The sequence below is a fragment of the Oncorhynchus tshawytscha genome, linkage group LG11, assembly GCF_018296145.1.
Source record: "Oncorhynchus tshawytscha isolate Ot180627B linkage group LG11, Otsh_v2.0, whole genome shotgun sequence".
Classification (NCBI taxonomy): Eukaryota; Metazoa; Chordata; class Actinopteri; order Salmoniformes; family Salmonidae; genus Oncorhynchus; species Oncorhynchus tshawytscha.
The window spans coordinates 33,094,771-33,154,064 of NC_056439.1; the positions used below are offsets into that span (position 1 = coordinate 33,094,771).

Genomic DNA, 59,294 nt, shown 5'->3' on the forward strand with positions numbered 1-59,294 from the left:
AGATCTAATTAAATGGAATAATCTTCCCATAAATCTTACAGATGGAATAAACCTCTTTAGAATGTTGTATTTATTTCAGTAAATGCATTTACCCCACCGAAGACATTCTTTAAAAAAGTATAATAGGTGATAACAGACTTTATATGGGCAAATAAAATTCATAGAATAAAAAATAAAGTTATACATCTTCCCAAGTCTGGGGGTGGTTTTAACTTTCCAGGCTTGGAATTGTATCAACTCCCTACCCAAGGCTTTTACTTGAACATATAGTTAAAGATGTCCTATGCAGAAATTGCTCCGCCATTTCCTGGTTGCTAAAATTCTAATAGTTTGCCTAATATCACTTTTTGTGTCAAAACAAGCAAGTATAGTGTAGAGAATTATTGTACCATCTAAACCCCTGTGAAATATATTTTCCACAACCAAATATATTGTATTTTCAGCTGTCTGAAGCTAGTGTAACTTACAGTGCCTTGCGAAAGTATTCGGCCCCCTTGAACTTTGCGACCTTTTGCCACATTTCAGGCTTCAAACAAAGATATAAAACTGTATTTTTTTGTGAAGAATCAACAACAAGTGGGACACAATCATGAAGTGGAACGACATTTATTGGATATTTCAAACTTTTTGAACAAATCAAAAACTGAAAAATTGGGCATGCAAAATTATTCAGCCCCTTTACTTTCAGTGCAGCAAACTCTCTCCAGAAGTTCAGTGAGGATCTCTGAATGATCCAATGTTGACCTAAATGACTAATGATGATAAATACAATCCACCTGTGTGTAATCAAGTCTCCGTATAAATGCACCTGCACTGTGATAGTCTCAGAGGACCGTTAAAAGCGCAGAGAGCATCATGAAGAACAAGGAACACACCAGGCAGGTCCGAGATACTGTTGTGAAGAAGTTTAATGCCGTATTTGGATACAAAAAGATTTCCCAAGCTTTAAACATCCCAAGGAGCACTGTGCAAGCGATAATATTGAAATGGAAGGAGTATCAGACCACTGCAAATCTACCAAGACCTGGCCGTCCCTCTAAACCTTCAGCTCATACAAGGAGAAGACTGATCAGAGATGCAGCCAAGAGGCCCATGATCACTCTGGATGAACTGCAGAGATCTACAGCTGAGGTGGGAGACTCTGTCCATAGGACAACAATCAGTCGTATATTGCACAAATCTGGCCTTTATGGAAGAGTGGCAAGAAGAAAGCCATTTCTTAAAGATATCCATAAAAAGTGCTGTTTAAAGTTTGCCACAAGCCACCTGGGAGACACACCAAACATGTGGAAGAAGGTGCTCTGGTCAGATGAAACCAAAATTGAACTTTTTGGCAACAATGCAAAACGTTATGTTTGGCGTAAAAGCAACACAGCTCATCACCCTGAACACACCATCCCCACTGTCAAACATGGTGGTGGCAGCATCATGGTTTGGGCCTGCTTTTCTTCAGCAGGGACAGGGAAGATGGTTAAATTCGATGGGAAGATGGATGGAGCCAAATACAGGACCATTCTGGAAGAAAACCTGATGGAGTCTGCAAAAGACCTGAGACTGGGACGGAGATTTGTCTTCCAACAAGACAATGATCCAAAACATAAAGCAAAATCTACAATGGAATGGTTCAAAAATAAACATATCCAGGTGTTAGAATGGCCAAGTCAAAGTCCAGACCTGAATCCAATCGAGAATCTGTGGAAAGAACTGAAAACTGCTGTTCACAAATGCTCTCCATCCAACCTCACTGAGCTCGAGCTGTTTTGCAAGGAGGAATGGGAAAAAATGTCAGTCTCTCGATGTGCAAAACTGATAGAGACATACCCCAAGCGACTTACAGCTGTAATCGCAGCAAAAGGTGGCGCTACAAAGTATTAACTTAAGGGGGCTGAATAATTTTGCACGCCCAATTTTTCAGTTTTTGATTTGTTAAAAAAGTTTGAAATATCCAATAAATGTCGTTCCACTTCATGATTGTGTCCCACTTGTTGTTGATTCTTCACAAAAAAAATACAGTTTTATATCTTTATGTTTGAAGCCTGAAATGTGGCAAAAGGTTGCAAAGTTCAAGGGGGCCTGAATACTTTCGCAAGGCACTGTAACACTGGAAAAAAACACACAAAAAATTGGAAGTCGATCAATCCGCCATCATTGACACAATGGAAAAATCAAATGATTTAATATTGAAATGGCATGGGTGACCAAGAAAAAGCAAATGGAATAAATCATTAGTGTCACGACTTCCGCCGAAGTCGGTCCTTCTCCTTGTTTGGGCGGCATTCGGCGGTTCACGTCACTGGCTTTCTAGCTACTGCCGATCCACTTTTCATTTTCCATTTGTTTTGTCTTTGTTTCACACACCTATTTTCAATTCCACAATCACTTGTTCATTATTTAACCCTTGGTTCCCCCATGGTTTTTGTGAGTGATTGTTTATTTTGTATTTTCGGTCTGTCATGGTGTACGTGTATTTGTTACCTTGTATATTTTACATTTTTGAGTAAAGTTTGAGTAAAGTACGATTGATTACTCATATCTGCTGTCCTATGCCTGACTCTCTACACCAGCTACACCTAGGACCCATTACAATTAGATTTTTCCATTGTGTTAATGAGGGTGGATTGATTGATTTCCAAGTTTTTAGTATGTGTTTTTTCAAGATTAGTGATGAGAAGAGAAACACCCAGCCCATTGTGTATCCTACTACACCCCATATGTCATGTCTTAGTAGTTATTGTTGTTCTGGGGCTGTATCGCTTTGCTGTATTTGAACACCTTTTATTTATTAGGTTCAAAGGAAAGTAATATTGAATTGCGTGTAGGCATTCCTTGTCAAGTTACTACAGTAGTCAACGTCGTTTTTTAACAGTAATACAGTTGATTGGTGATGATGACATGAACATGTGTTGGGGTTGACATCCAACAAGCATTATACTCTGATTTTTATCTGAACATAGTGTGAAATGCACATATAAAAAACAGCCTAAATGTACAGTGCCTTGCAAAAGTATCCAATCCAGTTGGCATTTTTCCCATAATTAATAACCTGTCATTTAAATTGATTTCATGTAACGGACATACACAAAATAGTCCAAATTGGTGAAATGAAATGCAAAAAATTACTTGTTTCGAAAAATTCAAAAAAAGTAAAAACAGAAAAGTGGTGCGTGCATATGTATTCATGTCACGACTTCTGCCCGAAGTCGAAGCCTCTCCTTGTTCGGGCGATGCTCGGCAGTCGACGTCACCGGTCTTCTAGCCATCATTGATCCATTTTTCATTTTCCATTGTTTTTTTTGTCTTGTCTTCCTACACACCTGGTTTCAATCCCATTCATTAACTGTTGTGTATTTAACCCTCTGTTTCCCCTCATGTCTTTGTTTGTTAATCAGTGTTGTTGTTTTTGCAGTCAAAATCACAATAGAAAAATCGATGAACAGTGTGTGTAAATGTAGAAGAGGAGGGAGGTAAGGCAATAAATAGGTCATATAGGCAAAATAATTTAAATTTAGGATTAACACTGCATTTAGGATTAACACTGATAGACGTGCAGGTAGAGATACTGGAGTGCAAAAGAACGAGGATAAATAACAATATAAGGATGAGGTAGTTGGGTGTGCTATTTACAGATTGGCTGTGTGGAGATACAGTGATCGGTAAGCTGCTCTGACAGCTGATGCTTAAAGTTAGAAAGGAAGATATAAGACTCCAGCTTCAGTGATTTTTGCAATTCATTCCAGTCATTGGCAGCAGAGAACTGGAAGGAAAAGTGGCCAAAGGAAGTATTGGATTTGGGGAAGACCAGTGAAATATACCTGCTGGAGCGCGTGCTACGGGTGGGTGTTGCTATGGGGACCAGTGAGCTGAGATAAGGCGGGGCTTTACCTAGCAAAGACTTATAGATGACCTGGAGCCAGTGGGTCTGGCGACGAATATGTAGTGAGGGCCAGCGAACGAGATCATACAGGTCGCAGTGGTAGGTAGTATATGGGGCATTGGTGACAAAACGGATGGCACTGTGATATACTACATCCAGTCTGTGGAGTAGAGTGTTGGAGGCTATTTTGTAAATGACATCGCCGAAGTCAAGGATCGGTAGGATAGTCAGTTTTACGAGGGTATGTTTGGCAGCATGAGTGAAGGAGGCTTTGTTGCGAAATAGCAAGCCGATTCTAGATTTAATGTTGGATTGGAGATGCTTAATGTGAGTCTGGAAGGAGAGTTTACAGTCTAACCAGACACCTAGGTGTTTTCAGTTGTACACATATTCTAAGTCCATCCAGAGTAGTGATGCTAGTCGGACGGGAGCGGGCAGCAATCGGTTGAAGAGCATGCAATTAGTTTTATTAGCATTTAAAAGCAGTTGGATGCCACGGAAGAAGTGTTGTATGGTATTGAAGATTATTTGGAGGTTTATCAGCACAGTGGCCAAAGAAGGGTGGATCAGAGAATCACCAGCAGCAAGATCAACCTCATTGATATATACAGAGAAAAGAGTCAACCCGAGAATTGAACCCTGTGGCACCCCCATAGAGACTGCCAGAGGTCCAGACAACAGGCCCTCCGATTTGACACACTGAACTCTATCTGAGAAGTAGTTGGTGTACCAGGCGAGGCAGTCATTTGAGAAGCCAAGGATGTTGAGTCTGCCGATAAGATTGTGATGATTGAGTCGAAAGCCTTGGCCAGGTCAATGAAGACGGCTGTACAAGTACCGTCTTTTATTAATAGCAGTTATGATACCGTTTAGGACCTTGAACGTTGCTGAGGTGCACCCATGACCAGCTCGGAAACCAGATTGCATAGTGGCGAAGGTACGGTGGGATTCGAAATGGTCGGTGATCTGTTTTGTTAACTTGGCTTTCGAAGGGCTGGATGGATATAGGTCTGTAACAGTTTGGGTCTAGAGTGTCTCCCCCTTTGAAGAGGGGGATGACCGCGGCAGCTTTCCAATCTTTGGGGATCTCAGACGATACGAGAGAGAAGTTGAACAGGCTAGTAATAGGGGTTGCAACAATTTCGGCAGATCATTTTAGAGAGGGTCCAGATTGTCTAACCCAGCCGATTTGTAGGGATCCAGTTTTTGCAGCTCTTTCAAAACATCAGCTGTCTGGATTTGGGTTAAGGAGAAGCAGGGGGTGTTGGGCAAGTTGCTGCAGGGGGTGCTGAGCTGTTGGCCGGGGTAGAGGTAGCCAGGTGGAAAGCATGGCTTGCCGTAGAAAAATGTTTATTGAAATTATCGATTATAGTAGATTTATCAGTGGTGACAGGGTTTCCTAGCCTCAGTTTAGTGGGCAGTTGGGAGGAGGAGCTGTTATTCTCCATGGACAGTGTCCCAAAACGTTTTGGAATTAGTGCTACAGGATGCAAATTTCTGTTTGAAAAAGCTAGCCTTAGCTTTCCTAACTGACTGAGTATATTGGTTCCTGACTTCCTTGAAAAGTTGCATATCATGGGGGCTATTCGATGCTAATGCGGAACGCCACAGGATGTTTTTGTGCTGGTCAAGGGCAGTCAAGTCTGGGGTGAACCAAGGGCTATATCTGTTCTTAGTTCTAAATTTTTTTGAATGGGGCATGCTTATTTAAAATGGTGAGGAAAACACTTTTAAAGAATAACCAGGCATCCTCTACTGATGGAATGAGGTCAATATCCTTCCAGGATACCCGGGCCAGGTTGATTAAAAAGGCCTGCTCGCTGAAGTGTTTTAGGGAGCGTTTGACAGTGAGGGTGATCGTTTGACCGCGGACCCATTACGCACGCAAGCAATGAGGCAGTGATCGCTGAGATCCTGGTTGAAGACAGCAGAGTTGTATTTAGAGGGCAAGTTGGTCAGGATGATATCTAAGAGGGTGCCCATGGTTACGGATTTGGGGTTGCACCTTGTAGGTTCCTTGATAACTTGTGTGAGATTGAGGGCAGTCTAGTTTAGATTATAGGATGGCCAGGGTGTTAAGCATGTCCTAGTTTAGGTCACCTAACAGTTTGAACTCTGAAGATTCACATATGATGTCCAAGGCACAGCTAGGGGCTGAAGGGGGTCTATAACAAGCGGCAACAGTGAGATACTTGTTTTTGGAAAGGTGGATTTTTAAAAGTAGAAGCACAAATTGTTTGGACACAGACCTGGACACTACGACAAAACTCTGCAGGCTATCTCTGCAGTAGATTGCGACCCCCCCCCCCTTGGCAGTTCTATTTTATCGGAAAATGTTATAGTTAGGGATGGACATTTCAGGATTTTTGGTGGCCTTCCTAAGCCAGGATTCAGACACAGCTAGGATATCCAGGTTGGCAGAGTGGGCTAAAGCAGTGAATAAATCAAACTTAGAGAGGAGACTTCAAATGTTAACATGCATAACCAATGCTTTTACGGTTACAGAAATCAACAAATGAGAGCGCCTGGGGAATGGGAGTGGTGCAGGGGGCTGCAGAGCCTGGGTTAACCTCTACATCACCAGAGGAACAGAGGAGGAGTAGGATAAGGGTAAGGCTAAAGGCTATAAGAACTGGTCGTCTAGTGCGTTCGGAACAGAGAGTAAAAGGAACAGATTTCTGGGCGCGGAAGAATAGATTCAAGGCATAATGTACAGATGTATGGTAGGATGTACAGTGGAGATAAAACCTAGGCATTGAGTGACGATGAGAGAGGTTTTGTCTCTAGAGGCACCAGTTAGGCCAGGTGAGGTCACCGCATGTGTGGGGGGTGGAACAGAAGAGCTAGTTAAGGCATATTGGGCAGGGCTGGAGGCTCCACAGTGAAATAAGACAATAATCACTAACCAAAACAGCAATAGACAAGGCATATTGACATTAGGGGCATGTGTAGCTGAGTGATCATAGGGTCCAGTGAGTAGCAATATATGAGTCAGGGAGCTAATTCAGTAGTGCTAATACGCTAGGTGAGCTGGAGACAGGTCGATTCAGACAGCTAGCGGGCCGGGGCTAGCAGATGGGCATCCGGGGACGTCGCAACGGAAGAGCCTGTTGAAACCATCTTGGACGGTTACATCGGCAGACCAGTCGTGATGGATCGGAGGTGTGCCGTGTCGACAGAAAATGGTCCAGGCCAATTGGCAAACGTGGTATTGTAGCCCAAGAATTGGCTGATGGACCTCTTCGGCTAGCTGGGAGATGGGCCTAGCTCGAGGCTAGCTCCAGGCTATCTGGTGCTTGCTTCAGGACAGAGACATTAGCCAGGAGTAGCCACTCGGATAGCAGCTAGCTAGCTGTGATGATCTGGTGTAAAGGTTCAGAGCTTCCAGTAGGAATCCGTAGATGTGGTAGAGAAAAAGCAGTACGATATGCTCTGGGTTGATATCAAGCTGTGCAGACTGGCAGGAATTGACCGGGCTGAGGCTGGCTGATGTCCGAATTAACGGTGATGACCGCTAGCAGTGGCTAACTGACTACTAGCTAGTAGCTAGTTAGCTGGCTAGCTTCTGGTGGGGGTTCCAATTCTAATGTATAAAAATATCAGATGCGTACCACATTGGGTGAGGTGGGTTGCAGGAGAGTATGTTCAGTCCGTAGATGGAAATTGAGATTGAAAATATATGTGAAATATATACAAATAAAACTATGTATACACGGGACAGGAAGGGACAAGACAAAAACAGACGTCTGACTGCTATACCATCTTGGATTCTGGTGCAACCAATTACTTTCAGAAGTCACATAATTAGTTAAATAAAGTCTACCTGTGTGCAATCTAAGTGTCACATGATCTGTCACATGATCTCAGTATATACACACCTGTTCCGAAAGGCCCCAGAGTCTGCAACACCACTCAGCAAGGGGCACCACCAAGCAAGTGGCACCATGAAGACCAAGGAGCTCTCCAAACATGTCAGGGACAAAGTTGTGGAGAAGTACAGATCAGGGTTGGGTTATAAAAAATATACGAAACTTCGAACATCTAACGGAGCACCATTAAATCCATGATTTCAAAAATGGAAAGAACATGTCACCACAACAAACCTGCCAAGAGAGGGCCACCCACCAAAACTTATGGACCAGGCAAGGAGGGCATTAATCAGAGAGGCAACAAAGAGACCAAAGATAACCCTGAAGGAGCAGCAAAGCTCCACAGCAGAGATTGGAGTATCTGTCCATAGGACCACTTTAACCCGTACACTCCACAGAGCTGGGCTTTATGGAAGAGTGGCCAGAAAAAGCCATTGCTTAATGAAAAAAATAAGCAAGCACGTTTGGTGTTAGCCAAAATGCATGTGGGAGACTCCCCAAACATATGGAGAAGTGTAGTGGGGTGCGTAATTGGCAGCAGAGAAGTCTGGCGCAGGAGAGCAGAACTGGATAATAACCAGATATTTATTAAGCAAAACCAGCGGCATCCAGAACAACAAGATAAATGGGCACAAAAATAACCCATTGTGCGCTCACGGGGAATGTGCACAAGCACTACAATAAACAATCCCACACAAAGACATGGGGGAACAGAGGGTTAAATACACAACAAGCAAATGAGGGAATTGAAACCAGGTGTGTGGAAAAACAAGACAAAACAAATGGAAAATGAAAAGTGGATTGGCGATGGCTAGAAGACCGGTGACGCTGAGCGCCGAGCGCAGCCCGAACAAGGAGAGGACCCGACTTCGGCGGAAGTCGTGACAAGAAGTTACTCTAGATAGATAAGACTAAAATTGAGCTTTTTGGCCATCAAGGAGAAACGCTATGTCTGGCGCAAGCCCAACACTTCTCATCACCCCAAGAACAACATCCCCACATTGAAGCATGGAGGTGGCAGCATCATGCTGTGGGTGTGTTTTTCATCGGCAGGGTACTGGGAAACTGGTCAGAATTGAAGGAATGATGGATGTCGCTAAATACAGGGAAATTCTTGAGGGAAACCTGCTTCAGTCTTCAAGAGATTTCAGACTGGGACGGAGGTTCACCTTCCAGCAGGACAATGACCCGAAGCACATTGCTAAAGCAACACTTGAGTGGTTTAAGGGGAAACATTTAAATGTATTGGAATGGCCTAGTCAAAGCCCAGACCTCAATCCAATTGAGAATCTGTGGTATGACTTAAAGATTGCTGTACCCATACAATTTGAAGGATCTGGAGAAGTTTTGCCTTGAACAATGAGCAAAAATCCCAGTGGCTAGATGTGCCAAGCTTATAGAGACACCCCAAGAGACTTGCAGCTGTAATTGCTGCAAAAGGTGCGTCTACAAAGTATTGACTTTGGGGGGGGGGGAATAGCTATGCACACAAGTTTTTGTTTTTTTGTTTCTTTATTGTTTCACAATAATATTTAGCATCTTTAAAGTGGTAAGCATGTTGTGTAAATCAAATTATACAAATCCCCCAAAAATCTATTTTAATTCCAGGTTGTAAGTCAACAAAATAGGAAAAATGCAACGGGGGTGAATACTTTCACAAGCCACTGTAGTCTAATTTTGCTGGGGGGCAATGAGATGATTCAGGATCTTTTCCCCACAGCCCCCACACGTTTCCATGGCAATTCCATTGTTTTGGTCAAGTTCGATTGACCTATTTACCTTCCTATTTCTATGTTGTCACAATGGGAGCTTTAGCATTGTAAACCCTGGGGGCAGTTGGACATTTGAGACAATTCTCTTTGTTTTATTTGATCATATCAGACATTACCAAGTCTTGTACTTAAAATTTGAAAACAAATTGACTTGAACAAAGCACTTTGGTTCAACCGGTGGCTTTTTAATTTAGTTGACATTTTAAGTAAATTCATGGAGGAAGATGATCTATTAAATGATTACCTCCGTTTGTATTCCCCAATCCTCCTTATGAACCTAAAAAAACAAATGTTTTAATTTCTTTAATGTTGTCATTTCAGATGCAATTGGTGCTTGGGTGTCTAGCAGGTTATTCAATTAAATGTTTGTTTTGTGAATTGTCACATTAACATTAACATGAAACAGTTGACTTTAATAAAAAGCTTCAATTCTCAATCTATGCGAACTCCTTTTGGATTTTTAAAATTCCTATTAATTTATGTTTATAAGAAGTCAAAGCTGTAGCTACAGCATGTTTATTCGTACATTTAAGGGTATTGTAATGATAGTCTTTTGATAGATTTATAATCAATCATCATGGCTGAATGTCATGGCAGGTTTGAAGTTGAAAGGCTTGGATTGAGCTAACAGCAGGCGGCTCTCTATCAGATAACAGGGAGAGGAACCACACCATTCATAGTTGTGGTGTCACGGTGTGTGTGAGCGTGTGTGTTTGTAAAGTGACTAACACGCTTTGAGCGGGCCGGTGCCTGGAAGAAAAAGTCAACGGGTTTGTGGAATTTTGCATTGGTGGCACAACTCTGATATGAGGTCACATTGGGCATTACTCATTAGGAGGGAATGCATTGTGTCTGTTTTTAAGACAAGGCAGTTGTTCGCATCCGCGCTGCCCGCAGAATGAATGCAGGCCTTAGAAAGTTGACTTGTATTGGCTTCAGTGAACAATGTGAGCAACAGTTTGTAGGACTTCAAACAGCTGTCTTTAATGACATGGATTAGAGGTACCTTAGTGGCTCAGAATTGAGGCAGAATACTTTATATGGGTTGTTACAAACATTAGTACTTCAAGTGTCAATTATATTTACTAAATGTTTGGTAATGCCTGAAACTAATTGTGAAATAATTCAATAAAATAAAATTGTGCTTGTTTACATTTAAGTAATTTAGTAGACACTCTCACCCAGAGCAACTTACAATCAGTTATAACGAAACAAGACGTCACAAGATGAAGTTAAGTGCAGCTTTAATCTATCAACTGGACTATCAAATAACCACTCAAAATATGGTGTCTATGGAAGTAAGATGACAGTAGGCCATAGACTATAGCAATAGGCACACAAACATCTAAACAGCTTTTTTTGTAAGTTTCTGGTCATTTGCAATATTTACATGTTATTAGGTTATTTATTTGGTCTTAAACACTTTAGGGTATCCAAATGTAATTGTAGCGTATTTACATTTACATAAGACACTTGATACGAATGAATCTTTCTCTCACCTATAGAGACGATTAAATCCCATGTCCATTGTGGAAACATAAGTCAAATATGTATAAAAAGTACAAATTTCTTAACACTTGTAAGTCTACAGACCTAGCAAGTACACTATAGTACTGAAACACTGCCTTTAAATATCAGTAAATCTACAAACATGCAACTACATATTGTATTAATTGAATCCACATGGAAACACAATGACACAGTAATAATATATGCACTCAGCTAAGTCTTTAAAAAAACTCAGTAACACTTTACTTGACACCCACGGTCATAACCATGTCATAATATGTCATAACAGCTGACATAACTTGTCATAACCTGTTATAACATGGTCATAACACTGTCATGACACATATATTTCAACCTGTTGTGACACATATTGAGTTATTTTATGGCTGGTTATGACACCTACATAAGTGTCAAAACCCACAAAACCTACCACACAAGGCAAAAACCTACCACACAAGGCAGAAACCAACCACACAAGGCAAAACATTCCATAACACCATAGCCTACGTGTCAACAGTATGTTTATGTTATATATATATTTTTAAATTGAACATATTGAATTATCATTGTAATTGTGCAAACATTGATGTCAGACATGTACCTACCCCAATGCTCTGTTGATGATGACTGGGATGAATGCAGGAGCAGATTTCAGGGGCAAATGACTGATGACCGATATAAGGGCATGTACGTGATAGGCCTTTTTGGCTTATATGATTACGATGGTCATAATGCTTCATGACAGTGTCATAAAGTGTATTTTCTACAAGTTATTTAAAATGTGATGAGAAAACAAAACATGACTAAAGAATTCATAACAACAACAGAATATTGAAGAAACAAACTTTCAAATGAAAGGAAACTTCTTGGCAGGGAAAAAAAAGATTTTGAATACATGTGGGTTGTGACCCTCTTATGTAGGTGTCATAATCAGCTGTTGTGAGATATTATGACATGGTTATGACCTTGGTGCCAAGTATGTGTTACCAAAAACTCATAGGAGAGAGCTGAAGCAGTGTTATAATGTGTTTACTGAGACGGTAAAAAGTGTGTGCCATAAGTAGGTTCCTGCAGTGTATAATATGCCATTTACAACATCCTGTTTTGTCCAGAATTTCCTCACTAAAATCCAATTCATTGGCAACGGGTTAAAATCAGAAATTATTGTCATTGCATGACTTCAAAATGTCCTTCCTTCCTTGAGCATGGCTTTTGCTTGCTTTGTCTATAGGCAGGTGGATGATTTGAACTCATCTGGGACATCACTGTCCAGCTTACAGATGACCTTGTAGATTGCCTTCTTCCAAGAGGGGTCAGAATCTTTAGCAGTTGAAATGGCGTTGAAAAACTCCTGAAGAGTAATTTCAGAAACCTCAAGGAATCTCTCAGGAACCTGTTGGTAGAGGGATCAAACACAATGTTGTGCTTAAAGTCAAGTATCATCATAATCACCTGCACTGGTAGCAACAAAAATCTAAGCCAACAGCTTAGATGTTGTGAGTGGCAAACCACTAAGTGTGTTGTCTCATTGATTTACATTACTGGTGCTCTGTGTAACGTCTGCTTCCAACTCACACTCTCAAACAAGTAGATCCCCTGAACGCAGCTCACTCTCCTGATCCCAATCACCTGAATTCTGATCACCTGTTCACACACCTGTATGTCATTTACACACACTATTTAGTTCAGTTCTTTGCACCCCATCATTGTGAGGTATTGTTTGTTTTGATACACATTCTATTCGGGGCTCTGTTTATTTCCGTATTAGTCCTCCTGTGTATCGTAGTTTTGGCCATCCTCACTAACGACGCCCTTTTGCCTATTCCCTGCCTGTACTTTTGCCTATCAGATTTCCTGTCGTCAACCTCTTGCCTGATCTCCCTGACTATGTTATTAGCCTTTCCCTGCCTGTACTGTTACTGTTTTGGCGTCCCTGTGTGTGACCTTCTGCCTGTCCCTGGACACAGCTACCTGCCTCTTCCTGTGGTCCTTTGCTAATAAACACCTGCTGCGCCCTGCGCTTAAAACCAGCACTCTGTCTCCCATCGTCTTTCATTACACTCTGAACCAACACTGTGGAACCCAGACCTACGAGCATGTTTTTCAAAAACGGACAGCTCCTTGTTCTTTGTCCTCTCTGTCCGTTCCGAATCATTAGTCGTCTGTGGTGGGATTCTGCTTTGACTTTGTAGCCTTAAACTTAACTGTTCGGAAAGAGAGAAAGCGCCAAGCCTTCCCAGGAATTTTACTCTGCTCTCAACAAAGATCATCAGATCGAGGCTTGGATGTTGGGACAAGGATCTATCCGGTGCAATTATTTCCCATAGACCAGCTAACAGTCAAGTTCTCGGCATAACTTATTTTTCTTTGCCCTCATCTCCCAACACAAAGCATCCCTGGGAAAGGAATGTCTTGGTCCCAAGGTAAAGAAAATGGTCTCTGCTCTTTCCCACCAAACAGCTTTCTCCCTCTGAATTTACAGCGTCTTTCTCAGCATTCCGCGTCAGTATCAATCTGAGCCTCGCTCAGGCGTACTGGTCCTCTAATCCCGGGTTGTTTTAGTGGGATTCATGCGGCTTCCTCTTCCCACAGTTTGATAACGCATCGCTCTAGAGTCTAGATAATGGCTGTGAAGCCACAGGTGCAGAGTGACACATGGGTCAGGGCAAGGACACGGTCATACGTGGCCGCAACCACAGAGGTAGGAGTTAGCTGAACAGACCAGAATCACAGAGGTAGGAGATAGCTGACCAGACAAGAACCACAGAAGTAAGAGATAGCTGACCAGACAAGAACCACAGAAGTAAGAGATAGCTGACCAGACCAGAACCACAGAGGTACTGTAGGAGATAGCTGACCAGACCAGAACCACAGAGGTACTGTAGGAGATAGCTGACCAGACCAGAACCACAGAGGTACTGTAGGAGATAGCTGACCAGACCAGAACCACAGAGGTACTGTAGGAGATAGCTGACCAGACCAGAACCACAGAGGTAGGAGATAGCTGACCAGACCAGAATCACAGAGGTAGGAGATAGCTGATCAGAATCACAGAGGTACTGTAGGAGATAGCTGACCAGACCAGAATCACAGAGGTAGGAGGTAGCTGTCCAGAACCACAGAGGTAGGAGATTGCTGACCAGAATCACAGAGGTAGGAGATTGCTGACCAGACCAGAATCACAGAGGAACTGTAGGAGATAGCTGACCAGACCAGAATCACAGAGGTACTGTAGGAGATAGATGACCAGTCCAGAACCACAGAGGTAGGAGATTGCTGACCAGATCAGAATCACAGAGGTAGAAGGTAGCTGACAAGACCAGAATCACAGAGGTAGGAGGTAGCTGACCAGAACCACAGAGGTAGGAGATTGCTGACCAGACCAGAATCACAGAGGTACTGTATGAGATTGCTGACCAGACCAGAATCACAGAGGTACTGTAGGAGTTAGCTGACCAGACCAGAATCACAGAGGTCGGAGGTAGCTGACCAGAACCACAGAGGTAGGAGATTGCTGACCAGACCAGAATCACAGAGGTACTGTAGGAGATAGCTGACCAGACCAGAATCACAGAGGTACTGTAGGAGATAGCTGACCAGACCAGAATCACAAAGGTACTGTAGGAGATAGCTGACCAGACCAGAATCACAGAGGTAGGAGATAGCTGACCAGACCAGAACCACAGAGGTACTGTAGGAGATAGCTGACCAGACCAGAACCACAGAGGTACTGTAGGAGATAGCTGACCAGACCAGAACCACAGAGGTAGGAGATAGCTGACCAGACAAGAACCACAGAGGTAGGAGATAGCTGACCAGACCAGAACCACAGAGGTAGGAGATAGCTGACCAGACCAGAATCACAGGAGGTAGGAGATAGCTGATCAGAATCACAGAGGTACTGTAGGAGATAGCTGACCAGACCAGAATCACAGAGGTAGAAGGTAGCTGACCAGACCAGAATCACAGAGGTAGGAGGTAGCTGACCAGACCAGAATCACAGAGGTAGGAGATAGCTGACTAGACCAGAATCACAGAGGTACGGTAGGAGATAGCTGACCAGACCAGAATCACAGAGGTACGGTAGGAGATAGCTGACCAGACCAGAATCACAGAGGTACGGTAGGAGATAGCTGACCAGACCAGAATCACAGAGGTACGGTAGGAGATAGCTGACCAGACCAGAATCACAGAGGTACGGTAGGAGATTGCTGACCAGACCAGAATCACAGAGGTACTGTAGGAGATTGCTGACCAGACCAGAATCACAGAGGTACTGTAGGAGATAGCTGACCAGACCAGAATCACAGAGGTAGGAGGTAGCTGACCAGAACCACAGAGGTAGGAGATTGCTGACCAGACCAGAATCACAGAGGTACTGTAGGAGATTGCTGACCAGACCAGAATCACAGAGGTACTGTAGGAGATAGCTGACCAGACCAGAATCACAGAGGTACTGTAGGAGATAGCTGACCAGACCAGAATCACAGAGGTACTGTAGGAGATAGCTGACAAGACCAGAACCACAGAGGTACTGTAGGAGATAGCTGACAAGACCAGAATCACAGAGGTAGGAGATAGCTGACCAGACAAGAACCACAGAAGTAAGAGATAGCTGACCAGACCAGAACCACAGAGGTAGGAGATAGCTGATCAGAATCACAGAGGTACTGTAGGAGATAGCTGACCAGACCAGAATCACAGAGGTAGGAGATTGCTGACCAGACCAGAATCACAGAGGTAGGAGATTGCTGACCAGATCAGAATCACAGAGGTAGAAGGTAGCTGACCAGACCAGAATCACAGAGGTAGGAGGTAGCTGACCAGAACCACAGAGGTAGGAGATTGCTGACCAGAATCACAGAGGTAGGAGATTGCTGACCAAACCAGAATCACAGAGGTACTGTAGGAGATAGCTGACCAGACCAGAATCACAGAGGTACTGTAGGAGATAGCTGACCAGACCAGAATCACAGAGGTACTGTAGGAGATAGCTGACCAGACCAGAATCACAGAGGTACTGTAGGAGATAGCTGACCAGACCAGAATCACAGAGGTACTGTAGGAGATAGCTGACCAGACCAGAATCACAGAGGTACTGTAGGAGATAGCTGACCAGACCAGAATCACAGAGGTACTGTAGGAGATAGCTGACCAGACCAGAATCACAGAGGTACTGTAGGAGATAGCTGACCAGACCAGAACCACAGAGGTACTGTAGGAGATAGCTGACAAGACCAGAATCACAGAGGTAGGAGATAGCTGACCAGACAAGAACCACAGAAGTAAGAGATAGCTGACCAGACAAGAACCACAGAAGTAAGAGATAGCTGACCAGACCAGAACCACAGAGGTAGGAGATAGCTGATCAGAATCACAGAGGTACTGTAGGAGATAGCTGACCAGACCAGAATCACAGAGGTAGGAGATTGCTGACCAGACCAGAATCACAGAGGTAGGAGATAGCTGACAAGACCAGAACCACAGAGGTACTGTAGGAGATAGCTGACAAGACCAGAATCACAGAGGTAGGAGATAGCTGACCAGACAAGAACCACAGAAGTAAGAGATAGCTGACCAGACCAGAACCACAGAGGTAGGAGATAGCTGAGAATCACAGAGGTACTGTAGGAGATAGCTGACCAGACCAGAATCACAGAGGTAGGAGATTGCTGACCAGACCAGAATCACAGAGGTAGGAGATTGCTGACCAGATCAGAATCACAGAGGTAGAAGGTAGCTGACCAGACCAGAATCACAGAGGTAGGAGGTAGCTGACCAGAACCACAGAGGTAGGAGATTGCTGACCAGAATCACAGAGGTAGGAGATTGCTGACCAAACCAGAATCACAGAGGTACTGTAGGAGATAGCTGACCAGACCAGAATCACAGAGGTACTGTAGGAGATAGATGACCAGACCAGAACCACAGAGGTACTGTAGGAGATAGATGACCAGACCAGAACCACAGAGGTACTGTAGGAGATAGCTGACCAGACCAGAACCACAGAGGTACTGTAGGAGATAGCTGACCAGACCAGAACCACAGAGGTACTGTAGGAGATAGCTGACCAGACCAGAACCACAGAGGTACTGTAGGAGATAGCTGACCAGACCAGAACCACAGAGGTACTGTAGGAGATAGCTGACAAGACCAGAATCACAGAGGTAGGAGATAGCTGACCAGACAAGAACCACAGAAGTAAGAGATAGCTGACCAGACAAGAACCACAGAAGTAAGAGATAGCTGACCAGACCAGAACCACAGAGGTAGGAGATAGCTGATCAGAATCACAGAGGTACTGTAGGAGATAGCTGACCAGACCAGAATCACAGAGGTAGGAGATTGCTGACCAGACCAGAATCACAGAGGTAGGAGATTGCTGACCAGATCAGAATCACAGAGGTACTGTAGGAGGTAGCTGACCAGACCAGAATCACAGAGGTACTGTAGGAGATAGCTGACCAGACCAGAATCACAGAGGTACTGTAGGAGATAGCTGACCAGACCAGAATCACAGAGGTACTGTAGGAGATAGCTGACCAGACCAGAATCACAGAGGTACTGTAGGAGATAGCTGACCAGACCAGAATCACAGAGGTACTGTAGGAGATAGCTGACCAGACCAGAATCACAGAGGTACTGTAGGAGATAGCTGACCAGACCAGAATCAGAGGTACTGTAGGAGATAGCTGACCAGACCAGAATCACAGAGGTACTGTAGGAGATAGCTGACCAGACCAGAACCACAGAGGTACTGTAGGAGATAGCTGACCAGACCAGAACCACAGAGGTTGTAGGAGATAGCTGACCAGACCAGAATCACAGAGGTAGGAGATAGCTGACCAGACCAGAATCACAGAGGTAGGAGATAGCTGACCAGACCAGAACCACAGAGGTAGGAGATAGCTGACCAGACCAGAACCACAGAGGTAGGAGATAGCTGACCAGACCAGAACCACAGAGGTAGGAGATAGCTGACCAGACCAGAACCACAGAGGTACTGTAGGAGATAGCTGACCAGACCAGAATCACAGAGGTACTGTAGGAGATAGCTGACCAGACCAGAACCACAGAGGTAGGAGATAGCTGACTAGACCAGAATCACAGAAGTACGGTAGGAGATAGCTTACCAGACCAGAATCACAGAGGTACGGTAGGAGATAGCTGACCAGACCAGAATCACAGAGGTACGGTAGGAGATAGCTGACCAGACCAGAATCACAGAGGTACGGTAGGAGATAGCTGACCAGACCAGAATCACAGAGGTACGGTAGGAGATAGCTGACCAGACCAGAATCACAGAGGTACGGTAGGAGATGGCTGACCAGACCAGAATCACAGAGGTACGGTAGGAGATGGCTGACCAGACCAGAATCACAGAGGTACGGTAGGAGATAGCTGACCAGACCAGAATCAGAGGTACGGTAGGAGATAGCTGACCAGACCAGAATCACAGAGGTACTGTCGGAGATAGCTGACCAGACCAGAACCACAGAGGTAGGAGATAGCTGACTAGACCAGAATCACAGAGGTACGGTAGGAGATAGCTGACTAGACCAGAATCACAGAGGTACGGTAGGAGATAGCTGACCAGACCAGAATCACAGAGGTACGGTAGGAGATAGCTGACCAGACCAGAATCACAGAGGTAGGAGGTAGCTGACCAGAACCACAGAGGTAGGAGATTGCTGACAGACCAGAATCACAGAGGTAGGAGATAGCTGATCAGAATCACAGAGGTACTGTAGGAGATAGCTGACCAGACCAGAATCACAGAGGTAGGAGGTAGCTGTCCAGAACCACAGAGGTAGGAGATTGCTGACCAGAATCACAGAGGTAGGAGATTGCTGACCAGACCAGAATCACAGAGGAACTGTAGGAGATAGCTGACCAGACCAGAACCACAGAGGTACTGTAGGAGATAGCTGACCAGACCAGAACCACAGAGGTACTGTAGGAGATAGCTGACCAGACCAGAACCACAGAGGTACTGTAGGAGATAGCTGACAAGACCAGAATCACAGAGGTAGGAGATAGCTGACCAGACAAGAACCACAGAAGTAAGAGATAGCTGACCAGACCAGAACCACAGAGGTAGGAGATAGCTGATCAGAATCACAGAGGTACTGTAGGAGATAGCTGACCAGACCAGAATCACAGAGGTAGGAGATTGCTGACCAGACCAGAATCACAGAGGTAGGAGATTGCTGACCAGATCAGAATCACAGAGGTAGAAGGTAGCTGACCAGACCAGAATCACAGAGGTAGGAGGTAGCTGACCAGAACCACAGAGGTAGGAGATTGCTGACCAGAATCACAGAGGTAGGAGATTGCTGACCAAACCAGAATCACAGAGGTACTGTAGGAGATAGCTGACCAGACCAGAATCACAGAGGTACTGTAGGAGATAGCTGACCAGACCAGAATCACAGAGGTACTGTAGGAGATAGCTGACCAGACCAGAATCACAGAGGTACTGTAGGAGATAGCTGACCAGACCAGAATCACAGAGGTACTGTAGGAGATAGCTGACCAGACCAGAATCACAGAGGTACTGTAGGAGATAGCTGACCAGACCAGAATCACAGAGGTACTGTAGGAGATAGCTGACCAGACCAGAATCACAGAGGTACTGTAGGAGATAGCTGACCAGACCAGAACCACAGAGGTACTGTAGGAGATAGCTGACAAGACCAGAATCACAGAGGTAGGAGATAGCTGACCAGACAAGAACCACAGAAGTAAGAGATAGCTGACCAGACAAGAACCACAGAAGTAAGAGATAGCTGACCAGACCAGAACCACAGAGGTAGGAGATAGCTGATCAGAATCACAGAGGTACTGTAGGAGATAGCTGACCAGACCAGAATCACAGAGGTAGGAGATTGCTGACCAGACCAGAATCACAGAGGTAGGAGATTGCTGACCAGATCAGAATCACAGAGGTACTGTAGGAGGTAGCTGACCAGACCAGAATCACAGAGGTACTGTAGGAGATAGCTGACCAGACCAGAATCACAGAGGTACTGTAGGAGATAGCTGACCAGACCAGAATCACAGAGGTACTGTAGGAGATAGCTGACCAGACCAGAATCACAGAGGTACTGTAGGAGATAGCTGACCAGACCAGAATCACAGAGGTACTGTAGGAGATAGCTGACCAGACCAGAATCACAGAGGTACTGTAGGAGATAGCTGACCAGACCAGAATCAGAGGTACTGTAGGAGATAGCTGACCAGACCAGAATCACAGAGGTACTGTAGGAGATAGCTGACCAGACCAGAACCACAGAGGTACTGTAGGAGATAGCTGACCAGACCAGAACCACAGAGGTACTGTAGGAGATAGCTGACCAGACCAGAATCACAGAGGTAGGAGATAGCTGACCAGACCAGAATCACAGAGGTAGGAGATAGCTGACCAGACCAGAACCACAGAGGTAGGAGATAGCTGACCAGACCAGAACCACAGAGGTAGGAGATAGCTGACCAGACCAGAACCACAGAGGTAGGAGATAGCTGACCAGACCAGAACCACAGAGGTACTGTAGGAGATAGCTGACCAGACCAGAATCACAGAGGTACTGTAGGAGATAGCTGACCAGACCAGAACCACAGAGGTAGGAGATAGCTGACTAGACCAGAATCACAGAAGTACGGTAGGAGATAGCTTACCAGACCAGAATCACAGAGGTACGGTAGGAGATAGCTGACCAGACCAGAATCACAGAGGTACGGTAGGAGATAGCTGACCAGACCAGAATCACAGAGGTACGGTAGGAGATAGCTGACCAGACCAGAATCACAGAGGTACGGTAGGAGATAGCTGACCAGACCAGAACCACAGAGGTACTGTAGGAGATGGCTGACCAGACCAGAATCACAGAGGTACGGTAGGAGATAGCTGACCAGACCAGAATCACAGAGGTACGGTAGGAGATAGCTGACCAGACCAGAATCAGAGGTACGGTAGAGATAGCTGACCAGACCAGAATCACAGAGGTACTGTCGGAGATAGCTGACCAGACCAGAACCACAGAGGTAGGAGATAGCTGACTAGACCAGAATCACAGAGGTACGGTCGGAGATAGCTGACCAGACCAGAACCACAGAGGTAGGAGATAGCTGACTAGACCAGAATCACAGAGGTACGGTAGGAGATAGCTGACCAGACCAGAATCACAGAGGTAGGAGATAGCTGACCAGACCAGGAACATGTAACACCCATGTTTCTGTGAGGAGTTCTCTGATATGCTAATGAAGGTGTATTACATTTATATTACATCACACACACAATATATCACATTCATGCCAAAACAACTGTATTTTTTAGCTCACTTTAATACAAATTGTAGTTTCCAATTGTTTCTCTCAGGACAAAAAAACACAGAATTGGCTGTATAATCTGAGGAGTGTTGATGAAAGCAGAATGAACACAGTGTTCCCATACATAAACATAATTCACTCAATTTACTTTGGAAAGGGAGGGTGTTAATGTAATATCTAATGATTTAAAGGTCATGGAAAAACATTGACGAGCTTATATACAGTATATAGTTACATTGGATACCAGGGGAGGAGCTGACCATATGGTAAGATACAAATATTTTGACTTACCTGGAAGTCATTGGCTTTGTTGTAGTGCATGTTGAGGGCTCTGAACATCTCAGAGTCTCTGCTGATGGACATGTCTTTCACATCCCTGACCCCGTCCACTATGGCCTGGCGGGCAAACTTCTCCATCTGGATGTAGTAAAACTCCCGGAAGTTACTGAACCACTTGATGAGCTGAGAGGTGATGCAGCGATTGAACTGGGGACACAAGGTCAACAACAAGTTTGAGAAGATGGCCTGATTTTGTCATTATCAACCAAGTCACGATCAACTTGATATCAAGATGTTTGGGGGGGAAAACGGTCATATTTCTTTTTCATTATTGACTTGTAAAACCTTCCACAAGACAATAGATGTATGTATGGATTGTATGTTTAGCCTTGGTCTGTCATTTAATTCAATGTTAATTACTCTGATCTTTTCCCACCAACTTACTGAATGAAAAAAACATCTGTCAAAGCCATGTATTTCCAATCTCAGTCTTGACATTAGCCTTCTTATTCTATCTCTTCATCCAGAGAAAAAGAAAGAAGAACACCCAAGGGCTGGGCAGGCATGAAAGACCTTTCTTTTCTCTGGTGTTTTCGGACGGTGAGAAAGCCGCAGAGCAGCGTAAGGACAGAAGGAAGCTTCCCTCTCAGTGACTCTGCCTGATAGGATTGATACAGACACCAGGATTAGAACTGTCTTTTGTTCAGTGCCACTTCCCACCACAGGGTCGTGGGCAAGGAGGAGACGCAGTGGGCTGCTGGCTGCAGGACTCCCCCATGACCTTAGGGTTCAGACAGAGTAGTGAGGAGGCCTGGGCCAGACACGGACAGGCTCCAGTAGGACATGTCCCGGCCATGGTGGAAGGAGAGGAAACATGAGAGGAGACACACAGGGCACACAGACATACGGAATACCGTGGTTAGGCCCAGAGCTCGCCTCACAGTCCGCCTGCCTGCCTGCATTTTAAAAACCTGCCCTGTGTTGACGCCAAATGACAGTGGCTTTATTACAGAGGCTTTTGTCACTCCATTTGCTGACTGGAGTGGCTTTTAAAATAAATAATGCCTCTCTATCTCCCTGGCCTATGCCCCAGGACATGCTACTGGCTTAACAGCTTTGTTGTTCTAAGCCATGTGTTCTTTTGTTTCCTTCCTCCAACCCACTTCTCATTCTGCCCCAAAAATACACCCACAAGTATTCCATAGGCAAATATGGTGAACGTAGAACAAACTATTAATCCTAGCAGGAAATACTATCATGTTAAATGATAATGTGATTGCTTACCTTGACATCTGGAAAGAAGGTTTTCAGCACATTGGAGCTGGGGTAACGGGTGTAGAAGAACATCAGCTTAGCTTTCTTCAGATGGTTGGGGGTTAGGCCTTGCTGGATGTGTCAATGTGTTAAGTACTTTCAGTCAATCACAATACAGTTCAAATACAATGTTCAAAGTGTTAATGGACTAGAATACTAGGTTGCTTCTGTCTCCAGTTAAAATGGATGACACTAAATAACAGCTCTGCGGTAACCAGGAAGTCAACAATGACCCTACAACAATATTCATTAGATTAGGGATTTTAATTAGTGACTGGGGCTCTGTTGCAGCTATTTCATTGTATTAAACTAATCAAATGTTTAACATTTAAAAATACATTTTTGTCACTGCATTGGTATTTTCATAAATTATATTTTATATCATCCCTCTGAACATTAAAAGATGAGTAGTTTGGGAGGAACAACTTAGTCTTATTGAATGAAATACATCATGTAACAAATAAAATATCTCATATTTCAACGTAGTTTTTCTATGCATCTAGATCTTTGGAGGTCTTTCTCTCTGTAGCCCACAGCCACGCTGTAGGTTATACTTTTCAGCAGGTCACAGCACACCATACATTTATTAGGGAATCCTACCTTGAAATAAGGAAGTTGGAATGAAAGATTGATGAGAAATTGTTCAAAGAGAACCATAGCTCTTTACACAGTAAATATAAAACATATCCTGAGAGAGAGCTGATAATATTCTTCTCCAGATACTTACAACCAAGGACAATGACCACTTCGGAGCATGTTAAGGATCTTCACATAACTTTGAGTTGTTCAGTAGCTTAAATACATATCACACAGGAGCTGCCTTACAACAGTTTACCTGTGATGTCTCTATAACATATTTGATTTTTGAAAAATTATCCCCCAAAAATTGAAAAATTATCCAAATTTGTTTTATGTAATAGTGATTATGGACATAATTATTATTACACTGCTTATGATAATGCTATTATATTAATAATTATCATTATAGTTATCATAATCATTCATTGAAATAAAATGCAGAGTGGTGTGGTTGAAAATATTCTCACTGGATTATATTTCTTGGATTGCTTGTCTCTTATTTTGCAAAAACATTATTTATAAAATGTACTCATTCATGTACTTTATAAATCTATATATTTGTTTAATGGCTGTGTATGTATGCTCAAGAAGACAAGTGTTCTGCTAGGGAGGCACTTCTGCTTTCCACAGGCACTCAGCTCTGACCTTTCAGATACACCCCTATCACACTGATGATAGAGAAATATATTCTGTACCTTTTAAAGTCTGAAAAAACACTGTTTCCTGGACAGAAACTGATGCTTTCTCTGCCTTTGAAAATTGGCTTTTGTTCCTGACAATTCTTATCAAAGCCTTGTATTCCTTTTTATTTGTCTTTTTCTAGACTTAAAGTCATTACTCTGCTCAGATTAAAGAAGATGCTATAATTTTCTGTGTGGTTAGCGAGATCAAAGAAAAGAAACATTTCCTTGAAGTCTGTTTTACTGGAATTGCTCGTGCTGCAATGAACCTCCACAAGTCTTTGTTCAACTGGGAAGGCAAAACACAGGGAGTTTGAATACTGAGGTACTGGATACTAAGGTATATATCAGATAACAAAAATATTACTAAACATTTAGGTTTCAGTGTGTATGTAATCCTCTATAGGTTATCTTAGTGGGGAAAAATATAATACCATTTTATTCATACAGCCATTAAATATATCAAATCCTACGCAATTATAGACGTTAACTGGGACAGAGATTTTTCAGGACAGTAAAAGGATATATTGAGAGACATGTAGGAGTTTCTCTCTGCTATGCTCTGCAGGTCCCCACACTCCATCTTGACATGAGGGAGACACAGACTGTCCACGGTCACTGGACCCAGGCCTGATGGGTGATGGTGGTGGGCCAGGTGGCTGGATGTCACTTTGGACCTCATGGACCAGGGTAGGCCCACCGAGTTTGGTGAGGTTCTGTCCATGGATGGGGGCATGCATGGGAGACCTCCAAAGTTAGTGTGGGGCCCGTATTTGAGGAGGTGTTCCAGCATTTGACTGTCATGGAGAGGTGTGCTGTAGTTGAACTGGAATGGAGACTGGTGTAAGGGATAGGGCCTCTTCACCGTCGGGGTAACTGAGCTAAGCTGGCTCAGGGGCGGCTTACGGACCACTAGAGACAGAGCTTCGGTCTGATCCTTAGGACTGCAAGCCTCACTTCTCTCATAGTGCTCTAGAGCCTGGGGTTTGACTGGCTCCTCAGTGTGTGATTGCTCCTGGTTACAGGGTACCTGGCTCTTCCTCTCAGCTCCCATAATGACGTGCTCTGGGGTGTGACACACGTGCTGATGAGATGACTGGTTGAGCCCCGTGGAGGAGAGTTTCTTGAACACCCTATCTACACTCTCACTCATCGCTTTGGAGAGCTCATGCTTCAGAGTCTCCTGTAGGTTCTTGCCTCCCCTTTGATGTGTCAGATAACTTCTGTCTGTCTTCACTCTGTCCTTACAGCCCCCTTTACCACTGTCATGCTTCCTCTCTAACTCCTCATCCATGTTTATACGGAACATGAACCCAGACTCTTTGCTTGGTGTGGTGTCATCATTTTCAGGAGGGCTGGCTGTGCCTGTGTCATCTCTGTCTTCGTGCACAGCGTCGTCCTGGTTATAAACCTGTAAGAACTTATCCTGGAGCTGTCTCAGGATTCTCTGCATGCTCTGGAGCTGCACCTTCAGTTTGTGGCACTCTTCATCCTTACTGCTGCTGCTGCTACTGCTGCCTCTGTTAGCTGGAGCTGCCGCATTGAGACTGTGCTCCTGATGCTGGGGGAGCATCTGTTTACGTTTGTTCTCCCTGTAGGCCTCTCTAGCCTCCCTGGTGTCTGACTCAGCCCTTTCACTGTCCCCATGGAGCCTGCTGTTGGGAGACCCCGCCATGCTGCGGATGATGTTCTCCACACGGGCACGCTTGGCCTGGAGGTGATCACTCAGGGGCCTGTCCTCCTCAGGGCTGACCCTGGTTGAGAGGTGCCTGCCTGGGGATGCAGACTCTGCCACGCTGTCCTTGGATGAGACACTGCTCTGGTCCTCCTGACTGGAGTCAGCCATTGTGGAGCTGGACACAGTCGATGTGGGTAGGTAGAAATGGCTTTCATCCAGAGCCTTCTTGTTGTGTATGGTTTTGCGCAGGAGGTGAGAGATGATGGATCTGTTGGAGTATGAAATTAGAGGCTCATCGTACATGTTTCTACGGAAGCAGGGGATCATGAGCCCAGCCTTGTTATCCTCCAGACCACCGTCACTGGGGTTGTGCATGTTCTGGTCAGGGAGGCTCAGGTTCATGCTCACTGTGCAACCTTTTTACTAGCTGTGTCAGGACACCTTGGAGTGAGTCAGTATGAGATGACTGGACCTCAGAAAAAGTCAGGGGAAAAAAGGAACATACTGTAAATCTCTCATTCTGTACACTATCTATAGTACAGTATATATGTGAACAGTATAGCACACTTAACAATATTTTTGATTCATATGGTTGTGTTTTGGGGAAAGTAGAAAGTTAAACATACAAAACATAGAGCAGAGGACTTGCACCAGAACACTTCGGCTACTAAATGTTAGTAGACAGCTCTCCCTCATTTCTCTACTACATACCACTTAGATTCAATCAACTCTGTTGAATATAATTTATGTAATCATGGTGGGAAACAATAATCTCCTCCCACCATTATGCTTATGACACCTGAGTTAGGAGCTTAAAGTAGTGATGTCCACCACCACACATTTTTATTTATTTAAGTAATATAAAATATAATGCAATAGCCTCACATTTTTAGAACATGACATTTAATCTGGGATCTTATAATGACTACCTCAGCTAACAAAGTTGTTATTACATATTTATAGCATGGAATATCAAACGACCCGTCGCTCATTATATGAAGACCCTCAGATTTATAAGTGAAATCTCTAAGATCTCAAGGCACAGGGGAGTGCACACTAGTGTCTCCCTTTCATCTTGGGTTGGAGATAGTCAATATGAATGATAAAAAGAATAGCAGTTTTATACTCATGAAAGGTATTCTTTAATCAGTATATGAAAGGCAAGAAAAGATTCCGAAAAACCACACAAAGGTTCAATGTACAGGTAACTGCCAAAATAATGGAAACACTTGAGTAAATGAGGGATACAAAGTACATTAAAAGCAGGTTCTTCCACACAGGTGTGGTTCCTGAGTTAATTAAGAAATTAATATCCCTTATGTTTATGTATAAAAATACTGGTCAGGCCCTTGTTTTGGCTTCCATGGCTATGCCCCCATATGATGACAATGTTTCCATCCACAGGGCATGAGTGGTCACTGAAAGGTTTAATGAGCATGAAGATGATGTAAACCATATGCTATGGCCTTGTCAGTCATCAGATCTCAACCCAATTGGACACTTATGGGAGATTCTGGAATGGCGCCTGAGACAGCGTTTTCCACCACCATCAACAAAACACCAAATGATGGAATTTCTCATGGAAGAATGGTGTTGCATCCCTCCAATATAGTTCCAGACACTTGTAGAATCTATGCCAAGGTGCATTGAAGCTGTTCTGGCTCATGGTGTCCCAACACCCTATTAAGTCACTTTATGTTGGTGTTTCCTTTATTTTGGCAGTTATCTGTATATTATTAAGAGAAAAATAAAGGGATTCATATTTCAGTTGCGTTAAATTGTAGTTTCTTAGTAAGTGGATTTTATTCCGATGTGTGGACCATGTATGCACTGTTTTAAAATCTCTGTAAAAACGATAGGTTAAGTTGGCTCGTAAAAAATGTATCCTGGTGAAAACATGCATGGATCGAATACACCTTTAACTACAAATGACAAATGACAGAATTTCAGTCTATAAAAACAAAACAACTAATTTGTGAGAGATCCACATTTTATATATTTCTATTTCACCTATTCCTCACACCATAAACCTCTACTTTTATATATGTCCAAAATAACCATAAGCCTCGAGCCAATAACATGAACCATTTTTTACAATAACAATTTATGAGAGGACAAAACAACTAAAAAAGTTGTAAAAAGAGGCATCCTCAATAAATACAGTGAAGTCATTCATATTCCACATACAGCACCTATCCCAGGTGTCATAATTTACAGCACCTATCCCAGGTGTCATAATTTACAGCACCTATCCCAGGTGTCATAATTTACAGCACATTCCATATTGTATACCTGGTATATGACTGAAGAGCAGATAGTCTCTACACTTGATGTACAGTTTAAATAAGGATTATTTCATCATTATTTCATCTAATTTATTTGATGTAAACCCTCCTTGCAACTTTTAGTAAGGCTGGCCTAATTAATATATAGTAAGGTAACGCTATCTAATATATCGTATTCTTTAGGCAACTCATGATGAAAGGTACATTATGAAGTACTTTTCTTTTGATCAATCCTTAATGAGGCAAGATATTCTACCATAATACCAAACAACCTATACATCAATCTGCATAGAAATTACAAAACAATCCAAAAAACTGTAATCAATATAATCAATATGAATATATGTTCACAAGACAAGCATTACAAAATGTTACAGTGCAGCTTGTATCTGTCATGAAAAGTATATGTGCTTATTGATGATGAGATAAATTGAGAGTTCTTGTCCATCAAATGTTTGATAAGTTAGTCTAACATCACCTTAAAATACCAAATAACAATAGTGGACAATGCTGTCCATTATTGACATCAACTAAGGTCAACCAACAATCAATCATAGCCATTAGTTTTGAAAATGCGGATGCATCTGAGTTATTTAGACTTGGTTGTCATCATGAGCATGTGCCAAAGTAAAATAACACAGAGCATGTGAACCTTACCTGTTACGTTGAGTAGAGTCGGGTCGGGTTATACGCCGAGTGAAGAGATGAGATGAGTGCGGGAGCGACTGTCATTGTATCAAACAGAAACAGAGGCGTGGCCTCGGAGTTGACTCAAACAACTGGGAAAGTGAAGAGACAAACATATAAAGGATTGTCATTCAAAAGAACTCCTCAATACAAATGAGTTGAGCTCATATTAGTTGCTTTTAGATTTAAAAAATGAAATTAAAAAAATAAATTGCAACAAATCTATGGATTGGCATAATAGGCCAATATTTCAGAGCGGTGAGTTAGTACAATTAGCAAGCAAACTGATTATGGAATTTGAAAACAATATAGGCTACAATTTGTGGTGAACTCATCGTTTGTTTTAGGCACTAACTTTATTGAGTGTAGACTAGAATAAATCACATTGTCAACGATTCGATTGGCCTACCATACGTAAAATGTATATACGCATTACTGTAAATCGCTTTGGATAAAAGCGTCTGCTAAATGGCATATGTCATGTTACCATTTAAAAAAAAGTTATATTACACATTAATAAACTGTCATAAAAATACGCATGTATAATAATAGTATTATGCAATTATATTTAGCCAATCCTAGATGAGTAAATATAAAACATACATTAAGCTATTTTATTGTAGCTCATTCATTCCCACTCATGCCACTAGCTTTTCCACAGTGAATCCTCTTTGGGATAGCCTTTGATCACTCCCCACTTTAGCTGGTTCCTCCCAGTCCCACACTGTTTCCGCTGGATCTAGCAATTTTGGGTTTCCATTAGTTACCACAGCCGCAGAAAAATATTAGCGGTCTGGTTAAGGTTAGCGTCAGGTTTAATAAAATCATAAGATAATTACCCTGCGAAACATTACCTAAAGAAACTCAAAAAACACATGCACATTAACTGTGTTTTTTTGTGTTGAGCATCCAGAAACAGTTTGCATTTATTTTGGCATTGTCTACATCTAAAGAAATTATGGCAAGATATTTATAGTTTTATAAATTCACAAATAAAAAAATAATTTTCCATGTTTTCTATAAGGAATTCGAACAGTACTTTAAGACCATTATATATTATTTCAATAAGAAAGCTGATAAAACAATCAGTACGTGCGTATCTTTTACGGTATTTGTATAACCTGTAATGTGTTGTATGTTATCATTGTCTGTTTGTAAGCTTATTGTATGTATCCTGGTGTTTCTGAAGAAATCACAAGAAACATTTTTAAAATAGGCGGGTTCAGGACTTTGTGACTGTGGTAACTAGTGACGACCCAATTTGGCCTGCTGAAGGAGATTCCCTTCCGCGGACAGGTTTCTGTCACTTTAGCCGCCATGTTATCCCACTCCCGGTGTGTCACCCGGAATGTTAGCCGTTTTATCGCTGTCATTAGTCAGGTAAGTATTACACCATTGGCAAGCTTGAGTGTTTTCTGTGATCGCATGCGTAGATTCATCCATGCTGCCTGTCAATGCTAACGTTAGCTCGCTAGCTAGAGAGTGGCGCCGCCGGTGCGATCAGTAGGCCGTGGTAGGCCTTCTTCGCATTGTCAAACCAAGGACAGCCTGACACCCTGTTTGGTTCAAACCTATTTTGAATTCTAAAGTAGTCTCCCCCATGTAGCTAACGTTAATCTGATTTGTTAGCGCGTAAAACCAAAATGTCAGCTAACTTGTTCGTTAGTCAACCAGTGGTTTATTTAGCTAGCTTGTGTCTTGGAAACAATCTGAGGTCATTTGAGAGTTTTGGCTAGCACACATACCTGTAACTATTTGTGTAACGTTAATGATAAAGACTATTGTACGTGGCCTAGCAAGTTAGTTATATATATCTTGAACTATTGTCATCTTTTATTGAGATTAACGTTACATTGCACATGATGTTCGAATTCCCTCTTCAAAGTTCCATCACCCCTCAATTGACTGTCCAATCTTAGTATAAGGTAAACAGACCGGTTTGAAGTTGAACTTTCACACACAGATAGCCCTCAATTCAGTCTATTTTCACTTGGTCATATATTAAATTATAGTAGTATGATAATGTAGTTGACCCTATGTCTACATTGTTTCCAAGTGTTGAATTCACTGATTGGTCCAACACACATGTTGACCTCCCCCTACCACGACTAAACTGACCTTTGACTTAGGAGATACAGAACAGTATGTACCAGTTTGACTGTCAGACTATTCATGTGAACAGGGGTGCAAACTTTAACGTTAGAAATTGGGGAGAGACATAAATTATATATTTTTTATCCAGTCGGATTTACACTCCGAACAGCCTACCCGTCTGCTTGGAGGCGTCCGCATGGTCCTAAAGCAAACTGTTGACTTGTTTTGTGTCACAGTCCAATGATAAAACTGGGGGGGCGGCATGTCCCCAATGAAAGTTGCAACTCTGCATGTGGACGTTGTAAAAACATAGTCCTTGGTAACAAATACCTGTTGATTTTATGCATATTCAGTCCCTTGTTTTGGAAGAGGGGAATACAGTAAGTGGCATATGATATGAGCAATCTGAGTATTTCCAACTTTTTAAAACTGTGAATTGTACTGTAAACCACCTGAACAACATCACATCAGGATATTATTTAGAATTGTTTAATAAACACTTTATATTGATAGCTAACAGGTTGCTGTTTTCTATGACAGGGAAACAATGTATTGGCACGGCAGGCTGTGTCAGGTGAGTGTGTTTTGAAACCGCATGTACAGTGCATTTAGAAGTTTTCAGACCCCTTGACTTTTTCCAAATTTTGTTACATTACAGCCTTATTAAAAAATGTATGAAATTGTTTTCCTCTCTCAATCTACCCACAATAACCCATAATGACAAAGTAAAAACTGATTTTTTTAAAAATGTTTGCAAAGTTAAATAAATTAAAAAGCTGAAATGACATTTACATAACTATTCAGACCCTTTACTCAGTACTTTGTTGAAACACCTTTGGCAGCGATTACAGCCTCAAGTCTTCTTGGGTATGATGTTACAAGCTTGGCAGACCTGTATTTGGGGAGTTTCTCCCAATCTTCTCTGCAGATCCTCTCAAGCTGTCAGGTTGGATGGGGAGCATTGTTGCACAGCTATTTTCAGGTCTCTCCAGAGATGTTCGATCGGGTTCAAGTCCTGGCTCTGGCTAGGCCACTCAAGGACATTGAGACTTGTCCCGAAGCCACTCCTGCGTTGTCTTGGCTGTGTGTTTAGGGTCGTTGTCCTGTTGGAAGGTGAACCTTCGCCCCAATCTGAGGTCCTGAGCGCTCTGGAGCAGGTTTTCATCAAGGATCTCGCTGTACTTTGCTCTGTTCATCTTTCCCTCGATCCTGACTAGTCTCCCAGTCCTTGCCGCTGAAAAACATCCCCACAGCATGATGCTGCCGCCACCTGCTTCCCCGTAGGGATGGTACCAGGTTTCCTCCAGACGTGATGCTTGGCATTCAGGCCAAAGGGTTCAATCTTGGTTTCATCAGACAAGAGAATCTTGTTTCTCATAGTCTGAGAGTCCTTGGTCTGGGTGCCTTTTGGCAAACTCCAAGCGGGCTGTCATGTGCTCTTTACTGAGGAGTGGCTTCTGTCTGACCACTCTACAATAAAGGCCTGATTGGTGGAGTGCTGTAGAGATGGTTGTCCTTCTAGAGCTCTGTCAGAGTGACCATCAGGTTCTTGGTCACCTCCCTGACCGAGGCCTTTCTCCCCCGATTGCTTAGTTTGGCTGGGCAGCCAGCTCTAGGAAGAGTCTTGGTGGTTCCAAACTTCTTCCATTTTAAGAATGATGAAGGCCACTGTGTTCTTGGGGACCTTCAATGCTCTAGACATTTTTGGTAGCCTTCCCCAGATCTCTGCCTCGACACAATCCTGTCTACTGACAATTCCTTCGAGCTCATGGCTTGATTTTTGCTCTGGCATGCACTGTCAACTGTGGGACCTTTTTATATAGTCAGGTGTGTGCCTTTCCAAATCATGTCCAATCAATTTAATTTACCCCACCTGGACTCCAATCAAGTTGTAGAAACATCAAGGATGATCAATGGAAACAGGATGCACCTGAGCTCAATTTCGAGTCTCATAGCAAAGGGTCTGAATACTTATGTAAATAAGGTATATGTTTTTTATTTTTAATACGTTTGCAAAATAATCTACAAACCTTTTCGTGTTGTCATTATGGGGTAGATTGCATAAGAAAAAAAATATTTAACCAATTTTAGAACAAGGCTGTAACATAACAAAATGAGGAAAAAGTCAAGGGGTCTAAATGCATTCCGAAGGCACTGTAAATCACAGTAGTTAAACCCAGCTCTTGCCTGTATGAAGTCGTTTTAGATTCTGCACGAGAAGGGAGTGATTTACTGTTGTCATCTGCTCCAGGACTGTCCGCTAGCCGTAGTGTCACAGTCAACAACCCAGCGTAAGTATTATCAATGCACCATTGACCTCCGTCTTCTCATTAGAGCATGGCTTCACCTGTGTTTTAGCCTCGTTATGTGCAGTTGCACTTTCTATATTGACACTTTTTTTTATCTGTAGGAAATGCGGAGCCAGGTCCAGCGTCTTCCAAATCAGATACTTCAGGACGTCTTCAGCTTGCAGTGTGTATCGGCTTCGACTCTTCTCCCTTTTTTTTTGACCCTTGTGATCTAAGCAGTAATGTGTATAATACTACAGGAGTTGTATGGAGTCAACATTGTGTGGTCTTCTAGGGAATGAAGTTATCACAGTGAAGACACCTGCGTTTGCGGAGTCAGTCACAGAGGGGGATGTGAGGTGGGAGAAAGGTAAAGTAATTTAGGCTTATTTGTGTCTGTTCTTTGTGCTCATTTAGATGTCGGTTGCAGCCGGGTAGATATTTCTCTGTTAGCCACGCTAAATGTAACCTTCTCCTTGCAGCGGTTGGTGACTCTGTCAAAGAGGATGAGGTGGTTTGTGAGATTGAGACGGACAAGGTACCACTCTGGGAGTCTATTGTTCTTTTGAAATGCCATTTTTACAACCTCCTTATATATGAATAGACTAATACGGTTGACTGTTTTTTGTTAATAACAGATACATGGATAGTTTGTTGTGTCATGCATGGTCTGCAATGGTTTGTCTTGCTCCGCAGACATCAGTGCAGGTGCCGTCTCCTGCTGCTGGGGTAATTGAGGAGCTACTGGTCCCTGATGGGGAGAAGGTCGAGGGAGGACAGGCTCTCTTCAAACTCCGGAAAGGAGGTCAGTACCATTGAGTTTACCAGGTGTATCGTCGGCACATCCTCCACTGTTCTGACCTGATTGTGGCATGTTAATGTTGGAGGACCCAATAAAAAAAATAGTCTCAATTCCATCAATTCAAGACACATGGTAGATGTTGTTTACAGAGGTATTAGATCATATTTATCTACACTGCAAACACATTTACTATTGTCTAGTGTTAATCTTGCCTGATGCACATTCTTATAACTTTCTCTCTTCAGCTGTTGCTGCCCAAGCTGCAGAGGCCCCAGCAGCAGTAGCAGCTCCTCCACCCCCTGCTGCTGCCACACCACCTGCCTCTGCAGTGGGACCCATCCCCACCACAATGCCCCCCGTGCCACCCGTGCCAGGAGCTGCCATCTCTGCCACACCAGGTTAATCAATCAATCACATTCATGTATAAAGCCATTTTTACATCAGCAGATGTTACAAAGTGCTTATACAGAAACCCAGCCTAAAACCACAAAGAGTAAGCAATACAGATGTAGAAGCACGTTTGCTAGGAAAAACTCCCTAGAAAGGCAGAAACCTAGAGAGGAACCAGGCTCTGAGGGGTGGCCAGTCCTCTTCTGGCTGTGCCGGGTGGATATTATAAGAGTACATGTCCGTTAAGGCCAGATCATTCTTCAAGATGTTCAAACATTGTTAAGAGGAGAGAAAAGAGAACAAGAGGAGAATTAGAGGGAGCATACTTGCATTCACACAGGACACCAGATAAGACAGGATAATTACACCAGATAGCACAGACCCTAGCCCCCCCGCACAGACTATTGCAGCGTAGATACAGGAGACTGAGACAGCGGGGGTCGGTAGACATTGTGGCCCCATCTGACGATACCCCCGGACAGGGCCAACCAGGCAGGATATAACCTCACCCACTTTGCCAAAGCACAGCCCCCACATCACTATTGGGCTATCAGCAGACCACCAAATTACTACCCTGAGACAAGGCTGAGTATAGGCCACAAAAATCTCCCCCACCGCAGGAGCCCAAGGGGCCTAAAACATGATAGGAAAATCAGGTCATAGGACCTACTGAAGAGCTGATTCTTCAGTAGAGACTTAAAGGTTGAGACTGAGTCTGTGTCTCTCAGATATGCAGATAATTTCATAAAAATGGAGCTCTATAGGAGAAAACCCTGCCTCCAGCTGCTTGCTTAGATATTCCAGGGATAATAAGGAGGCCTGTGTCTTGTGATCGCCGTAGCATACCTTGTAGTTATGTACGGCAGGACCAAATCAGAGAGATTGGTAGGAGCAAGTCCATGTAATGCTTTTTAGGTTTGCAGTGAAACCTTGAAATCAGACCTAGCCTTAACAGGAAGCCAGTGTAGAGAGGCTAGCATAGAGTAATATGATCACATTTTTTGGTTCTAGTCAAGATTCTAGCAGCCGTATTTAGCACTAACTGAAATATATTTAGTGCTTTATCTGAGTAGCCTGAGAGTAGAGCATTGCAGTAGTCTAACCTAGAAGTGACAAAAGCATGGAATAGCTTTTATTTGCACAAAAAGTTTCAGATTTTTTGCAATGTTGCAAAGATGGAAAAAAAGCAGCCCTTGAAAAATTATTGAAATGTTCGTCAAATGATAGATCAGGGTCCAGAGTAACTTTGTGGTCCTTCACTGTTTTATTTGAGATGACTGTACAACCATCAATATTCATTGTTTTGATCAAACAGCAGATCTCTTTGTTTCCTGGGACCTAGAACGAGCATCTCTGTATTGGCAAGGTTTTTAAAAGTAAAACAATTCCCACCATCCATTTCCTTATGTCTGAAACACAGGCCTACAGGGTAGGCAATTTTGGGGCTTAGTCTGTCAACCGGCCACTCAGTGGACTCAATGTCATGAGAGGTATTTAGCCTGACCTGTGTGCACTGTTGATTATGGAAATTGAATAAATCACTTAGCCCTTGCCTGTTGACAGTGACAATTGCTAATGGATAAATGGAGGTGGCGAGGTACTAACAGCTCCTGTTCACCTGTCTGTCTGACACAGTTTCAGCCATCAAACCCACTGATGCCCCAGCCGCTTTTGCAGATGGAAGGGGGATACCAGCCAGGACAGAGCACAGGGTGAGGGATCATAATCACGAAATACTGCAGTAAAGCACCCATGTTATTCACAGTAGCTCAGACCAGAGGTGGAGTTGGTAGAATAAGCAAAACATAATCTGCTAGTCTGCATAGCTGTTGTGGCATTGTTTTAAATTTTTTCTTCAGAGAAAATATTTTGAGAAATTCTTAAAATAGTTTTTCTATTTTTGTTTTCTTTCTATCTCAGGTGAAGATGAACCGTATGCGTCTGAGAATCGCCCAGAGACTGAAGGAAGCCCAGAACACCTGCGCTATGTTGACAACATTTAATGAGGTCGACATGAGGTAGGAAATAACAGAATAGGTTGCCCTATATCCCTATTAACATTATTAGATAGGATGTCCTTCTTAAGGGAGGTGATTACTCAACCACCACATTTTTAACATTAGCAATTCACTTTCCGTGAAACGGATTCACTTATATTAATGTATACATTTTATATTAGGGATTATGTTATCTGGAAATTTAAATCCTTTATCTAAAATAAATGTCTGGATAAAGTAAGGTCAAAAGTAAAGAAATGCTATACTTCTCTATGTTATTCAAGCTGTGGCCATACAGACAATGGTTATAGATTGGATCTGCTCAACAGGAAAACCTTTTTGCAACCTGATCCCCTCTTAAATGATGGAATGTAAATATTTGGTCCTAATGTTGGTGAAAACAAAGATAAGATTTGTTAAAACGGGGGCTTTATTAATTTACAAGGAAATGTTAGTGCTCATGTTTGCCCCCCTGTGCTGAAGATGAAACTTTGAGGATTTCTTTTCTGTGTAAATGTGGGGTGTCAGCTTTCAGCTATTCAGGGGTTTCTGTGCATCTTAATTGAATTGGCATTGATGATCTGGAGGAAGACTTCCAGGCCTGGGCTCATCTGGAGCCGAAGGAGCAGCCAGAGCAGGAGGCCAGAGCATCTACTGGGGCCCACAGAGACCTGCGCTCTGAGTGGACGAGCTGCCTCAACCGATATGGGCTTTTATGACAGGCCAATAAGATTTAGAGGGTTTGGAAAGTGAAGATTTTTATCGCTTCTTCTCTCCTTTCTCGGAGAGTGCGTGTCTTGGGAGGGGCTAATGCCGTTAGCGGAGAAACCCTAGAGTTTAAACCGGGTTAGAGACAGGAAAACAAACAATTAAAAAGTGAGATATAAGAGTCCTTTTTCATCATACAGAAGAGAAATGAGCAATGGTGTAACATTAGCAGCCCAGTGTCAATGGCACTCAATCACCATGACCTGGAGAAGCAGAACTTTGACAGAAACATATGTATTGGTTTTTAAGATTGGTTGAAAAGATTGAGAGAGTAGTGCATGTTTGTGCTGTCAATCAATATCAGAGATGTCTATGAAAAATGTATTTTAGTATGGTCAATTACGTAACATTTTCCTGAAAATAAGTACATATACTGGGTGTTGGTTAGGACAGCAGCATTCTGACTTGGTCTAGTTTCTGTCCATAGCAACATCAGTGAGATGAGGAAAGCCTACAAAGACACTTTCCTGAAGAAACACAACATCAAGCTGGGCTTCATGTCTGCATTTGTCAAGGCTTCAGCATACGCTCTGATGGACCAACCTTCTGTCAACGGAGGTATGCTCTCCTTTACCCAAAGTCACATCTATCTTAATAAGGCAAAAAAAAGACGGTTTGCCTCTTTCATAGACAACCTTCAGAACCACAGTGTACCTATATACTCCACCAAGGCCTCTCTGGCCTATTTAAACTAACCATAGCCAAGTAGGTTTGATCTTCACTGCTAACCCATTAGTATCTAAAATTGTCTGTGGGTTTCCCCACCCACAGCCAGAAAGAACACTATGCTTCAAGGAAGTGAATCATAGAAGCTAAATCAATTTTTAAAGTTCATTGGTTAACCTCTTAAATGTAATGGCAAAATGTTAGATTTTTTCCTAAATAGACATACCCAAAAGTAACTGCTATTCATGTGTAATTACATGATTCTGACATGCAAACATTTGGAAAGAAGACATCTGGGAGATGATGAGGAAATTATCAGAAGATAGGAGTTACATAGTTCAGAATTCACAAGATCAAGCACACACAATCTTTTTTTTTAAATGTTGAAAGTCATATTTCATTGACCGACTATACGTGCGTTATTGATCCCCAGAGCTGGAAATACATCAGATGGCTTCCACAACATGTGCTCACTATCAGGGGGAAAATGGGATTGATAGACCTAACAACTAGAAATGGGCAGATGTTTTAGTAAGTGGTGTCAGGTGTGGTCATGGGACGTTTCCGAGTGTCCTTTACCCCACCAGACATGCCACCAGGGGTCTTTTCACAGTCCCCAAATCCAGAACAAATTCAAGAAAACATTTGGTATTATATAGAGCCATTGTTGCGTGGCACTCTGTTCCATCTCATATTGCTCAAATAAACAGCAAACCTGGTTTCAAAAAACAGAAAGCAACACCTCACAACACCTCTCCCCTATTTGATCTAGATAGTTTGTGTGTATGCATTGATATGTAGGCTAAGTGTGCCTTTTTAAAACCTTTACGTAGTTCTGTTCTTGTCTATTAATGTTCTTTCTGTATTGTGTGGAAGAAAGAGTAGAGCTTTTGCGATAGGAGATCCCAATAAAATTCCAAATACCAAACCTCTCCAAAGTGGCATATGCCTGTAAATGAGATAAATCCAGTGCTATAACATATATTTGCAATCCCTAAATGTTATTTGTTCAGTATAAAAACACAATTTCTACCATATCAACCTCACTCAAACATTGTGGTGGTGTTAAGGGGTATCCAGGGTACATTCCAGTGTCCTTTCAACCTCTCCAAAGTGTCTGAATATGGTAATTGCACTGTTTTTGCACCCTGGATGTGCCTAGTGCCTGTTCACTATAGAAACAACATTTCTACAACATCAACCTCTCTCAAACATTGTGGTGGAGTCGGGGGACATCATACAGGAGGTATCCATGTGTTTTGGGGTTTTTTTCAACCTCCAAAGTGCCTGAATGTTTAGCCTAGGCATATCCAATGTATTGGTCCCACATACAAATTAACTGTGTACAAAAACAACAGATACACTTACAAAAAATATAAAAATGTCTTATCAAACACAAACTTTCTTACACACGCATCCTTCACTAAAAAAGGTTTAAAATAAAAATAGAAATAAGCTGAACTATTTACAAATGGTGTTTGTTTTATATCCCAGTTGTAGATGATTAGATTTCACTTTCAGCACAGCTTGTGCATGTCGTGATAGTCTTTGAAGCAGTCCCTCTCTGCCAGGAAACAAAAAATGAACTGGCATTTCAGACAGGAGATCTGGCATTTCACCCCCCTGTGTTTTGCTTGCAGTTCTTCCTTTTGTCTTTTGGCATGTGTGTTGGATAGTGGCGCTCACCTTGAGTGGGGGGTCTTGTGATGGTTGCGAGGTTGCTTTGGGCCTCCAATTCAGCCATTTCCATCACCAGCTGCTCTCAGAAGGCCAACTGGGAGAAAGAGGAGCTTGACCTTTTGCTTTGGCCATCTGCTTGTGGAGAAAGAAAGCATTTACTGTAGCAATGTCCACAAAATGGTAAAAAAAATAGTATTATACCACTTTTTGGTCTTGGAGGGTGGGGTAGTAAGCTTGGTAGCCTATCAGAGCATCAGATAGGTCGACACCCCCCATGCTGGCATTGTAGTCCTTCACAGAAACAGGAATAGGGACATTCTTCAGTTTTTTCACCCTCCTTGAGACATTGTTGTTATTGAATGCCTTATGCTGTGTGGTGAGCAAGGTTACTTCCCTAGTGTCCTTCCATTTCACAAAAAGCAGCTTGTTTCAACGTATGGTCCCATTCTCCACTGTCTTTGTCATGTCGTTTACCTTGGTCTTGGGGAAACTGATTCTGTTAGGGGCTTGTGGCAACATTCGTCCTATTTTCTTTTACAAGCGGTCTATGAAAAGTGGATGTAGAACCATCAGACGGGGTGATTGACATACCAGTGGTGGGTGAAGACCTTGACTGGCAGGGACGCTTGCTGGGGAAAGGTGGCTCCCAAATGTCATCATCCAAATAAAATAAATATATATATTGTTGTAAGGCACAAATAATTGCAGTTGACAAAATTTACAAAACAACATTACTGTAAAGTAAAAACAAAGCCTAAACTTTCTGTACAATGACTCACATAGGTGTGAAGCACACACACAATGCAAACAGTAACATTTTGGAGACAAAGGCAGAGGTGAGAACCACAAAGCAACAATAGCCATGAGAGTTTAGTGGCCTCTCCAAAGTTACAAGGATGAAACTTAGAACAGCATACAGTGAACTAATATGAAACATAGACAATAACTACTTTGGAATTCTATAAGATGAATTGACTTGTTACATAGGCCTATGTCAACTAAATCCAATGCACAAAAAGCAGACTACTTATAAAAAACATAGTACATTAGCTATTATTAAGTCATGAAAATAATTTCCTTACATATCTAAAAGTGGATCCAATCCTTCTAGAAAGCAATCTTCATCGGCCGTGTCAAAATACTCGTTTTCCAAATCGCTCCCCTGATCTGAGTCCGACCAGTATTTTATTCAAAGCTTCTATGCCGGTATACTTATTCAGAGCTGCTGCCTTTTTAGCTTCCTGCTCAATATTATTCATTTTTACCCCCCCCAGCCGAGAACAAATTTTATGCTAAAGCGATGGAATCTGTTTACAAGGTAATGTAGCATGCTTGGTAGCAATAGTTCGCATTACGGATAAAAGGTTCTAGACCAGGGGTGGGCAAACCTTTTGGCTTGAGGGCCACATCGGGTTTTTGAATTTCATCGGAGGGCTGCATTTTATAGGGACTATAAAGGGACTTTACATTTAAGAGGTTAATACAGTATTTAAACTTTAAAAACCTATTTTCATAACTTTACTCTTTTTAGTAATTGATGACACCACCAAAGAGGTTGTGTACAGGGACTACGTGGACATCAGTGTGGCTGTAGCAACACCAAAGGTAATGCCTATGGTTGGCTACTCACTGTTAACACATTTACAACAGGGCTAATGCAGCTGAAGTCGGAAGTTTACATACACTTAGGTTGGAGTCATTAAAACTCATTTTTCAACCACTCCACAAATTTCTTGTTAACAAACTATAGTTTTGGCAAGTCGGTTAGGACATCTACTTTGTGCATGACACAAGTAGTTTTTCCAACAACTGTTTACAAACAGATTTCACTTATAACTATCACAATTCCAGTGGGTCAGAAGTTTACATACACTAAGTTGACTATGCCTTTAAACAGCTTGGAAAATTCCAGAAAATTGTGTTGACTTTAGAAGATTCTGATAGGCTAATTGACATCATTTCAGTCAATTGGAGGTGTACTTGTGGATGTATTTCAAGGCCTACCTTCAAACTCAGTGCCTCTGCTTGACATCATGGGAAAATCAAAAGAAATCAGCCAAGACCTTAGAAAAAATTATTGTAGACCTCCACAAGTCTGGTTCATCCATGGGTGCAATTTCCAAACGCCTGAAGGTACCACGTTCATCTTTCTGAACAATAGTCCGCAAGTATAAACACCATGGGACCACACAGCCGTCATACCGCTCAGGAAGGAGACGCGTTCTGTCTACTAGAGATGAACGTACTTTGGTGCAAAAAGTACAAATCAATCCCAGAACAACAGCAAAGGATCTTGTGAAGATGCTGGAGGAAACCAGTACAAACGTATCTATATCCACAGTAAAACGAGTCCTATATCGACATAACCTGAAAGGACGCTCAGCAAGGAAGAAGCCACTGCTCCAAAACCGCCATAAAAAGCCAGACTACGGTTTGCAACTGCACATGGGGACAAAGATCGTACTTTTTGGAGAAATGTCCTCTGGTCTGATGAAACAAAACTAAAACTGTTTGGCCATAATGACCATCATTATGTTTGGAGGAAAATGGGGGATGCTTGCAAGCCGAGGAACACCATCCCAACCGTGAAGCACGGGGGTGGCAGCATCATGTTGTGGGGGTGCTTTGCTGCCGGAGGGACTGGTGCATTTCACAAAATAGATGGCATCATGAGGAGGGACAATTACGTGGATATATTGAAGCAACATATCAAGACATGAGTCAGGAAGTTAATGCTTGGTCGCAAATGGGTCTTCCAAATGAACAATAACTCCAAGCATACTTCCAAAGTTGTGGCAAAATGGATTAAGGACAACAAAGTCAAGGTATTGGAGTGGCCATCACAAAGCCCTGACCTCAATCCTATAGAAAATGTGTGTACCAAATACTAATTGAGTGTATGTAAACTTCTGACCCACTGGGAATATGATGAAAGAAATAAATCATTCTCTCTACTATTATTCTGACATTTCACATTCTTAAAATAAAGTGGGGATCCTAACTGACCTAAGACAGGGACTTTTTACTAGGATTAAATGTCAGGAATTGTGAAAAACTGAGTTTAAATGTATTTGGCTAAGGTGTATGTAAACTTCAGATTTCAACTGTGTTCATGAACCGAATCTCTGAATATCTCATTCGTCCTGTCTCCCAGGGCTTGGTGGTGCCTGTGATCCGTGGGGTGGAGGGAATGAACTTCGCTGACATCGAGAAGACCATCAACGAGCTGGGGGAGAAAGTAGGATGACAAGGATATGTGCTGTTTCGCTGTACTATATTTTTTGACTGTTGTGCATTTTCTAAGTTGATGTTGTTTGCAGGCCCGTAAGAATGAGCTGGCCGTGGAAGACATGGATGGCGGCACCTTCACCATCAGCAACGGTGGCGTATTTGGGTCAATGTTTGGCACGCCTATCATCAACCCTCCGCAGTCTGCCATCCTTGGCATGCATGGCATCTTCGACAGGCCAGTGGCCATCGGGGGCAAGGTGGGTGTTGGCTCTGTTCTGTAGACTTTGAATTACTCCATATAATATAGACTCACATCTCAGGAGACCCCCTTATCAGATGTGGTATAGGGACAGGAAGCAGTATTTGTTTGTCTCTGAAGCTCCTCCTCTGCTGCAGGTGGAGATCCGCCCCATGATGTACGTGGCTCTGACATATGACCATCGGCTAATCGATGGCAGAGAGGCAGTCACCTTCCTGCGTAAGATCAAGGCAGTGGTAGAAGACCCCAGAGTGCTGCTCCTGGACTTGTGAGCCAGCCTCTCGGCAGTCACAACAAGCCACCCTTCACACACAGTGGCTATACCCTTCCTCCTGATGATGTTTATTGTTGAATAACTAGACAAAGTGATACTTGAAAAGAGCGAAAGGTGCATTGGACTTATTGCATGGCCTGAAATGATGAAAGAATTTATGCTTAATGTTCTATATGTCTGGGGCAGGGGTTTCACTAAAACGGGTCTCTGGAGATGGAGAGGGTGTTGTACAACGCAAAGCACCATTTGCCATTTTCTACCTACAATAATTATTTGTCAAATAATTGTAATATAAATGACCAAAAAAAAACGTTATGTATTGTTCATTTATTTTTTCTGAGAAAAGAACTGCAGTCCATCATAAGATGGACTGCAAACAGTAAACACTATAGAATAAGATGTGGTACATGGGACAGGTTTTTATCCGTTGTTACACTGAAATCACAGTGGGTCCTTAAAGCATTTAAAAAAAAATCTGATTCACACACACACCATAAGAAAAGTATCTTTATGTTGTGTAAAGAAAAAAAGATTTAACAAAATCTTAACTATCCTTTTAGTTGTCTACTGTTTACAAAGACACTTGCCTTTTACAGAATGCTCTCAAAATGACTGACGATGACAATAATTCAGAAACCAGGTGGCTGGTATGGTTTAAAATAGCTATCGCCAGGGCTTGGAAGCTAAAAGAAAGAGAAGTTTGAAAGACGCATGCCAGTGGCCACATCACAAGTCCGTTTTGATTTCTCATGCACAAGTCAGTGGATAGACTGAGCTGTGGTAAATGTTTAGTTATGAAGGCTATGTACAGATGACCAAGCAAAAATACGAGGCTTTGCTTCTTTTTTATTAACCTCAAAGTATTTGACAATGAAAAAATGTTTCATGCTTGGTTTGTAAGGATGATATTCATGGATTCACTGAACAAAAATATAAACGCACCATGCAAGAATTTACAGAGTTACAGTTCACTCTTTACCCCTACCTACATGTACAAATTACCTTGACTAACCTGTATCCCCGCACGTTGACTTCGTACCCCCTGTATATAGCCTCGTTATTGTAACTTTTTATTACATTTCTTACTTTGGTAAAAATGTTCTTATTTCTTGAACTGCATTGTTGGTTAAGGGCTTGTAAGCATTTCACTGTAAGGTCTACCTACACCTGTTGTATTCAGCGCATGTGACAAATAACATTTGATTTGATATAAGGAAATAAATTCAGCATCTGGTGTGTCCACCATTTGCCTCATGCAGCACAACACATCTCCTTCACACAGAGCTCTCGATTCTGAAAACCCACAGTTTCCTCGTGTGGCTACTCTCAGACGATCCCGCAGGTGAAGAAGAATGTGTAGGTCCTGAACTGGTGTGATTACATGTGGTTGTGAGGCTGGCTGGTTGCACTGCAAAGTTCTCTAAAATGACGTTGGAGGCGGCTTACGGAAGATAAATTAATATGACATACTCTAGCAACAGCTCTCGTGGACTTCCTGCAGTCAGCATGGTAATTGCACGCTCCCTCAAAACTTGTGACATCTGTGGCATTGTGTTGTGTGACAACACATTTTAGAGTAGCCTTTTATTGTCCCCGGCACAAGGTGCACCTGTGTAATGATCATGCTGTTTAATCAGCTTCTTGATATACCACACCTGTCAGGTGGATGGATTATCTTGGCAAAGGAAAAATGCTCACTAACAGGAATGTAAAAAAAACATGAACAAAAGTTGAGAGAAATACATTTGTGTGTATGGAACATTTCTGGGGTCTTATTTCAGCTCATGAAACATGGGACCAACACTTTGTTGCATTTATATTTTTGTTCAGTATATTAACAGAAATATTGCTTGTCATTTTTATGACAGAAGTACCCCAAAAGTCCCAAAAGCTGATAAAGAGTACACTTTAAACTTGAAAACATCTTGCCCTACCATATGTCAAAAGGACAGGTGAGGTTTACACTAGCCTCTATCATTCAAACATGGAGGTTGGTTGTTGCAGGGTTGACATGTTAGCTGTGTGTCTGCTGCTCTGAATTATACTTCTAATCTATCATCTTTCTTTGGGAAGTAAGATGCTCAGGAAGTAGCACCAGAGCTGGGGCTTCAACTATTTTAGCCACAAGGGGGCAGTGGCTGCCCAGAACAGTTCAGTTCAGTGCATTTAGGCCAGAGACACACAGGTAGTCTGTTGGCATGTTAACTTGACAGTGCCTTCCAGGAGACACCATTGAAGAAGGGGTGACACTTGATGTCACTCACACCACCGCCTCCAGAGCCCAAACGATAACCAGGATCAAACTGCAGCAGCTGTGGAACATGTAATTGTCACTCATTCAGAAATAAATGAGTTTGTACAATGTTTATGGCTCTGTGGTAGCAGGCTAGAGTTGATATGTTTACGGTAGCTAAAGTACAGGCCACATGGGTGTGTAAGGGGGATGCAGTTCTAACCTCAGTGAGCAGGGAGGCGGCTGCAGTACTCAGGTGGTCCGGGATCAGGAGCTGGGTGTGAGAATGCACCCCGGCTGGGTGGAACTGCCACAGGGGCTGGAGGCACAGGCATACAGTTTCCTTAAACAACCATGCCTTGATAATGGTACCAACCATGGGAGCAACTTTGGTTTTAGAACTGGGGGGCACATACACACTGCTCAAAAAAATAAGGGGAACACTAAAATAACACATCCTAGATCTGAATTAATGAAATATTCTTATTGAATACTTTTTTCTTTACATAGTTGAATGTGCTGACAACAAAATGACAAAAATGATCAATGGAAATCAAATGTATCAACCCATGGAGGTCTGGATTTGGAGTCACACTCAAAATTAAAGTGGAAAACCACACTAAAGGCTGATCCAACTTTGATGTAATATCCTTAAAACAAGTCAAAATGAGGCTGGGTAGTGTGTGTTGCCTCCACGTGCCTGTATGACCTCCCTACAACGCCTGGGCATGCTCCTGATGAGGTGGCGGATGGTCTCCTGAGGGATCTCCTCCCAGACCTGGACTAAAGCATCCGCCAACTCCTGGACAGTCTGTGGTGCAACGTGGCGTTGGTGGATGGAGCGAGACACGATGTCCCAGATGTGCTCAATTGGATTCAGGTCTGGGGAACGGGCGGGCCTGTCCATAGCATCAATGCCTTCCTCTTGCAGGAACTGCTGACACACTCCAGCCACATGAGGTCTAGCATTGTCTTGCATTAGGAGGAACCCAGGGCCAACCGCACCAGCATATGGTCTCACAAGGGGTCTGAGGATCTCATCTCGGTACCTAATGGCAGTCAGGCTACCTCTGGCGAGCACATGGAGGGCTGTGCGGCCCCCCAAAGAAATGCCACCCCACACCATGACTGACCCACCGCCAAACCGGTCATGCTGGAGGATGTTGCAGACAGCAGAACGTTCTCCACGGCGTCTCCAGACTGTCACGTCTGTCACATGTGCTCAGTGTGAACCTGCTTTCATCTGTGAAGAGCACAGGGCACCAGTGGCGAATTTGCCAATCTTGGTGTTCTCTGGCAAATGCCAAACGTCCTGCACGGTGTTGGGCTGTAAGCACAACCCCCACCTGTGGATGTCGGGCCCTCATACCACCCTCATGGAGTCTGTTTCTGACCGTTTGAGCAGACACATGCACATTTTTGCAGGGCTCTGGCAGTGCTCCTCCTGCTCCTCCTTGCACAAAGGCGGAGGTAGCAGTCCTGCTGCTGGGTTGTTGCCCTCCTACGGCCTCCTCCACGTCTCCTGATGTACTGGACTGTCTCCTGGTAGCGCCTCCATGCTCTGGACACTACGCTGACAGACACAGCAAACCTTCTTGCCACAGCTCGCACTGATGTGCCATCCTGGATGAGCTGCACTACCTGAGCCACTTGTGTGGGTTGTAGACTCCGTCTCATGCTACCACTAGAGTGAAAGCACCGCCAGCATTCAAAAGTGACCAAAACATCAGCCAGGAAGCATAGGAACTGAGAAGTGGTCTGTGGTTATCACCTGCAGAACCACTCCTTTATTGGGGTGTCTTGCTAATTGCCTCTAATTTCCACCTGTTGTCTATTCAATTTGCACAACAGCATGTGACATTTATTGTCAATCAGTGTTGCTTCCTAAGTGGACAGTTTGGTTTCACAGAAGTGTGATTGACTTGGAGTTACATTGTGTTGTTTAAGTGTTCCCTTAATTTTTTAAAGCAATGTATATCATTTATATTTCCCCCCCCAATATATACAGGTTTGGATTTACTACAGCACAGGGAAAGAAACAGATAGAGACCATGGAAAATAGAGTGTTGTTTACCATTCCAGTAAGAAGTTCAATCAGCAATGCCCCCAGACTCCACCAGTCACAAGCCTCTGTGATTTTGGACACACCTCCAATCTCTGTTGGCCAACAACAGAACTTGTTCTTTACAGATTTATTGTTGGATCAAGCTAAATGTCTGATTCTTACCACTAGATCACACTTTATATCTATGGTATGAACCCTATGTGTAACGGTTATAACATGTGACTGAAGTTTATTGAATGAACAGTGTTTTCACCTGGGGCACAGTACATCTGGTCCATAGCTTTAGAGTTGATTTCTGACTGAACTTCACTCCACTGGCCAAAGAATGTCAGGCAGACCTTTCCTAGTGAGAAACATCAAATTATGTCACAATCAAAGTTAGTTGAGTTTTCAAGACTCATGCTAAAAACAGACCAACAATGACACCCCTTACCAAGTTAAAGGGATTTAGGTGACTAACCATTACTCGTGAGCAGGATATTCTTTGGGTTGAGGTCTCGGCACACCACACCTTGCTGGTGAAGACTCTCCAGGGCCAGGAGGATCTGAGCCCCCAACAGACGCACCTCTGCCTCAGGTAGCCCCCAGCTACTTTGCCTGGCCCTGTCTCTCCCTCTGGAGGCCTTGGCTGGGAACTTGGGTAGGTGGCACCAGCCATCCACCTCAATGATTTGATCCTCATCCTGTCCATCCGATTCCTCTGACTTTAGGAAAGCATCCATGTCCCCCTTCCGGCACTGTGGGGAGGCCCCTGTGGGGTCAGGGGTGTTGGGGTAACATAGTGATCCTTTCTCTCGGGGGAGGTCCTTACTCACAGGGCTCAGCAGCTCCCAGCCCTCCTCCACCTCCTCCCCTGGCTCTCTGCCAGGAGGCCCCACCTGATACTTCACCCCTGTGAGAGCCAGAGCAGTGCCTGGCTGGGTCCCCAGCTGTGTCCCAGTACTGTGACAGTGAGGGACTGAGGGGGGGTGAGAGTTCCCTGAGGATGTCCTCATGAGCTTCAGCTTGTCTACTGTAGAGGGACACACAGGTCTGCCAGGCTGGGGAGTCTCTGTGTCCCTGGTTACTGAATTCACCATGCTCTCCTCAATGTGATGGTTTACCTTCTCCTTCCCTCTACCCTGGTGTGTGTCTGTCACCATGCTCACAGTGTTCTCAAGTTCTCTCCCTGAAACACTGTCTCGGTGAGAGCCATTGGAGGTCAAAGTTGCTCTCTCACTAACCTGACTTTGATTATGGAGGGATAATTGCAATGTATTGGGAATGTAACTTTTCTGTGAATATAAACTGATAGTAGGATTCTTGAAGTTCACTGTTGACCCTGTACCACCAGAAGAGGTCTGAGTTGTTTGAGGTACAGATTTACCTGCAGCTATATCTGAGTCAGTATAAGTCCCTGCATAGGGGGCTGGACTTTCACAGTTACGAGTCAGATCAGCCTTCCACACAATGTTGAAATTCAAACTGGATTCATTTTTTTCTGTTCCAGTGGCCTTCCGAGAGGGCTCAGAGGTGACACCAGGGGCCTGATCGATACACGGATGACCACAGAGAGCAGGTTTGTCCTGAGTTTTAGAGTGCAAACACTGACTGAGGCCTGCTGGATGGATATGGGGCCTGGTGTCTGACCTAGATAAGGAGGGCTGTGTCGCCGGAGTGTGTGGTGCTGCAGACCTGGAGTTGTTCTGCAGGCAGCCTGTCTCCTCGCAGTAGGAGTGGGTCCTACAGCTTTCTAGACGATGCTGAGCCTCGAGCCAGAATGCCGGGGAGTCTGTGTCTGAACTCTCCTCGTTCTCCGTCTCCAGGAGAGAGGTTTTCTCTGTGCCACCTCTGTCATTCTGCTGGTAGTCTGAGCTGATGGTAGGGGAGGTGTAGCTGTTCTTCAGTTTGATCCTGTGCTGGCTGGGACTGGAGCATTCTGGGTGCTCTTTGGCTCGGTCATTCCTGACCTTGTGAAGTTTAGAGAAAAGCTTCCCACCTACAGATCATAGAATAGTCAACACATCAGACAATAGTTGTTTTTCTTCATTTGAATTCAGCTATCTTTTCTACTCTCTATGGCATCCTTGACCCAAAATGGCTGAAAAGTGCAGACATCAGCAAAAAATGAAAACTGTTGGTCCACTGCCTTTGCATGGCTATAGGCTAGATAAGAGCATCAGCTAAATATCCCATACTGCAGGGCTGGCAGGCAGAGCCTGTGTTCAGCTCACCTTGAACATGCTCCAGATGCAGGTACACAGCATCCTCACTGACATAGTACCTCAGCAGCTTCACCATGAAGGGGACGCCCTGGGGGATGATAGTGGGCTGGCCCCGGCTCTCCCAGCTCGACTTGGGCAGGCTCTGTGACGACACAGCTCAACAGATCAACACACATATTGCTTCTACACCTGCATTGCTTGCTGTTTGGGGTTTTAGGCTGGGTTTCTGTACAGCACTTTGAGATATCAGCTGATGTACGAAGGGCTATATAAATAAATTTGATTTGATTTGATTTGATTTGATATTACTATGCTGTTATTACCTTTGTCAAAATACAACTTATCACTACTGTACTACACATTATTTTCAGGCTAGTCTTAATAAGTCTATTGTTAATTGATCGAAAAACGAATCTTTCTACAAAAGTTGGCCCTACCAGTGCCTAGACAGCATTTTTTCTGAGACCTACACCGTAGCCAACCCTGCAACAGTATGTTCCAATAGCAACTCTCTGGTTACAGAGATGGGAGGTGCATTTGCACTAAGAGGGTCAAAGTAGAGGGCTTTTAGCCAGATCAATGGAGAAGGATACTCATGGAGACAAGGCTGATAATATTCCTATCAACTGGGCTGCCCTGGCTGGCTGGCAGGGATCCAGACAGTACAACAGCCATCTGTGCACTGGATATGCATCTACACAGACATTTTACATTTAGCAGACACTCTTATCCAGAGCAACTTGTAGGAGTAATTAGGGGTTAGTGCTTGCTCAAGGGCACAAAGACAGATTTTCCACCAAGTCGGCTTGGGGATTCAAGCAACCTTTCAGTTACTGGCCCAACGCTCTCAACCACTAGGCTACCTGCACTGCTAGATAGCTGTACTACATGTGTACTCTGTCATTCTGCCCTGCCGCCCTCCCCCCTGACATACTGTATTGGCAGTGCTGAGGCATAAGTACTTACTTTAACAACAAAGTTTTCCTTGGTAATCAGGCTTTGGACAATCAAGACCTTGGGGAGAAGACATACATTTTATGTTAGTTTAAATAGAGCTGAGAATAAAATGAGTAGTATGTAGTAGATGGTTATGACCGTTTTGGGACATGTTCATATTTGTAAAGGTAAGCATCATGGTTCACTGGATCTATAAGCCATGGTTAATAAAGGGTTAACTACAGCCAGGACGTCAGTTCAAGAGATTATCATCAGCTGGAACAAACAGTTCATGTATACTGGTTGAGAGCAGGTGAGTGGAAAAACCTCCCTACCTTATCGATGATCCCCACCACTTTACACATCTCCAGATCCTCCACTGGGGAGCTCAGGTGTCTGATTGGCCGGAATCTCAGACTACTATAACCCTGGTGATAAAAAGAGATTACTGCACAGATGTCAGCAATGTGGACACGTGTTTGTGTTGAATTCACACCTGAAAGTGCTTCTACTCTGGGATTAGTTACAATCTTAGGACATATATTAGAATGTTACATAAGAGAGAGGGGAAGTGAGAGCGCCCAGCGGCCCAGTGCGAGCCACCCTGGCAGATCGTGTAACAGAGGGGATGTTGTGCTGCTCTGTAGCCAACCTCCAGAGACTGTTAGCAGCACAGACTGGTTGCTCTGAAGATGTGACTCAGACTTTCCCAGAAGGAAATGATTCAGAGAGGTGGACATATAAATAGCATGTCAACCAACTCTTCAATAAACAGACTAGACATATAAATCAATACAGGACTGAAAAGCTGGAAAATGAGTGCCCAGTATCATTGAGTAACACAGATGGTCAGAACAGGTTGATTACCATTCACAAGATGTGCACAGTAGTATGGCATGTTAATCGTGTCGAAGGAGGGTTTACTGTAAAAAGTAATCTTCTTACCCCTAAGTGAGAGTTCCCCTTCCCCAGGTTGTCCTGCAGGTGGGAGATAAAGATTTCCTCGGCCCTCTTTAGATACTGAGTAGTCTTCCTCTTCACTGCCTCCCGACGCTCCTTGTTAGGGTCCACTGGAAGACAGACAAACCTCAGATTTCTCTCCCCCTCACACAGAGAGGGACTGAAACCTCACTTCACTAAACTGAAATCAACTCACAGGGATTGACATTAAGGGTTGCCCTATTGCCCGGGGCAAGTGAACTGAGCAGTTGCACAACTTGAGCCTGCTCTGAGGTTGCCCTATTGGCCAGGTGATAAAAAAAGAAAAAGTAAAACAACCAAACTGTAAAGAATTCCAGTAGCCTAAAACTGATCTTTCTCATTCCTCCACATTGTTTATCCTAAGTGAATTTATGGTATTTATGCCAGTCAGAGAAGCTGAGCCTGCTCTTAATTGTATTTTTTACTGAACTACCGAATTCAAAGAATTCCAGTCCTGCAAGTGATCATAATCTGCGGGAAACCAAAAAAATACTCCTGACTTGCCGTATGGGCAAGTACCTTTCAGACTTTAATGTCAATCCCTGACTCATATAATTCAAAAGCTTCTGTTTGACCTACCTCACTAAAACAGCAGAGGAAAGAGAGCAGAGTAAAATTCAGCAAGCTTTACCAGTATGGAAATCTCTCCTCTGACTTTGGCTTTCTGAATTCCTGTTTTTCCTAGCAATGATTTAATTCTGCTTTTCGATGGATGAATCATGGACCGACAAATCCACATGTTCCTGTTTCATACCATGTGACTTGTTCTCACTGTGTTGACTAGCTGATCTACTCAATATCACCTTAACCAGAACCCTGCATGTTGACAGAATACAGTACAGTAGATTTACCGCTGTACCTTGAACTCCATTGAGCAGCAGGTCAACCCCGTTCTTGTAGTAGCTGAAGGCAGCCTCATAGTCTTCACTGACCTCCCTGTCCAGAGCCATGCGGATCTGCTTGGCTGCCTCCACCAGGTAGTCTCTCTTGGCCATGGCTGTCCTGGCTCGACCCTGTGGAGGTCCAGATGGGCCTAGCAGCCGCACAACAGACCCGGTTAAAGGAGTGTACTGTATGTAAATCACACTGATCTGTATGTTCTAGGAGGGATCATAACACGACTAGCCACCACTAAGACTTTACTCTCTTTAAAGGAAGTTGCTAAGAATAATCCCTATGCTGGCGGTGAATGATTGATCAAATCTCCAGAGGTGGTAACTGCCGAAAACCAAGAGTCACTTGTCTGAGAAAAACATGACAGCAAAGCACGAGACAGAGAGTAATGTGATCAATAACAGACTGTTTCTCTTCCCTTCTCCATGCTAGCGTCAGATCATAAACTTGTGGAGTAAGTTGTCTCACATTTGCTCCCTGGTCCTATCAGCAGTGGGACTCATCACTGGCAGCAGTCAGTCGGCTCACTGGGGGGTTATCCTCCTCCACTTGAAGGTTAAAGTCTTGGTTGACGAACATGACGATACGAACCTGGGTAATCAAGAGAGTTTGGTTCAACTTCAGCAGAGCACAAGAAGTGATTGAGTGTGCTGCTCCTGTATTATTGGTGATGAATGAACAGACACTGTCAGTGCTGCCGGGGTGGCCGAGGATCGAACGATGACTCAGAGTGCTTAACTGCCTGATGTCCACTCACTCATGTCAGACTAAATACATATAGGAAAGCTGTGGGCAGATCCCTGTTGTCAGGGGACTTATAAATGCTAATGTATTGCAATCAGAGAAGCTCTTAGAATACCACAAATGTGTACTATGAAAATGTGCTGATGCCTTACTACAGTACCATTGTGACATGGGGTTAGCGTTGTATACACACCCACACACATACACTCATTATCATCCCTCATACAGTCTGAGGGGAAGTCAAGCCAAGTAGCACTGCAGCACCCTAGTGTGTCTGTCGTTGAGAATCCACACAGCAAAAACATGCAGTCAGTCTGCTGCAGTATTCCCATGATACATGCACCGACATCCTTGATACCAATGACAAACATATCATGTGATAATAGAGAGAAGATTCACAATGGAATAATCACATTTGTTTGTCTCGAATGGATAATTGCTTGCATCACACACACATCATGGTCGCCACACGACAGACAGGGATGCTATAGCATATAATAAGCCACTGTCATGAAACACAGCCATCTGCAGTCTCTCTTGATCCTCCCTCACACTGCTATTTAAGCATCTCTGATCTGGCCCTCCTTGGAGGGGGAGGCAGGCTAGATAGATCTAGAAATCAGTGCTGCTACACACACACAAACACCACTACATATATTCTACCTACCTGATGTGATCAGAGCATGCCCTGGACCCACCGCTCCAGTAGCAGCCTGCGTCCTCAGCAGCCTCCCTCCCTTCACAGACCTCAGGAAAAGGAGGAGAGAGCTCAGCGAGGCTGCCTATTGGCTTGTGATGATGTCACTAAGGGTACCATTAGCCACAAGGCCTTCACTTCCCCTCTCATCCTGACAGATGCAAGATTTAAAAAGACAGTGCTATTTTTGTCGTGCTGTGTCTCCAAACCTCTTTTTCAATTTCAGATAGATTTTGCAATATGTTACAGTATGCTATAGTGTAATTTTGTATGAAAATGTGAATGAGTCAATGGATTTGTACAACAATTACCTGAAACCGTATGAATAAAATAATGTGCCTGGTTCATTGTTGTATATGCAGTGGGTGGCTGCTATGTGGGCTCACCCTGCCTGGTTAGTCTAATCAGCTCTGACTTGGTCCTCAGTACCAGTGGGAGCCAGCTTCTCACTGGAGCACAAAGAACAAACCCAGGGGAGGGCTTGCTTACAGAGGAGCCGGGTGGAAGCTCCAGCCTGAGTCAAAGGAGGGGAGGAAAGGAGGCGCCCAGCCCATCAGCCCTAAGCTAGGGTGGGAGGGGTCTGATATCATACTGGGGATGAGTCATATTGAGGTGCTAGTTATACGGATTGACTCAAATTTGACTGAAAATTAAGGGGTGGGATACTGCACCCCAATACTCTTTCTCATTGGACTGCCTATGTAATGGGAGGGAATCTGACACAGTAGGGCTGGGTATTTTTAGTAATGATAATAATGCACATTTTATTTTTCAATCCAATTTCAAATTAACCAAAATAGAACACATACAGTTATTTCAATGCTTCAGTTTGATTTTATTTCAGGAATTCAAGAGACATGATTTTAGAATGCATGTCAATGCATCAGGCAAAGTGAACAAATATCTATCTATTCAGCAAAGCCCCATGCTGTCAGAAAGTCATATCAGTCACATCAATCAAGATACGATTAGACCAGAGGGGGAATCTAGTCTTTGATAAACTTGACACTATAGGGCACATAGTAGCCCTTGTTGTACATGTAGATTTTCTGATCAATAGGGTTGTAGTGCAGGTTTAAATACTCATCCTGGAACTTCTCAAATGGAATGCGGAGGTAGTTCTCCTGCTCTGTTTTGGTGTCATAGGAGTAGAATATCTCCTCGGTGTGAACATCGACTGGTCTAGTAGCATAGAGAACACCACACACCATGAAGGTATTACCTACCAATGATTTGTACACACCGGTACTCCATACATCCTCTATACCAAATTCATCCTTGTTTACTTTGGCAATGACCATTTTACGGCTGAGAAATCCATGTTCTGATTGGCTGAGAAACTGTATGAGAACGTTGCACTGGCCTTTTCAATGACTCTGTAGTCATATTTGGATGTGGTCAAATTCAGTTTAGCCATGCTGAATGGGCTGTTTTTCTGGTAATACAGGGTGTTACCATGAACAATGTAATTGTTGCCAGTACCCTGCCATCCATTTGGTAAGGTATGTTGTTTAAATGAATTCAGATTTTGATAGTTGGAATAAAGTTGGAATAAAGATAAAATGTATTCACTGAGGCACTGCTATAGGCACCATACCAATACATTGATTCAAAGCCACGACTGGGTTTTGAGTCTTTCCCCCACCCCCCAAATCTGTAGCCTGCATTCAAGTTTGCATTCAGTTGGCTGACCACTGGCTTCCCTACACTGGCGATGCCTTTGTGGTTGCAGGAGCCTGGGGGGAAATATAAATAGCTATTAATAATATGTATGACAAACAAATCCACAAACTACTGCTTTGATGTAATGATACAATATGTCAACAATGCTACCATAACAGAGGCTCCTTACCAATATCTGGGTTTATGCCCTCCTCTTGGTTCTTCTGGCACTCCTCCAGCTTCTTCTGCAGTTTTCCAAACTCAATACGGATCTCCTCCAGGTTACTCTTGTCATAGCTCTCCAACTGGTTCACAGTCAGGCTCATGTTGCGAATCTATGGATGCATGTGTACAAAGGACAAATAAGTATTTAGTTCCACACAGCAACATTCCTCCTGCATCATATTGCCTGTCACTTATTTATTATGCCACTGCCAGTCATTAATAGATAGACAAATATATCGGAATGACTATCACACATTTACCTCTGTGTACAGGCTGTCGAACATAGGCGAGGAGGAGTTGAGGGAATCCTTCAGCTGTGTCACCAACAATTCAAACTCTCTCAGCTCGATCCTGAGAAGCTCGAAGTCCAGTCAGATGTACTGGTCAGGGCCGCTCTCCACAATCTCAACTCTCATAGTCAGGTTCCTCAGCTCAGCCAAAACGATCACCAGCTTTCCCTTGGAACTGTCCAGCTGCAAGAGAGACACAGGTGGTAGTCCTGGTGTAAGATATCTAGTAGGCTATACTGTGAATGAGGTCTCAGTTAAATATACACATGCATCTCCTCCAAGGTTTACAAGACTCCCCTACAGATGCAGTCACATTGCCAGAGTCCCAGTCCTCCATTGGCTGGAGGAAAATACAAGTTCAGAGTAAACTTCACAGTGGTACTTCACAATGGTAGTAAACTGGCAGTCTATTTGGAAGTATCTCTAGCTGTTAAGTTTTAGTGGAAGGAGAAAATGAAAGTCCCTTACCAGCCAAGGCTGAGGAAAGGCAAAGGAAAGTCAGGAGCAGTAGAAATGGAGCCATCTTGTCTCAAGTGTTGTTCCGGTGAGTCTCCTTGTCTGTTCGCTCTGTATTTTTAAAGACCCTCCTATCAGCTCATCAGAAACATCTTGCTTCTTCCCAAAGTTACTGCTGTTGCGTAATAGACTCCCTTCAATTCTTGACACAATATATGCAGACATCCTTGTTTGATAAAATACTCAAATACAATTCTCTGAAACCTATCTCTTATCCTTTTATTGATCACAATGATGATGTGGACATAGAGTTCATGAGAAACAGGCCATATGGACATATGATGACGTCATGTTATAGATGGTACCTGATATTATCAACCGCGTAACCTTAGTATCAATCATCAGCAATGTGGCAGGATATCATATGTTGACATAAGCATATGATAGTATAATAAAGAATTCCTCCTTATTCCACTTATATAGCCTAGCAAGTTCCAGCACACAAATATTACTTTATTTCTCCTCATGGGACTTTAGATGGTATGTTGGTAAGAAGTATAGTACTGGTTTAAGTGTTTGATTCTGCCCTAGTTTTTCCATGAACCACATTTTAGTAGTTAATTCACTCAAGCAGAGTTCCATAGTCCAATCAATACTGTTATGCATGTTTGAATAATAATACATTGCTGATATAATAAATGGCTTTTGTAAATGATTCTTTAATTTACAGGAAATGATGGCCAAAGTGGATTGGGTCTATCGTAGTATTTTTTAGACAAGGGAACAAAGAACATTTGTTTTTTCAAGACTTTGTGTTACGGTTTTCTTCCGGTGAAGGAGAAGCGGACCAAAATGCAGCATGGTTACTTGTATACATCTTTAATAAAGATTAAAAACACGAACAATACAAAACAACAAACGTAACGTGAAAACCTAAACAGCCTATCTGGTGCAAACAAACACAGAGACAGGAACAATCACCCACGAAACAATCAAAGAATATGGCTGCCTAAATATGGTTCCCAATCAGAGACAACGATAAACACCTGCCTCTGATTGAGAACCGCTCCAGACAGCCACAGACTATACTAGATAACCCCACTAAGCCACAATCCCAATACCTACAAAAACCCCAAGACAAAACACACCACATAAATAACCCATGTCACACCCTGGCCTAACCAAAATAATAAAGAAAACACAAAATGCTAAGACCAGGGCGTGACACTTTGCTGTAGTCTACACATGTAAACTTTCAAATTAAATTGAACACGTTTTATTTTCTATGTGGTTAGATATCGATAATGAGCAGACTAAGCATACTCAGGAATGAAGGGGGTTATAATTAATTCTTAACAATGTGCTGCATATTGAGAGAGATTATCCCCTAATACAGTATCACAATATCCCGCTATAATGTTGGTGCCACTGTTTGATACCTACAGTACATGAAGATGAACAAAGTCTACAGCCCAAAACTACGTTTCCTCTAACTTTAAGTTTGGAACTGAATTTGCTATCAGCATAAGGGACTGTTGTCAGCATGGAAAACAACATTTAAAGTATTTTATATAAGATAGAGTCATGCTTATTAGCCACAACTGACCTTCATTTGGCTGATACACATCATTATATAAGTACTAATACACCTCATTATATGAAGATCTGGTTGTGGTGCCTATCACACTCCTTCAGTTTGAGCTGTATCTTGATGTACTCACGACGGGTCACCAGCAGCAGGTTCTCATCGTACCACTCCAGCTGGGTCAGGACCACCAGCATGGAGGAGATCTGACAGAGAACACAGATGAGCAACCACAAGACCAAAAGTTTTAAATCGTACAAAAGAGAAATATCTCAAGTGAAAAGTCGACATGGTCATTGACCATAGCTGTATCATGACCATATGAGTTGTTAGGAACAGTCTTGGGTAGAGTCCTGGTACTAAATGGTATCTAAATGGTATCTTAAACAAAAGAGTTCATAGTATTGAGCTAAGGCACATCAATTAAACAACTAACCCAACAACTAAAGATAATCATACCATCGAATTTAGCTGGGTAAGAATAAGGTTTGCATGAAACGTGGCCATGCATACTGAAATAATATTTATTTTGTGTAATACATGGACTCTATGTAATTATTATTATTAATACCTATTTTGAATATTTCCAGTAAAAATAATATACAGTGGGGCAAAAAAGTATTGTCAGCCACCAATTGTGCAAGTTCTCCCACTTAAAAAGATGATAGAGGCCTGCAATTCTCATCATAGGTACACTTCAACTATGACAGACAAAATGAGAAAAACAAATCCAGAAAATCACATTGTAGTATTTTTAATGAATTTATTTGCAAATTATGGTGGAAAATAAGTATTTGGTCAATAACAAAAGCTTATCTCAATACTTTGTTACATACCCTTTGTTGGCAATGACAGAGGTCAAATGTTTTCTGTAAGTCTTCACAAGGTTTTCACACACTGTTGCTGGTATTTTGGCCCATTCCTCCATGCAGATCTCCTCTAGAGCAGTGATGTTTTCGGGCTGTTGCTGGGCAACACGGACTTTCAACTCCTTCCAAAGATTTTCTATGGGGTTGAG

General features: G+C 43.1%; 3 protein-coding genes across 4 annotated transcripts; 1 reads left to right on the forward strand and 2 right to left on the reverse strand.

Moving 5' to 3' along the window:
• Window positions 1-11,586: 11,586 nt before the first annotated feature.
• LOC112233098 (prospero homeobox protein 1-like) lies at window positions 11,587-28,939 on the reverse strand. The gene is made up of 5 exons (XM_024400507.2): window positions 28,826-28,939; window positions 24,734-26,349; window positions 22,917-23,026; window positions 21,645-21,839; window positions 11,587-12,417 (listed from the first exon to the last, which is right to left on the reverse strand). Exons 2-5 carry the CDS (start codon window positions 26,283-26,285, stop codon window positions 12,250-12,252), a joined length of 2,025 nt encoding a protein of 674 aa, XP_024256275.1. The 5' UTR covers window positions 26,286-26,349; window positions 28,826-28,939; the 3' UTR covers window positions 11,587-12,249.
• A 1,143-nt stretch (window positions 28,940-30,082) lies between these two features.
• LOC112261791 (dihydrolipoyllysine-residue succinyltransferase component of 2-oxoglutarate dehydrogenase complex, mitochondrial-like) lies at window positions 30,083-44,253 on the forward strand. 2 transcript variants are annotated; one of them, XM_024437400.2, is made up of 15 exons: window positions 30,083-30,235; window positions 31,490-31,523; window positions 33,147-33,240; window positions 33,360-33,421; window positions 33,533-33,607; window positions 33,720-33,775; window positions 33,934-34,042; window positions 34,285-34,437; window positions 36,065-36,141; window positions 36,350-36,447; window positions 37,622-37,752; window positions 41,072-41,145; window positions 42,695-42,778; window positions 42,861-43,028; window positions 43,168-44,253. In XM_024437400.2, exons 1-15 carry the CDS (start codon window positions 30,173-30,175, stop codon window positions 43,300-43,302), a joined length of 1,413 nt encoding a protein of 470 aa, XP_024293168.1. In that variant the 5' UTR covers window positions 30,083-30,172; the 3' UTR covers window positions 43,303-44,253. The 2 variants fall into 2 exon arrangements, with proteins under 2 accessions (XP_024293168.1, XP_024293169.1); XM_024437401.2 differs by having other exon boundaries at window positions 33,201-33,240.
• Window positions 44,254-45,065: 812 nt separating this feature from the next.
• LOC112261793 (ribosomal protein S6 kinase delta-1-like) lies at window positions 45,066-56,776 on the reverse strand. Its single transcript, XM_024437402.2, has 15 exons — window positions 56,704-56,776; window positions 56,206-56,418; window positions 55,911-56,055; window positions 54,029-55,794; window positions 53,086-53,208; window positions 52,583-52,756; window positions 51,688-51,812; window positions 51,078-51,170; window positions 50,773-50,820; window positions 49,816-49,948; window positions 48,063-49,580; window positions 47,856-47,945; window positions 47,612-47,694; window positions 45,761-45,856; window positions 45,066-45,616 (listed from the first exon to the last, which is right to left on the reverse strand). The coding sequence occupies exons 6-15, from the start codon at window positions 52,716-52,718 to the stop codon at window positions 45,506-45,508; spliced, it is 2,433 nt and encodes an 810-aa protein (XP_024293170.1). The 5' UTR covers window positions 52,719-52,756; window positions 53,086-53,208; window positions 54,029-55,794; window positions 55,911-56,055; window positions 56,206-56,418; window positions 56,704-56,776; the 3' UTR covers window positions 45,066-45,505.
• Between the last annotated feature and the right edge of the window lie 2,518 nt (window positions 56,777-59,294).

Excerpts from the sequence above, each read along its gene's own strand:
- LOC112261791 (XM_024437400.2), top strand. The coding sequence starts at position 30,173 with ATGTTATCCCACTCCCGGTGTGTCACCCGGAATGTTAGCCGTTTTATC. Across the intron at positions 33,241-33,359 it reads GTCACAGTCAACAACCCAGC|GAAATGCGGAGCCAGGTCCA; the intron begins GTAAGTATTATC and ends TTTTATCTGTAG. Across the intron at positions 34,438-36,064 it reads TGCCATCTCTGCCACACCAG|TTTCAGCCATCAAACCCACT; the intron begins GTTAATCAATCA and ends TGTCTGACACAG.
- LOC112233098 (XM_024400507.2), bottom strand. The coding sequence starts at position 26,285 with ATGAACCTGAGCCTCCCTGACCAGAACATGCACAACCCCAGTGACGGT. Across the intron at positions 23,027-24,733 it reads AAACTCCTACATGTCTCTCA|ACATCCAGCAAGGCCTAACC; the intron begins ATATATCCTTTT and ends TAACACATTGAC. Across the intron at positions 12,418-21,644 it reads ACAAAGCCAATGACTTCCAG|GTTCCTGAGAGATTCCTTGA; the intron begins GTAAGTCAAAAT and ends CTCTACCAACAG.
- LOC112261793 (XM_024437402.2), bottom strand. The coding sequence starts at position 52,718 with ATGGCCAAGAGAGACTACCTGGTGGAGGCAGCCAAGCAGATCCGCATG. Across the intron at positions 51,171-51,687 it reads AGGGGAACTCTCACTTAGGG|GGTTATAGTAGTCTGAGATT; the intron begins GTAAGAAGATTA and ends TTTTATCACCAG. Across the intron at positions 49,581-49,815 it reads GCATCTGGAGCATGTTCAAG|GTGGGAAGCTTTTCTCTAAA; the intron begins GTGAGCTGAACA and ends TATGATCTGTAG.